This window comes from Condylura cristata, unplaced genomic scaffold, assembly GCF_000260355.1.
Source record: "Condylura cristata isolate star-nosed mole 26May11 unplaced genomic scaffold, ConCri1.0 scaffold00023, whole genome shotgun sequence".
NCBI classification, from domain to species: domain Eukaryota; kingdom Metazoa; phylum Chordata; class Mammalia; order Eulipotyphla; family Talpidae; genus Condylura; species Condylura cristata.
Genome location: NW_004567124.1, coordinates 22,915,269 through 22,974,858, shown reverse-complemented (window position 1 = coordinate 22,974,858; position 59,590 = coordinate 22,915,269). Strand labels below are relative to the sequence as shown.

The 59,590-nt window shown below is 44.0% G+C and overlaps 1 protein-coding gene across 1 annotated transcript; it reads left to right on the top strand.

The window, feature by feature from the left end:
- Positions 1 to 1,984: 1,984 nt before the first annotated feature.
- On the top strand, positions 1,985 to 34,198 carry SORD (sorbitol dehydrogenase). Its single transcript, XM_012728808.1, has 9 exons — positions 1,985 to 2,177; positions 14,604 to 14,637; positions 18,727 to 18,891; positions 21,297 to 21,456; positions 25,107 to 25,225; positions 27,120 to 27,185; positions 28,286 to 28,461; positions 31,795 to 31,916; positions 32,842 to 34,198. Exons 1-9 carry the CDS (start codon positions 2,115 to 2,117, stop codon positions 33,005 to 33,007), a joined length of 1,071 nt encoding a protein of 356 aa, XP_012584262.1. The 5' UTR covers positions 1,985 to 2,114; the 3' UTR covers positions 33,008 to 34,198.
- The last annotated feature ends 25,392 nt before the right edge of the window (positions 34,199 to 59,590 follow it).

Sequence of the window (59,590 nt, the reverse complement as noted above, 5' to 3'; positions counted from 1 at the left end):
GGCTGGGGGTTGAACTCATGCTGCAATGGTTTTGGAGAACTTCATAGTGCTATGTTTTAACCAGCTGCATCATCAGGGAGGGCCCCCCTTTTTACTTTCCTATATAGTCTTAGTTATAGAATATACACATTTTAAAAATTGTCTCCTACCCCTTCAAATCTCTTTGTTCCCATTCAACAACCTTGAAGACAGTTTCAAGGTGTTATTATTCAGGAGAAAACAAATACCACTACCACTGTGTCATTTTAGTGACCTTTGCTTTGATCCTGATGTTCTGTTTTTCTTAAGTTAAAAGTCAAGAAGTGTCTATTTCAAGTAGCCCGCAGCTCTTAAGCCATTCCTGGGGCTTTCTCCATCTTCAGCTTCACCCATTGGAAAGACATGCTTGGGCAATTGCAAGGAACCCCACAAAGCAAGGAGGGTAGTTGAGTTTTAAATTCAAATGGATGAGGCATGTAATTCCTAGTTAGTCATCTTTCCAAGCAAGTTCTGCTCAGGAGCTGAGTGCAGCAGGTGCTGGAGAAACAGGCCAAGCACAGCGAATCTTGGAGGAGGGTTCTCAAAACAAAGAACATGACTGCCTCCATAAATCCCCTGCACAAATCTATCCTGTGGCCTCATCACCTTGTCAGAGCCTGTAACGAGTTTATACATCCTCCCTGAGCTAGCCTACACACACACACACACACACACACACACACACCTTTGTCATTGTTGCAGTTCTAGAGTTTGAACCACATTTACCATCAAATATTTTCTTGAGCTCCTAGACTGTACAGACACCTTGCCAGGTTCTGTTTAAGAGAGGAGACCTGGGCCCTCCCAGGTGGCACAGCGGGTTAAAGCACTAAGAACTAAGAAGCTAAAGCCACTGCAGCATGAGTTCAATACCCACCTGTCCCGGGGGTGACCACATGGCCCGGTAGACCTCTCCTGACCCACCCGCTGCTCCCCTCAGTTGTGTACTTCGATGATCTGCCTGTTTTGCTCCCCGCTCTGTGTCTGGTGAATCCTCTCACCGCCCCTGCACCTCTGGCCTGTACCCCAGTTCTGTATGCACAAATAAATAAATCTTTAAAAAAAAAAAGAAAGAAAGAAAGAAAGGAGACCTTACCTTCAGTGGGCTTCCAGTGTATTTGGGCAAGGGGTCATTATCCGTAAAAAACAAACTGTGTCCCACGTGTAGTGAAGGGGGGAGGGACAGGTTCTAGGGAAAGGGAAGGATGTAAGGGGATCCCTTGCATGCCTGGGGGAGAAGGGGCTGTAGAAAAAGAAATCCTGAAATGTGTTCTCAGAACAGGGCTGGGAGGGACTTGACAGACTCAGGCTTATGGATTGGATACTTATCTCCCTTCACTGTTTCTCTGAGGGAAGAAAGGCTTGAACGATTTTGGGCAGATATCTTGCTTCTAATATAGTCGGTTAAGAGAAAGGGGTTCACGGGTTCCTTTCCACAGCATCTTCACACTTACACATTAGGTTGTGAGGTGATGAGCCAATCCATTCATTCGCACTCATTTCTGGCACTTTGCTTGGCTACTGGGGACACGGGGCCAACATAGACGCGGCATTACCGAGGCACCTGTTTCTCAAAGTCTAGCCCACCGTGGGCCTTTAGCCTCAGCATTCCCAGTGCTAATTTTCAGACTGTCCGTCCTCACTTTAGACCTAGACTTACCCTATCAGAATCTCAGTCCTGAGAATCTGCCTCACAGTGCTCATGTCTGTTCTTTTGCTGCTGAAGTTTGAGAACGCTGCTCTGGCGGCTATTGCCTCTGTAGGCTACTTTCGGGCCAGCAAATCTGCTTGAACGTGAGGCAAACAAATCGTGCGCCACTTAAGCAGGCTGCTTTGGGGCTCCCAGCCCGCTCGCCGGCGCCTACGGTCCCACGCAGGGGAGGGAACAGCGCGGCCCCGCCCCTCCGTCTAACTCCGCCCCTCCGCGCTAGCCCCGCCCCGGTTGTCAAGGACCGTGAAGCCCCGCCCCTGCCGGGCGCGCGCCGCGGACCCAAACCCGGCCTCCTTCCTTTTACATCCGACCCTCAGCTGGGCTGTCACCAGAACCCTCTAGCGTGCTGCGGAGTGCAGCCTCGACACGAGTGGGAGAGAGCGACATGGCGGCGACAAAGTCCGAGAATCTCTCCCTGGTGGTGCACGGACCTGGGGACCTGCGCCTGGTAAAACGGAAAAGGGAATGGGGAACCCAACCTGACCTTGCCCGACTGCCTGACTCTATAGCCAACCGCAGCCCCAGCGCCCCAGTTTCAGCCGCCAGGCGCTGGGCCCAGCACCTTGCATGCTGTGGCGGCCCAGATCCCAGCTGGTTACCATGTTGTGTATGTGTTTGGGGGGGAGGGGGCAGCTGCCTGTTATTGCTAAGGTGCTGAGGACTGGGATCTTGTAGGTGCGTTCTGGACCTAGCCCTGTGACCAGCACGTGGTTGGAGCTCAAACCAGTTGCAAAATGATTGAAGCTTTCTTCCTTTGCCAGTCACAGATTTGGAGTCCAGCCTCTTGTCATTGCACTTTTCAGAAGAGACACCAGCAAGGCTGCCTGATTTAGACCTGCCTTGAACTTCTGTGGGCAGACAGTGCAAGGGAGAAAGGGGGACCAGAGGGACTCTTAAAAGATATGGGACTTATATTTAATCTCTCTGGCTTGAGCCGATAAAACCTCCTTTGCAAGATTATTATTATCCTGAGAGTACTCAGCATTCAGTAGTTACTCAGTGCCCGCTCCTTCTTCCCTCCACAAGAGCTTTGTTCCTCTTCAGGTGTCCGACTTCTGGATCTTGATAGTCTTCATGGCTTTAAAGTGCCTATTCTTTTTACCTCCTTAGTTAGCATCAGGTTCACTTTCCAGCCATTTTCCTTTTGTAACCTGCTCCCCTGTCCCTTTAAAAGCTTTATGGATTTTGGTTTGTTCCCTGCTTCACTAAAGTTCAGGGACCTATAGTCAGCCCTGTGGTTCTTCCAGGGCTCCCTTGACAAAGTCCATCTCAGATGGGCCTTGGAATGGCAGTAGGAATGTGGGAAAGGTGCCAGCCATCTCTGCTGCTCCCTAGTGCCTCCTCCTTTCTTAAATAGAAAATGTACCAGGATCCAGTATGTAGAGACTCAGATTATCCAAATTAGCAGTTCCTGACTATCTGGGAGCCTATAGCCTTTCTCCACTGAATGCAGAGTGATTCTGGCAACAAGTACAGAAAGGTCTCTCTATAGACCCTTAGGGGTCTGTGGATCCCTATCTAAGAATTCCTGCCTGGGGCCAAATCTCCTTTTGAGGACATTGTTATCCCCAAGGTGACAGGCTGAATAAATTAACAGAACCCAGAAAAAGGCCCAAAAGTTCAGACTTCAATCCCAATGCTCTCCACTCACCTTGGAGTCTCTACCTAGCAAATAAATAATTTTTACTGCTATAAATCCAGGTAGTATTATGAAGAAGGGAACTCTACATAGTTCAGACTGATATCAAACTCATTCCACAAGCATTTACTGGATGAAAGGGGAGCCAGCCATATGTCAGGCACAGGGCTGAGGCTGAGAGCCCAGAGAGGAGGAAAAGGACATAGCCCCTATTGATAGTGGCATAGGCGTGGGTGCTGGTGCTGCCTGTCAGTACCCAAAACCCAATAAGCAGAGAAAGGAATTGAATCTATAAGCACTTTTATTTTTCAGATCACTGGGCAGCAATCTGAGAGAAGGGGGGCAAAACACCCTGAAGAAACCATTCTGCCTTCTTATCTCAAGCTGGCCTTTTGTATGAAGTTGAACAAAGACAAATAGTCATAAGCCAGTCAGAACAATCCATCACAGTTAATGTTCCTGGTATTGGTCACATTCAGGCCCTTTATTATTAGCCTCTTGGTTATCTTAACCTAGTACATCTGATGGCCTCCATGTCCAGCACTCACTTGAGCATCATCAAGCCAGGAATGTCAAGCCAGGAATATCAGCAAGAGTTTTAGTGTAAAGAAAACAGATCATTAGTCATAGAGTGTGTACATACAGCCTGTATCATGTGTACCTACACTTCCTCTACTAGGTATGGTGCCCTTTCCTTCCTCTCTAGCCCATATCTCTACCCCCAAGCTGTTTAGGGAAACAGACAGATGAAGCAAAGGGAGTGTGAGAGCCTTGGTGAAGAAGCAGAAAGCAAAATCCTCACAGGGAGGGACTGCTGCCCAAGGAAGACTATAGTAGTGATGATTGTTCCTTCACTGGTTCTTGAAGTCATTCAGGTAGATGGAAGATATGGAAGTAGAAGATACTGACCTGGCATGATGTATTGATTGCCCACGTAGTAGAGTTGGAGTGGCTCACTGCACCTGCCTCTCCATCTGCTCAGGGTAGTCACACACCTTATAAGTAGTGGACTAGAATTGCAGCCTCAGATTCTGCTTTGCTTTAATTTCTTTAAAACAATAATAATAATTTATGGGCTCTCCCTAGTGGTGCAACGGGTTAAAGCACCACATTATGAAGCTCTGGAGGTGGTGGACACCTCACCTTAAAATTGACCATATCGGCTCTGCCTTAGAATCTACACTCTTCCTGGCTTAGAGATTTTGGGTTGAGGTAAATGTAGCCTAAAGGTTCTAGAAAATGTGATGACCTGGAGAATGTACTCTGTGGTTGTGGAATTGGTCCACCAAAGTAAAAGGACTCAGGGCAGGGCAGATTCAGGAGGAGTACCAGATCTGTTTGGGAGTAGGAGTAGGGTCAATTTACTAGATGAAGATGTGGATTTAAGATGTCGTAGGGACAGGCTTCAAAATGTCTTTGAGAAACCACCTTGGTTCTAAGGGTGTACTGAGGTGATAGCTGTGCAGGGCAAATTAAGATTCTGAAGTTATTAGCATCTCTACCAACCTGCCCACAGGGCATTTGAAACCTTCAAAGGAGATTTGTTATCACAATAATGACTGAGGGTCAGACTTCATATACAATTGTGCCCAAAGTCATGCTCTAAGGGGAACCTATAAATAGATAGATAAGCTTGCTTATGCTGAGTAGGATGTGGACAGTGAGGAAAAAAGAGAGATGATATTACCCTGGAGAGAGCCCCAAAAATGGAGGGGGAAAACATGGATTAAGGAGAGTGGCCTGTGCTGCCTCAGAGACACCTTTGACCCAATACAGACCATAGACCCCTCCTGGGCCCTTGCCACAGTCTTTCTCCAGCACCTCCATAGGATACCCCACCCATAGGGTATCTCTGCTCCTCCACTCCTTTCCTTAAGGCAAGTAGGTAAGAAGTTTGGGGTTGGGGTCATGGTATTGACAGTTAACCAGAGAGAGAGCAGCAGGGACAATTCAGGGGTTGGGGGTGAGCAATCAGTTCTCTTTGTGGGACAACCAAAGTGAAACCCATGACTTCTTAACCCGTTGCACCCCTAGGGAGAGCCCATAAAATTATTGGTGGTTATCTTTTATAATAATGACCACTTGGGCTGACCAGAAATGGGGTGTACAGATAGAAATGGTCCATACTTCAGGAACTAATGGAAGGGGATTATTGGGGGAAAGCCCATTCCTAAAATCTGAAGCAGGGAGCAAGGACTCAGTCCTTCCCAGTTCTGCTGGGTAAGGTCAGAGACCTGCCAGGTAAGGCCAGGGACCTGCCAGATAAGGCCAGGAACCTGCCAGGTAAGGTTAGGGACCTGCAAGATAAGGCCAGGGACCTGTCAGGTAGGACCAGGAACCTGCCAGCAGCCTGTGAAATGGCTCTATGGGAAAATGTGACCGGGGCCACTTGAAACTTCGTCACCCACCTAACAGGAAGGAAACCTAACACCTAGCCTTCCTGCTGCCAATGGAGAAGGCAGGATTCCCTTTTCTTTCTTGATGCTGTGACTGAGCGGAAGGAAAAATTAAACTCATTCCCTACTAGCTAGTAATGTCATCTCAACTACAGCAAGGGAGAACCCCTGGCAGCTCCAGATCTCACCAGCCTGGGGACCTGGGCTTTGGGGTCTGGACATTTTTAAGGTGGGCTTAGGTAAAACAGAGAGTGTGTGCATATAAATTCACACGAATACACACCCATACCCTGAGAGACTGGTGGTTTTCTTTTATAATAAAATAACACCAAATCTGAGACCTAGGACTTTTAATTTCAACTGATTTTACTTTCTTATTTTGTGTTACCCTCTCCTCCATTTAAAATAGAGAAAGTTTCTGACTTGAGGGGAGTAAAAGGAGAGGTAACTGAGATGATACACGTAGAGTCATAAGGTCACAAGTTGGGGGCTACAGTAGGGTTTCATCCCAGCTTTACCTATTCAAGTTGTCTGATGTGCCAAATAACTGTCCACTTCAATTTCCCATCTGTAGAATGGGGATAAAAGGATTCACCCTTTGGGTGTAGGAGGGTTGGATAAGATCATGTATGTAAAGGGACCAGCACAGTAATGGGAGGTGTTAACTGGAGTTAAGTGGGAGGCTAGAGTCCTTGAAAAATCACATATTTAAAGACATTTCGGCATAAAAAGAAGTGATTGAAGTTTAAGACCTCAAGGGAGAGTTCCCCTTACTTTTGTGGGTTCTTTTCTTCCACTTGGTTGAATAAGCAAATATCAAATTAGTGGGAGAAAACAGCCAAATTTAATTATGGCATCTACATAGACATGATAGGAATTGACCTGAAAAACTGCAATTCTTCTTTTTTTTTTTAAGGTTTATTTATTCATGCAATACAGAACTGGGATACTGGCCAGAGGTGCAGGGACAGTGAGAGGATTCACCAAGACAGAGTGGGGAGCACAACAGGCAGATCAACAAAAGACACTGCTGGGGGGGGGCCTGTGGGTGAGACAGGAGAGGTCTGCCTCGCCATGTGGTTTACCTCCCCGGCCAGGGATCAAACTTTTGCTGCAGTGGCTGCAGCTAGGTTCATAGTGCTGCACTTTAACCTGTTGCACCACCAGGGAGGGACCCCCAAACTGCAGTTATTCTTGAAAGGACCCCTCTTTCTGCCCTTACCCCATTCTGATTTTCTATAGAGTTGGCAGGGCAAATGCTGGAGTTTAATCATTCTCCTCATTTCTGAAGAATGTACCCTGGCAATGTGAAGGCTAGGTACCCATTGTTCAAATCTTCTTTATCTGGCTCATTAATCTCGTTAGTGGTGCTTGAAAGACTGACCAGCAGGCAGCAGATTCCTGCGAGTTTGCGCCACAGAACAGGAAATGAGCCAGTTTTAACTTGCAGTTATACAGATAGCTTTGCTCTCTTGCCTGTTGGTGGGTTGTTCTTAGACCATTCACTATATATTCCCAACCTGAGGTCAGAAGAATTGCTTTGAATTCATGCTACATATTGATGTTTTTAAAAGTAAGATAATCCTATGTCTGCAATACAACAATTCAAAACATCACCGCTTTGCAGCAACACCTGCCAGTTGTTAAGATTTTCACCACTTGATGGTAAGACTTTCAGGTGAGCACCCTCCCTGGTGGTGCAATAGTTTGAAGCCAGCACTAGGAAGTCAACCACATCCTTTTCAGCAGGAGTTGGATTCCTGACTAGGGAGGTGACCCATGTGGCCAAGCAGACCTCTCCTGTCATGCCTGTTGCTCCCCTCAGCAGTGTACTTCATCAATCTGTTCTGCTCCCCACTCTATCTCTAGTGAATCCTCTCACTGCCCCTGCACCTCTGGTCTGTGTCCCAGTTCTGTATACATACATAAATAAATCTTAAAGATTTTCAGGTGAGGAGGAGGGGATTTTATGAGGAAGTGGCTGCAGGCAGCCCAGGTGACCTGAACATCATTTCTCTTTCCCTGGTTGTTTTGCTTCTAGCTAGCAGTGTCAGCTGCTTCCTTTTGATCAGAATAAAGGGCCATGGTAACTTTAAGAAGCATCTGGATTAAACCTGGATGGTTAATCTGAGTGAAGAAATGCAGGCAGTTTAATACCTAAGTTAGACTTGTCAGTCAGAGACACTTGAGACTGAAATAGAATCTAAAACTCCTTCAGAAAAGGGAAAATCAAGGTAGTAGCAAACAGCCCAAAGAAACACCTCCCTTCTCTTTGTCCTAGTTATGTTTCAACCAAAACTGAAACCAGATGAACAAAAGGAAATTAAATCTAGGAAATACTGCCACTTCTGCCAATGGCAATGGAAGGGGCAGTGCCTTTGTCTGCAAAAGGCCAAAAGACACAAAGCTAGCATTTTCCTCTGCAAGCAGCGGGAGCCATCAGCAATCCCACAAATAGGATTTTATGTATAAGTCCTCTTGCTACTGAAACATGGGAAAAGCAGCCCTGTTTTGGGTGTGGGGGAAATTTTTCTTTTAAAATTGCATGACAAGGAAATTAGGTGGGCTTGGGGGAGGAAGATGTGTATGTATATATATAGTCTTGGCATATACTTTATTTTTTTTAAAAAAAGATTTATTTATGCATACAGAACTGGGGTACAGGCCAGAGGTGCAGGCGCAGTGGGAGGATTCACCAGAGACAGAGTGGGGAACACAACAGGCTGATTAATGAAGTACACTGCTGCAGGGAGCGGGGGTGGGGAGGGATGTCAGGAGAGGTCTGCCACACCAAGTGGGTCACTTCTGGGGCGGGGATCAAACTCATGCTGAAGTGGCTTTAGCTTTTCAGTGCTTTGCTTTAACCTGCTGCGCTACCAGGGAGGGCTGGCATATACTTTATAAGGCTTTTGTGAGGCTGTTAAAGCTGGCAGGATTCTCAAAACCAGATTTACACTGAGAACATGTACTCAACAGTCAAAACAACAATCAAAACAAATTACATAAACCTAAACACAGTAAGCAAGCACTTAATATTATTTACAGACCAGAGCATCCAACAAAGCTCAGAGACGTCATGCTTTTGCTTAAAATAAAGAACTGCCTAATAGGTTCATATATAGTGATCTCCATATATTTTTAATTAGGAGAAAATGATTTTTCTTAAAGTTAGCTTGTTTGCCTGGCTAACTCAGCTGAGAATTAAACAGCCCTTTAATCATCCTGTATGGATTCAATTCTCAATGCCAGGGAAGTTCAAAGGAGAGTAAAAGGACAGCTTCCCAGCCCGGGGAACTCAGAGAAGTCTCCTTGAAGGATGTGATTGCTCCTTGAGTGCAATCCTGGGTGATTACTGTTAGTATTTATAACTTACATTCATGTCCATGTTCATGAGTCTCTGTCTGAACGCCAATCCCAGGAATACAACCACCTGTTAGAGAGCCCTACCTGGGTGTCCCCAGACCTCACAATCCAAGCACATCCAAACCCAAGTCTCCCTGAGTTACCACATTCTCCTGAGAATTTCCTATTTCTTTTTTAAAAGATTTCTTTATTTATGCATACAAGAACTGGGGCACAGGCCAGAGGTGGGAGGGTGGTAAGAAGATTCACCAGAGACAATGGGCAGCACAACAGGCAGATCTACTGAAATATACTGCTGAGGGGAGCAGCAGGCAAGGCAGGAGAGGTCTTCTGTGCCATGTGGGTCACCTCACTGGCTAGGGAGCAAACTCGTGTGGCAGATAGCTTCATAGTGAAGAGACTTACTCCCTTTGTCAGCAGGGAGACCCAGGATTTTCTATTTCTTAGTTCCCGCTTCAGGTGGGATCTTGTAAAAAGCAGAGGGATTAGCTGATAGAGAAATGACTCTGAGATGAAAGGTAAGAGAGCAAGCTCAGGATGAGTTTGGAAATTGCAGAAGGCATGGGAGTCACCATGTGAGAAGCTTCGGACTTTATGGGGCCCATGAACACTTTAAATGGATTTGCATTTTAGGAAGATTGCTATCAGCAGAACTAGACTAAGCCCCAAGAGCCTGGGCTGGAAACCTGCTCAATGAACTTTGGGAGAGTGATCAACCCCTCTACTTTGACCCCGAGTTTCCTGAAACCAAGTCGGCTAGAACAAAGCATCTTATGACCAAATACAAAGTTAGGAAATATCAAAGCACCCTGTACACACTCAAAGGAGGAGGAAAACTGAGGAGGGAGGGAAGCAATAATAAGGTCTCTGCTCTGCTCTCTGAATGTGTGCAGGGCAGTCAGCTGACAGGTTGATAGGGTACCTGGCCAGTGGGAGCAGGTGACCTGTGATGGTGGGCTGTGAGGGCCTCGGGCAAGGCTGGTGCATTCTCCATACCCTGCCAGCTGCTCCTCACTCTCAGGTAGGGGGTGGGCAGGAGGTGCTACACTCTGTCTTGCCACGTCCAAAATCTAACCTGTTAAGTTGCAGTCAAGGTCTCTTACTATTGACATGAAACCTAAGGAAATACAACTTTTCCTCAAAACACTTTTTTAAAACCTCACCCTTTTCAAAAGAAAAGGGACTAGGTTATCCAGAGCTGGTTCAATCACACTGTAAGCTAATTATAGAAGAGGAATTTTGATTTTCTCTTTTGTAATAACAGCTGACTTATTTACTTATGAGTTGGGACCTCTCTTTTATGTAACTACCCTCAGGGCCACACAGCTTGTGGAGGGGAGCCTGGGTTTGCCCATGACCAGACAATTTCAGAGTCTGAATTTTCAACATTGCACCATTCAGGTATATAAAGAGGATATACTTGAATATGCAGGTAGAAGTAGGAGGCTATTGTATTTAGGAAATACATATTTAAGTAGTTTGCAAAAATATTTTGTATGCATAATATTTATTTATGTATGCATATAAGAGCTGGGTGTAGGCCAGAGGTGTGTGTGGGCAGGGGGGGTGGGGGCTGAGGGTGAGGATTCACCAGAGTGAGGAGCAGAACAGGCAGATCCACTGAAATACACTGCCGAGGGGAGCAGCAAGCGGGACAGGAGAGGTCTGCTCTGCCATGTGGGCACCTCCCTGGCTGGGGCTTGAACTTGTGCTGTAGGGGCTGCTAATAGTTTCATAGTACTGAGATTTAACCCCTTGTGCCACTAGGGAGGCCCCTCAAAGTATTTTTTTGAAAAATCAAAATAGCATTTAGGATGCCGGAGGCACCTAATGAATCCTTGTTCCCACAGAGTTCTCCTGAGTGTTTCCATGATAATGGGGTGTGTATGTGGAAAGAGCAGAAGAGACCTAAAGGGGTTAGAAGGGAAAAGATGCATATCACATGTGTTTCTGACTTGAATTATAAAATACTGGGGGAAAACACAGTTCTATAGTAAAGAATAGTAACTTCTCTATCCCCTTTTACTGTCTCTCACAGAAAGATAAGAAATCCTGTTCATGAATTAGCCTGAGATTACAAAACCTCTGGGAAGAAAGAGATTATGGGGATAAAAGTGAAAGTTTGAGATTTCAGAGAAACAAAGAGACTCTGATAGATGAGAAATAGGTTAAATGAAAAGAATATCACCACTGAAATCTGAGACAGAAAAGAAGATTAAGTAAGCAGAGGATTGTAGTCAGCATCATACCAAGTAATCACAAGTGAAAAACAAAATTCTTTAAGTTACCCTGCTGTGATTACTTTCTAAAACATGGTGAGAGCTACAGATGTGCCTGGGATAATACTCATAAATGATCTTCACATCATCTTGCGTTCTGACGACATGTCTCCTGCAGAGAGGGGAGACAGGAGCCAAGCAGCAAGGAAGAGAATGGAAATGGAAGGTTAGCTTGCAGGGAGAGGTATTCAAATTATCTGTAAGGTGTATTCTGCTAATTATGGAAAAACCAGGTTGTTGCACAGCACCCTCTAGTGTCCTAAAGAGTCACTGCCACTTTGCCTGAGCCAGAAAGCCAAAGGCTGTTGACTCAGCAAGTATTTACAATATCATCTCTAAGGGCCCAGGGCTACTTGGTGTGTCCAGCTGTTTGTGCTTGAACCCACCAACTCTCCACCCACGAATAGGGTATTGAGGCCTGGTCTGGTTGGAGGCAAGAAAATGAAAACTGCTGTGGAAAAGTGTGCTTGGGAAATTGCCTGCTAGGGCCTTTTGACGGAGGATGAGCTATTTTGTTCCACGTTTGAAATAAAGACCTTAGTCTTTAGTGTCAGCTTAACCTGCAGTTTAAAATTTTATAGTCTAGGGCCCTCCCTGGTGGCACAATGGGCTAGAGCACAGCACTATGAAGCTCTCTGCAACCACTGCAGCACAAGTTTGATTCCTGGCCAAGGAGCTGACCCACATGGCACAGCAGACCTGTCCTGTCTCTGCTCCCCTCAGCAGTGTACCTCGTCAGTCTGCCTGTTCTGTCCCTCACTCTGTCTCTGATGAATCCTCTCACCCCCGCCCCCACCCCTCTGGCCTGTAACCCAGTTCTTGTATGCATAAATAAATAAATCTAAAAAAATTTTTAATTACAGTATAGCAGAAACATAAATGAACACAGCTGTTCTTGACGATGTACATCAACAGTGGGACCAGTGATTTCTTTTAAGAGAGATTTTGGTGACAGCCAATTACCTTGAACTGCCTGTTTCTAGATGGATTCTCTCCCCTTCCTCCTCCTCTCTCTTTCCTTCCTTCCCTTTCCTCCTGTCCTTGCAGATGTGGACAGTTTAAATTATTAAGAGATCAAAAACAACCTTCACCACATCAGACTGCTTTTTTTGAATACAACTCTACCATTACTACCTTAGTGTAACCATGGACAGTTTGCTATACCTCCTCTTCCTCAGTCTCATCCTGTGGAAAAAGGGGTTGATAATGATAGAAGTTTCAGTATAGGATTGTTGTGAGGGTTAAAGGAGATGCATGCTGGCAGTTGGCACCGGCCCTGACACAAAGAAGTTAGCCAGTGTTAGCTACTCGGCTTTAGCATTGCCTCTTCAGCTTTGTTTCATTGGAGATAGGGTTGAAATTAGCTCTGAGCTGCTTCACCTGACTGGATTGGTAATCTGAGAGGAAGGAGAACCTCAGACCTGTTGTAGAAGCAGTATACTGGAGAGTGGTTATTTAATAAACTTCCCTCCTTCCCCTAGTTTGGAGAAGAGCTCTGTACTTGGGGCTGAAGACATTGAAGGGATGACCTTTGCCATCCAGGTGTTTATTGCCTTGTTAGCAAAATAGCCCCCGTGTTACCGATAAAAGTGTCTTTCAGGAGGCAAGTTTTAAATGGTGTCTCCTCCCAGGGCATAGGGTCAGCACCCATTTTCTCATCACCTTATTAACGGCCCCTTAAATCACCCATGATGGGCCCTCGCTGGTGGTGCAGCAGGTAAATGCAGCACTAAGAAGCTAAATCCACTACAGCATGAGTTCAATCCCCGGCCCCGGGGGTGACCCATGTGGCACAGCAGACCTCTCCTGACCCACCTGTTGTTCCCTCAGCAGTGTACTTTGTCAGTCGGCCTGTTCTGCTCCCCACTCTGTCTCCAGTGAATCCTCTCACCACTCCTGCACCTCTGGCCTGTACCCTGTTTCTGTATGCATAAATAAATAAATCTTAAAAAAAAAAGTCTTATTCCAACCAGCTTGGATGTGCAGTGGGATACTGCAAAGCAGGCTTGGGAATCCCAGGCTTAACTACTCTGGTGGTAATGACCTTGAGCAAGTCATTTAACTTCTCACCTCAAGTTTCTTGTCTGCAAACTGTGGGCTGTGACGAGGAACTTGTGCCATGATGTGTGCAGAGCCCAGCACACCATCTGTCACATGTACAGCCCTGTAACATTTTACAGCCCTTCTCCCTCTTTTTGACTACCTTCATAAAATTAATAAATCAACACTTAGATTTGGCCACTGAGTATCATTCCTCCTTAGCACCAGGAATGTCCTAACTAGTTGACAGTGGGGGAAAATGTTTTGTAAACTGATTATCATCAATCAGGAATACCAGAACAGCTAAGGTTTCTTTTTGAACCTCTGGGAGTGGCCAAGATACAGGGCCCATGTGTTCCCAAGGGACCTCTAAAAAACTCTACATGGTGGGGTTTGGGAAGAGCGGGCCAGGCACTGGTCTGTGTGCTGCTGTAAAGGGAAAGAGCAGCACACACACTTTTTCCAATCTGTCTACAGAACAAAACCCTCGCATATAACTGCAAGAAATACCCTCATCCTCTCCCTATGTGAGTCTCTCAGACCAAACAAATCTGTATCTAAGAATGTTTTTCCTAGAAAGGAGAATCTGATATGGGAGGCAGATCTAGAGACCCAGGAATAGCACATTCTTTCTGCTTATGGGGTGGATGTAAATACTTCTTCCTTTGCTCCAGGGGGAATTGCACCAGAGGCTTAGGTGAAGTCAGCAATTAGAGTGCACTCCCTAAGGCTTCCTTGTGCCCTGCCTCCTGCAGTACGGTCTGCGTCTGTGTTAAGAAATATTTGAGTGAAATTCCACTGTACCAAAAATAAATAAGTAAATAAGGGAAAATGTTCATAAGATAACATTATGCTAACTGGGGCCCTCCCTGGGGGCGCAACGGGTTAGGACACCGCACTAAAAGCTGGCTGCAGTCGCTTCAGTGCAAGTTTGATCCCCCGCCTGGGAGCTGACCCTCATGGCAGAAAGACCCGCTCTGCACCCTTCAGCAGTGTACTTCATAGACCTGCCCATTCTGCTCCCTGCTCCCTGGTGAATCCTCTCACCACCCCTGTAATTCTGGCCTGTACTCCAGTTCTGCATGCATAAATAAATAAGTATCTTTAAAAAATAATTATGCTAACTGATTTTCTTCCCCCTGTTTTGTTTCCTTCAGGAGAACTATCCAATCCCTGAGCCAGGCCCAAATGGTAGGTTGCCTGTTTCTTATTCTGGAAATACATTTGCATTGCTCCCTTACCTCCTCTTTTCCTACTGTTTGTTACTTCGGGCTCCATTAAGACCTATGCTTTTGTTAGGTTGAAAGCTTAGTGTGTTATCCACAGTACGAAAGGGTAGATTTAATTTGGCTATTACACAAGATAAAGGAAGTAGTGATAGATCCAGAATAGTTACCACTTCAGACTGCTGGCTTGTCACTAAGTTGTTTTTTTTAAAAAAAAAAAAAATTTATTTATGCATACGGAACTGGGGTACAGGCCAGAGGTACAGGGGCAGTGGGATTCACTAGAGACAGACGGGGGAGCAGAACAGATAGATTGATGAGTACACTGCTGAGGGGAACAGTGGGCAGATCAGGAGAGGTCTGCTGTGCCATGTGGGTCACCTCCGGGGCTGAGGATTGAATTTGCACTGAAGTGGCCAGGGAAGGCCCACAAAGAAGCAGAACTGTTGCTCTTTTCTCCTAATAACAGAGTAGGTTACTCTGCCCACCATAAGCTGTTATTGGCTTGCCAATCATTATTTGGCTTGCCTCACTCTACCTGGAACTTTGTTAAGGAAAACATCTATAGAACTTTATTAATTAGGAGAGGGAATGGCTCAAGATCTTCTGCCAGGTGGGGGCAAGAGAAATCACATGCATCCCTACCTCACTGCCCTACGAAGCAGGAACCGAAGATAGGTGAGCGCACTGGGGCAGGCCTCCCATCACCTTTGCTCTTCTCCTCTGGCCTCTCGCTGGACACACAAGCCTACTGGGCCAAGCTGACAGGCACATTTCCTGGTGGTGTCTAGACCTGGTTGGCTAGGACAGATCCCTACTGATGGCTCTCCAGTCCCTCCCATCCCTGGAGACCCACTTCATAATCTGTGTAACCCTGAAGTGAGACTGGGAGCCAGGGCCAGCGGTATAGTTAGCTCAACCCACATCTAACCACTTAAGTCCTTTCTGTCTTATGGATTTAGGTATGTACCAACCCAGCCCACCTCACTCCAGAATGGTAGCTTCTGGGTGAGCATAAGATTGGAGGCAGCTTTCTTGACAGTTTCCAGAATTTTGCTACTCAAAGGTTAGTTGAGTTATTCATTTATAGTGATAAAAGTACAAACAATAGATGTTTCTATCAGTGGTTAGCAAGGGATGTAGATTTAGGGCTTAAGCTTTTTCACCAAGATATCATATTCACAGTCATGAAGGAGTACCTCACGATGTCCTGAAAATTTGGCGTTGATTCCACCAGTGGAAATAAGGACTAGAACTCAAAAGATCTGGGTTCTGCTTCTCTCTCTGAGGCAACTTCTTGTCCTCATGTTCATGTCTGTTGCTACCCTTGAATTGGAGGGGGAAAGGATGGTCACTTTCAGCTAGAGTTTGTTTTTTTTTTTTAAGATTTATTTATTTATTCATACAGAACTGGGGTATAGGCCAGAGATGAGGAGGGTGAGAGGATTCACCAGAGACGGTGGGGAGCAGAACAGGCAGATCAATGAAGTACACTCCTGAGGGGAGCAGCGGGCGGGTCCGGAGAGGTCTGCTGCACCATGTGGATCTCCTCTGGGGCAGGCGGGGATCGAACCCATGCAGAATCAGCTTAAGCTTCTCAGTGCTGTGCTTTAACCTGCTGCGCCACCAGGGAGGGCCCTCAGCTAGAGTTTTTGCAAGTCAAATTTGATTGATATCTTATTACAAATTTGCAATGGTGGAAACTCTGACATAATTTTCTTAAGATACGTGACTTTTCCCCACCATCGATCTCAGATCCCTGCCATTTTTGACTCTGTTCCCAAAACCAAGGATAAAGAAAGTTAGGGCCACACCTTGTGGATCACCCGTGGTTTGTGGTGAGGATGGTATGTGAGACATTTGAATGTGCAAGCACAGCTTTAGGTCTCTTTGTCTGTCTGAGACAGAGCTTTTTCTCAGGCCGATACTCGTAACATGGTCATCTCAGTCAGACGAGGCAGTAATCCTTTTGTACTTATTTCAGCAAAGAGGCTCTGGGAGCGTCATTATTCTAAACTTGGAACATTGACAACAATATCACCAAATCTTACTTTATTCAGACTTGTAAAGGGGAGATGCCAGTTGAAATCTTTGGATGACTTAAATTGAAGCTGCATTTTTTTTAAGAAAACAACAGACGTGAAGAATGCAGCCTGACAGCTCACAAAATGTTGCCAAGCCTAGATTCTGCCAGCCTCCCTCTCATGAATAAGTAGTAATCAAGCATAGCATATTCATTGTCTGGAAACTGTTAGATGCTAGAAAATAGTTTGTTCTCTTATGTGATTTGTACATATTTCCTTACTAATAATATCTTGCTGAAGCAGTATGTTTAAGTTAGTTCTCTATAGATACAGGAGTGATAGATTTATTGTATAGGTTTGTTCCTATAGAGAATTATCGTATATGTATATGAAGTGAGGGGGTAGATTTTGAGGCTTACATGATTGTGGGAATTGAAGGTTTTATGGCTGACCACAAGACTAGAAATTGAGCTGATATTGCTGTATTGGATAATTGCTTCTTCAGGAAATCTGTCTTTTAAGGCCTTTACTGAGTGAATGAGACCTGTCTACATTGTAGAGGGTAATCTGCTTAAAGTGTACTGATCTAAATGTTCTTCTATTTTTATTGAGGTTACAATCGACATGTAACATTATGTTAGTGTCAAGTGTACAGGCTATAGTGACTTGATATTTGTATACACTGAAATGATCACAGTAAGTAGGCACCCTTATACTAAAGTGACATCTGCCACCATATAGAGTTACAAATTTTATTTTCTTGTGATGAGAATTTAGTAACTTTCAAATCTGTAGGACAGTATTATTGACTAATAACTCCATTCTGCATGTTATATTCTATTAATTATTTCATAACTGGAAGTTTATACCCTTTGACCCCTTTACCCAATTTGCTTTCTCCCTGCCACTGGCAACAAACAATTGTTCTCAGTATCTGTGATCTCAATTTTTTTTTTTTGGTTGGTTGTCTTTTGTTTTTGACTCCACATATAAATGAAATCATATTTTTTGTATACTGTTTTGGTTGGTTGTTGTTTTTGTTTCTTATTCTATATATAAATGAAATCATATTTTGTATTTTTTGTTGATTGAAATCATATTTTTGTATAATTTTTTGGTTGACTGTTGTTTTTTGACTTTGATGCTACACATGAATGAACTCATTTTTATATTATTTGTCTTTCTCTGTCTGACTTATGCCACTTAACCACATGCCCTCCCTCAAGTCTCATTCAGGTTGTCATAAATGGTGAGATTTCTTTTTTTTTTTTTACGGTGGAATGTATATATAAACCACAACCTTGTAAAAAAATCTTTTTCTTTTTTAACTAAAAAAATTTGAAATGTTGTTGGTTTACAACACAGTAGATGTTTTAGGAGTATAGGTTTACAGCTATACAAATGCTTGTTACAACTCTACTGCTAAAGTTCCAATAATCCTCCACCATTGAACCCCCCTCCCTGAGCTCTCCACTCTCTACCCCCCTCAGATAGCCTCAGATCTGTAGTCAGATTTCAAAGATTTGTTTCGATTTGTTTCAAAGATTGCTTTCTTTTCTTTTCTCTCTCTTTTTTTTTTTTTTTGTATTCCACATATAAGTGAAATCATCCTAAACCATATATTCTCTATCCATTCATCCATGGTGGACACTTAGTCCTTGTCATGGCTATTGTGAATAATGCTGCACTGAACATCGAATGCTTAAATGTTAATGTTAATGTTAATCTCATCTAAAAAGTATCTTCACAGCAGCATCTAGTGTTTCCCAAATAATGGGTACTGTAGCTTAGCAAAGCTGACAGATAGAATTAACCATCACATGCAGTCATTTTGCTTGTGGAAGCTTTTTTGCACTGCAAGATTTAATTGGGATAGTTCTTTAGCTCTTTTTACTCTATGGTCTAAACTGTGTATCTTGCTGTCAAAACCAAGCCCTGGCTCTTGTCCAGGGGAAAAGTGCCAGGATGCTGCAGAATGACATAGGAGTCGTTCTTTCCCTCACTTACCTTCTCCTTCTTTCTCTTACCAGAGGTGCTGCTGAAGATGCATTCTGTTGGAATCTGCGGCTCAGATGTCCACTACTGGCAGCATGGTCGAATTGGGGATTTTATTGTGAAAAAGCCCATGGTGCTAGGGCATGAAGCTTCTGGAACAGTTGTAAAAGTGGGATCATTGGTCAGGCACCTAAAACCAGGTGAAAAAGACTTACCTCAATAATGAATTTCATTTCACATAAATGTGTGTGTTTTCTCTGGGCCAGGACTTGTGTTAAACACAGAGGATACAGCAGTGAACAAGACTATCTTGGTCTGGACAGAAATGAGACAGACAGATCTTAATTACAGCTATGTTGCAGGCAGTGGAGGAGGATACAGGATACTCACTGGGAATTCTATCCATATCCCTATGGAAGGGACAATGGATCCAACCCTTAAAGGCAAGTAAGTAAGAGCCAGGTAGGGCCTCCCTGGTGGCACAAAAAGGTAAGAGTCATCAGTAGGCAGCCACTGCAAGTTCCAACCCTAGGGAGGTGACCCACATGGTAGAGCAGACCTCTCCTGTCTCACTCACTGCCTGTTTTGCTCTCCACTCTGTCTCTGGTGAATCGTCTCACCCTCACACACACACATACCTCTGGCCTACACCCCAGTTCTTGTATGCATAAATAAATAAATCTTTAAAGAAAAATAAGAAATAAGCCAGGTGAAAGTGCTGGGGAAACCCTTCCAGTCATAAGAACCACAAACTGCCTCCTCCTGCCAAGAACCAGGACCATGAACGTAGTTTTTCATTTTATTGAATGTTGGGAAACCATCAATATTTCCTTACTATATTTCAGCAGTGACAGTGTGAGGGTTTCCTCAATAAGTGAATTAAATCCAAACTGTCTTGGCATAGATAACTGTTGGCTTTAACCTTCCTTTGCTGGTGAGACCAATGCATAGCCTAGATTAGTCAGATTATGCAGGGAGGGTGAGTTGGCAGAAGGTGCCATTCTGTGTTAGCTCTGAAAGAGTCAATAAATCTAAGACATGAATAAATTCTAATTTACTTATACTTTGCCATCTCATAGCTTGAATTTCCTCTCTAGCACCTCAGATAAGTATAATAATGAAAAATGCTACTGCTACTGCTATACATGGTACTTTAGTAAGTACCATGTACCAGGACTCTACATGAACATCCTTCTGGGGGTAGAGCGGGAGTCAAGACTGACTGGGAAGACATAGAAAAAAATGAAATTTTTGATCTACTGGCAGAGATTGATATATTTTTTTAAAGACTTATTTATTTATGCATACAGGACTGGGATACAGGCCAGAGGTTCTGGGGCAGTAAGAGGATTCACCAGAGACAGACGGATGCAGAACAGGCAGATTGAAGAAGTACACTGCTGAGGGGAGCAGCGGGTGGGTCAGGAGAGATCTGCTGTGCCATGTGGGTCACCTTCCTGGCTGGGGCTCAAATTCATGCTGAAGCAGCTGCCGCTAGCTTTGTAGTGCTGAGCTTTAACCCATTGTGCCACCAGGGAAATTTGCAGACTGTTTTCTGCAAACTGACACTAGCAGTAACCCTGATCATAATAGCAGCAAGAGAAGTTTACCAAGGCCCACAAAGATCTATATTTTGATAGGAGTTTACACATTTATCAAAATTCACCTAACAATCTATCAAAGTCTAAATTTTCCCTGCAAAAAGAATCATAAACAGATGCTGAACTCTAGTTAATGATACACAGGCTGAAGTACCTAAGGGTGAAGTGTGCTAATGTTTGCAATCTACTTTGAAATCCATCAGAAAAGAAGATAGACTGATGGATAAAGGAGAGATGGGAGGGATGGATGCATGTGATGAGAGTGAATGAAGCTGACTGTTAATTGAGGAATCTAGATGTAGGATGTCTGGATGTTCTATTTGCAGTTGTTTCAACTATGCTGTGTATCTGATAATTTCTGTAATTATATGATAGAAGAGCGAATCTAAAGCTGCATTTCTAAGCACAGGTAGAGTAAAAGTAAAGTAGAGCTTGCTATTCTGCTACCTGAATTCTATTATCTGCTGTTCCAGCTGAGTCCTGGACAGGTCATTTACCTTAGCAGTTCTGCTGACCAGGAATCTGTTAACTTGTGGTTATTATCTAAACACACCCAGACTGAATAAGATACACCATAATTATAGCTCTGGTGTTTGTCAAGGTCTTGTTCCATGTTTCCAAACAGTTGGAGAGAAAACAGTCTGCAAATTTCACACACGAGCTACCTCTTTTGCAGAAGTGTGAGGTGGGAGCTAGTCTTGGTGCCTTAGTGATGGAATAGGTCCTGAGTTTCCACATTGAGAGGTGGCTATGGAGCTAGAAGGGCAGGTTGACTTGTTGAAGGAGTAAGTAAAAGGGCAGTCAAACCAGTCTGTGGAGAAGTGGGTGGGCATTTTCTCTGAGTGAATCAGTTTCGTGTCCCATGAGAAGCACTAGCAGGGTAGCCTGGCCTAGGGCACCCAGTGAGGAGGGTGCCCATTGGTCCAGATGCCCCCATCCATCATCTGCCATGAGTATAAGTCCCTTCACAGCATCTCTGCCTCTGCTCATGTTTCCCTCTGCAGGTGATCGTGTTGCCATCGAGCCTGGTGCTCCCCGAGTAACTGATGAATTCTGCAAGGTTGGTCGATACAACCTGTCACCAACCATCTTCTTCTGTGCCACACCCCCTGACGACGGGAACCTCTGCCGCTTCTACAAACATAACGCTGACTTCTGTTACAAGTTAGTACCCACCACCTGGCTGTGCCACTTGGGTCAGCTCCCTCTCCATTCATTGAGTGTTCTTTCTGCAAGCTTCCTGTTGGGTTTCTTTATTCTCTTCAGTTCGTGATTCCAGAAAAGAAGCATCCCCTGCACAGGTCTGTTGCTTGGTGGCACTGAGGGAGGATAACTGGATTAGGGCTCAGACTGACTAACAGTACTTGGTTTTGGTCTTTCCATCCTGACTTTTCCTCTTCAAGAGCAGCAGTAGAAATCTGTTGCGTAAATCACTCAGCCCTCTCCAGCTGTCCTGGAGGTAGTTTGTGGTTTGTCCTCCTCGTTTCCACTGCAGCCACAGGGAAAAAAACTGACACTAGCAGTGACCCTGATCATAATAGCAGCAAGAGAGGTTTACCAAGGTGGCCTGGCATAGAGCCAGGTGTGGCTGTCAGGATGCATCCTTGATCCACTCACTCCTTGCAAGTGATTTTGAGGAAATGACTTAGGCTTCCTCTGCTTCGGTTTCACTTAATCACCTAAAGGTTAAATACGGCAATGCATGTAAAGTCACATGCCCGGCCTTGTGCTAATAACGAGTGCTGTAATCGTGAGATGGTCACCACTACTGCAGTTTTATGCAGGAGTTAACAGGGGCTGGAGGAGGCTAATTGACTTGGGCATAGAGCAGATAGGAGTCGAGATTGAATGACTGTGATTCTCAAGCTCCTGCCCTGTGCTCACTCCCTGACTCCAACTCCCAAGTTGGTTGTGACGTGAGTGGCTTAGTCTGGCAGAAGCAAAGTGCTGTGTGATCTGCATGAGTCCCAGCCCATGAAGCTCTTGGATGTCAATGTGCTGCTTTTCTTCTGGTTTGACTGGGTGAGTTTTCCCGCCACCCTGTCTGGTCCCAGAAGTCTCTCTCTGTCTGCTGGGTTGGGGCTTATGCAGTAGGGTCCAGGTACCAGTCACAGAGAAATTCCCACAGATCTGGGTTTTCTAGTGCCCACTGGAAGCCTGCAGAGGAGTCACAGTTCAGAGACCTCATGATGAGTTGAAGTCAACACCTGAACCTGCTCTGGAAGAAAACAGGTTACTTGGGCAGAATGTTCCTTTCAGCAAGTGGTCCCTAAACCAGACATGTTTTCTGGTCATTGGCATGCTCTTCTCACAGAAGAGCTAGTGGTAGGGCCCAGGACTAACCATTGTTCTCTGCCTTTTACCAACCATGTCACCTCAAACAAGTTACTTAAACTTTGTAACCTCAATATGCTGGCCTGTAAAATGGAGATAAGAAGAGCACCAGTGTGAAGAAATGCATAGGTTTACTGATAGGATTCAATGAGAATGGCGTATCAGCTACTCAGCATAAAGCCTAACATGCAGTAGAGGCCACGATGTGGCACAGCTGTGATCTTGTACTGTGAGAGATGGAACAAGGTAAAACCTGAAAGGCAGCCTTGCACGAAAGGGTATTGATCTATAGGGAATGGTAGGGGACAGTTGTTCCTGTTGTCAGTGGCAATGGAAAGCCTGAGGAGAGTCTCTCAGAGACATGCCACCCCACCCCTCCTCTCCTGCTGGGTTACTTTCAGCCTGTGTCCCCTGCCCAGCCCTGGACAGGTTTTTCTTTGTAAGGATTCCAACACTAACACAGCCTCTTTAATTCTCTACCCACTTTATTTTCTTTCTGTCTTCCTGCTTCCCCCTTGACTTCTTGAATATCTTTTACCCTTTTGCCTGTTCCTGTAACCCTATCATGAAAACCACCAAGTTGTCTTGTCATTCTTGGTATTTATAAAGACATGAAAGGTTATTAGGGCTGTAAAAAAAAATTTAGAGTTCCTCTTCTCCAAACCCTACACAATGTTGTAAACCAACATTACAAAAAGAAAAAAAAATTATTGTAAATAAAATAAAGAGCTAAAAAAAAAAGAACTTCAAGTCCTCTTATCTCCCTTACCTCTCAGTCCCCACTAAAGAAGCTTTGGGAAAGAGATAACTCTCCCAAGGTCAGTGCAGAAGTTGGGGGTGGGGGTGGGAGGGGGCGACCAGGCCTCTTGCCTGGTGATTCGGTCCCTGCATCAGGCTGCCCTCCATGGGGCTGGCCTTGGCAGCTTATGTGATAAGATCATAACTATCTGATTGGTAGGATCCCTTAACAATTCTCTCTTATCCTTTTCCTCCTTGGTGTTCTTATTCTTAGGAGAAGTCAGAAGGAAGTTGATGGCTCCTCACCAAAGGCTCCCCTCAGCTTATAGAACCAACACAGACTTGGGGGGAGGCACAGTGTGTCTGAGAGAACATGGTTGGAAGGTTCTTGAGACTTTTGGAGTCTTTGTTAATTCATTTCAAACTTGTTTCCCTTATATAGAATTAGGGGTTAGGGGATGGGATAAAGAGTAATAAGTGCAGTCAAAGGGAAGAAGAGTGGATTGTAGGGAGGGGAGGCAGGAGAGAAGCAGAGGGATGGAAAAAAAAAGTCTGGTGGGTAGCAGCCAGGTTCCTCATTATTCATCTTGTAGTGGACCAATCATGGACAGTGAAAAAGAGATCATAGGAATGAACACAAGGCTTGGCTGCCTTTTTATGTTTGGAATTTGAGGATGTTTGTGTTACTTGTGGGAGTTTTGTGGGCACTTAAAGGGAGGAACTAGCAGAAATTAGATACTAACTCTAGAGCTGCTTAAAGCAATAGGCAACTGATATGGGACAGGCAGAGAAAGTGGTAGCAGGAGACCTGGGTTCAATTCTTTGCTTTTCTACCTGCCAGTCTCGTAACCTTGGGCACACCTCTAAATGGCATTGAGCTTTAGCTTCCTCTTCTGTAAAATTAAGGTAAAAATAAAGCTTGCCCTTCCTGTCTGTTAGAGATCATGTTACAGATTAAATAAAACAATGACAAGAAAGCTCTCTAATCTCTAAAGCCTTATGTAAATATTTGCTCTCTTTATCAGTGGGGGCTTACTAAATCAAGAGATCAATGCACTAAAAAGTGCAAGCCAAGCACCCAGTGGTATAGGTGATACAGCATTTTATCAGCTGTGTGGGACACATCCTCATCTCACCCTTTCCTGGGACAACCAGGCAGCTGCTGCCATTACATATGGTTCCTCTGGAACATGTACTGTGGGGCTCCTGAATACGTGTTTTATAAAACTTCTGCTGATGAGGGTTGTTTGCTAAAGTAAAACTGGAACAGCTGTAAGTTTGAGAAATAAATGACATGCTAGAGTGAGGTTATGTTACCCCCTTATTCAGTGAGTTTTTCAGTTATTAACAATAGCCTGGTATTGGAAGGCCTGTGACAGGAAACATAGACTTCCATTCACAAAAGGGCTTTCACCAAAGAAAAGCATTTTCAGGCCCTCCCTGGTGGACAACAGGTTAAAGCACAGCACTATGAAGCTGGCTGCAACCACTTCCCAGCCAGGAAGACAACCCACATGATGCCTATCTTACCCACTGCTCCCCTCAGCAGTGTGTTTTTTCTTCAAGTATAAAATGGTCTAAGAGTACCCATCACAGATATGTCCTGAGGATTTACTTCAATGAATATATGTAAATTACAGAGCACATTGCCCAGCACATAAATAAATGCTCAGTAACTATTAGCTCATATTATTATCATCAGCCCAAGGAGAACTAACCACAGGTGTTCAATGACTCTCCAGGCTTCCTGACAATGTCACCTTCGAGGAGGGGGCCCTGATTGAGCCACTGTCTGTGGGGATCCATGCCTGCCGGCGAGCTGGAATCAGCCTTGGACACAAAGTCTTTGTGTGTGGAGCTGGTAAGAAACCGATGGCATCTGGTTATGAGCTCACTATGGAAATGTGGGGACCTTTTGCCCATCTCAGTTCCCCTCCAAGGGCTGAAATTTGCCCTAGAGTCTTTCTGGGTCAGGAAAGATTACCATGTCCACTCCCTCATTGACCCGTACTTCACTTAATAAACTGTCTGCAGACATGAAGTGATTAATGTTATTTTTCTAGGCAAAATAAACTAATTTTACTTTTAAGTGAATTCATTTTATTCATTAAAGAATATAACTTGGGTTTTTTTTTTTCTTTTTTTTTTTTTTTTTAAGATTTATTTATTCATACAGAACTGGGGTACAAGCCAGAGATGTGGAGGGTAAGAGGATTCACCAGAGATAGAGCGGGGAGCAGAACAGGCAGATCGTTGAAGTACACCGCTGAGGGGAGCAGCGGGTGGGTCAGGAGAGGTCTGCCATGCCATGTGGTCACCTCCGGGGCAGGCGGGAATCGAACTCATACGAAAGTGGCTTTAGCTTCTTAGTGCTGTGCTTTAACCTGCTGCACCACCGGGGAGGGCCTTGGGTTTATTTTTCAACTGAGCAAGAAACAAGGGAAATGTTTTTATAGCAAAGGGAAGGGAAACTGGAACTTTCGTGTTGATGAGTGAAGTGGGCTCCCAGTCCATCCAAGAATGAGGTAGGACCTGCTCATGGCCAGTGGAAGGAATGGAGTCCAGCCTTAAGCCAGCACCCTGGCCACTTAGGGGTCACTGCTGGCACCCTATCTCCTCCCTGCTTCAGTCACCTGAACCAGCCCTAGCAACCACAAACAGCATGCTCACATGGGTGTGATCTGGCATTCCTCATACACTTTTGTGAGTGATTTTCTTCAGGACTTCCTCAGAGGGGTGGTGGGTAGATGACAGACTTGTCTCAATGATCCAGCATACTGCAGGACTCTGGTGACAGATTTTTAAACAAGAAGATAGGTCATACAGACATTACCTACAATACATAATAAGCACACACACAAACAGAAATTCATCTACAGCCCTATCATCCATTAGCTTAAGAGAACCATTGTTAACATTTTTCTTTTCCTTAATGATCATGCTGAAAATTCTTAATTTTGCCACTCTTTTTTTATAATCAATATATTGTAAATTATTTTTCCATGACAATGAAGAATTATGACTTAAAGTATGTCACTTTAGTTACCCTTTTGTTGAGCATTTCAGGCATTTTCCAGTCTTTTTCCCCCTGGAGGAACTCACAAATATTTTCCAAGGAGAGTGTCAAAAAAGCAGATTCTCAAAGATAGTCTACATAACCTCATTTTGTTGGTCAGGTTTATTGTTTTAAAACCCCAGTGTCATCTGCCTGCTGATAATATGGGGAAGCTGGTGTTTTCCCAGGCTGGTCCTTGCAGCCCTGGGTATTTTAGAGTTGTTAGAGCAGCTGGGTAAACCCGGTCTGCCAGCTCACTTTAAGGACACCCACCAGGGTGGTCCTCTGAGGGCAGCTGAAGAGGTTGTATCTCTCCGGGGGAGTGTGACAAGTTCTAGATGACAGGAAAACGTCTCCAGACCTTCTGAGACTTCTTTGAACCAATGTTTCCTTAACAATTCTGGTTCTTTGAGATTTACCCCAAGAAATCCCCACGACTAAGAGAAAAATGTTTAGCACTGAGGAATGAAAGAAGTAAAATATAACCCAACACAGAAGCAGATGACATGTAGAGAAAAATTATTCATGCACTCATTTATTGAGGCATTCAACAAACAGTTGTTAAGGTCTTACTATGTCGCAGTGGGATAAATGTTGGAAGTTTGTGCAAGATATGGTTGTGACCAGGGTACTGGAGTGGGGGTCAGAGGAGGTGATGTTTAATATTTCACAAACATCTTTCATTTCCTCCTTTATTTAGGGCCTATTGGAATGGTCACTTTGATTGTAGCCAAGGCAATGGGAGCAGCTCAGGTGTTGGTGATGGGTAAGAACCTCTATTAACATTTTGGCACAGAATCTTCCTTTTTTTTTTTTCTAATGAGAGTATGCTGAAAATGCTTTACTTACTCTTTTAAAAAGAAAAATCTTTTCCATCACAGTAGTTAATGAATTATGGCCAACTTTAATTGCTGGCAGTATTCCACTATAGTTCATTTCCATTCATATAGATCTCCTTGAAAGGGAAACAGTTAGACCTACAGTTTAAGTTGGAAGCATGAGGCCTGTTCCCTTCCTGGGGTACCTGAGTTCCTAAAGGGTCTTCCTCTTACTCCTGAGTTCCATGGTTGAAGAGCCCACTCAGGAGATGACCAAGTTAGAACTTGGGAGGAGAAGTTTTTGTGAAGCTGCTTCCCAGGGTGGCTGCTGTGGAGAAGAGTACCTGATTCTATGTGTGTGGCCCTCAGCTGCCCCATACTGCCTACTTGGTCCAAAGAGAAGTCTCAGCCCCTGGTCCATTGATCAAGTTCAGGAGGCAAAGAAGGGTGTGTTTGTGTATATGTGTGTGATATGGAGTTATTGGGGTGTGTGATAGATGTATAAGAGGGTGTCTGTGTGGTAAGATGTGAGTGTGTATATATGAGGAGAGGTTGTTTGTGAAAGCATATGTATATATGTGGAACTTGTGGTATGTTTGGAAACAATGAGTGTAGAAAGGTGTAGAAAGTATCAGTGTGTGTGTGTGAGGGAGTGAGAGGAAAGATTATCTAGATATATATACACATGAGTGTATAGAGTTACGTGGTTGTATGTGTGTAGGGGGGGAGCAGCTAGGAGACCAGGAGAGGTCTGCTACGTCATGTGGGTCAGCTCCCTGGCGGGGATCAAACCTGTGAAGTAGCTGTGGCTAGCTTCATAGTGTATGTGCAGGAGAGTGTGTGTGTTTTGTGTGAGGAGAAGGTGTCAGAAAGAGAAGCTTGTGGTGTGTACAGAAGTGTCTAAGGGTGTACTGAGTAGGGTGTTGGCTCAGCAGCACAACCACTACCCCAATGCTTCCTTGCCACTAGAACCTATACCTTCATTGTGATTTTCTTCCTAATCAGCCACCCATTGCTCAGTTTGAAAGAAACTTTTGTTCAACTTTAGATCTGTCTGCCTCGAGGTTGTCTAAAGCCAAGGAAGTTGGGGCTGATTTTGTCCTCCAGATCTCCAAGGAGACGCCTCAGGAAATTGCCAGTAAAGTGGAAGGTCTACTGGGCTGCAAGCCCGAAGTCACCATCGAGTGCACAGGAGCAGAGGCTGCCATCCAGGCGGGCATCTACGTGAGTGGGATGAGGGCAGCTGAGGCTGGCAGGTGGCTTCTGGGAGTCTGTGCAGGCTGGTGAACCAGAGACGCCAGGTGTCTCCACTGACTGGCTGTGTGTGACTTCCAAGGAACGTTAGATAATCTCCTCTCAGTATCTTTGCTCTTTACCTCCCTTGTGGAGATATGACACCTGTCTCACATCCTTGTGAGACTAGGTAAAAGGTATGTATGGGCCTTGGAATATGTAAGTGATCTACACCTTAAGTACAGGGAAACTGATATGATCATATATGTAACAGTAAAAAGTCCAACAGGAGGGACTGAGACCTATGCCGTAGTTGCGTGTGATAAAGCCCTATCTTGTTTTACTGCTGAAGAAGAGTAGTCTCTGACCACTGATGCAGAGTGACTATAACCATTAATCCAGTTAGTTAAAAAAATTCACTTTGAGTGAAATCAGCAAATTATGGGAAATTGGTGGGGGTGAGAAAAAAAAAACAGGGATAGGAGTGGCATCGATCAAAGAATGAGGAAAAGAAGGGAGAAATAATACCTTTTAGGACTCAGCCCTACTGCGTGCTACATGTTCTGCTGGGTACTTATATATATGATGCCTAATCTGTACAATGGCCATAAAAAATTCATTCTCCATTTTCTCTTTTTATGGTGGGAGGCTAGGTGACTGGCCTTGAGTATACTGAGCTTTCCCTTCTCTGGTTGCTTAAGAGAGGTTGGAAAGGAGGGAACAAGGACTCACAAGACAAGTGTGCTAGGGTGGGAGGGGCTGGCCTGGGGAGAGCTGGCACTTGCTGCCCCTGGACACTCCTATTCTACCTCCTAGACTTCTTCCCCACAGTCACTCTGGTTTCCTTCTTCCTTCTGAGTCACAGCTGGGTCATATGCAAAGAGTTCTGCCCTCTGCAACATATTCTGGACAAAACCGACCCCTTGAGTGCTATGGCAGAGCCCTCAGACCTGGCGCTCTGGCAGAACTGCTCCCTTCCACCCCCACCAAGATGCCATGGTATCAGGGACCCAGCGAGTAATGGAACAAAGGAGGAGCAGGTGCCATCTCCACTCAGTCCTGAGTCCCAGCTGGAGTCAGCCAGCCTTTTCCACCACTGTCAAAGATGTTGGCCTCAAGTAGGAAAGGAAAACCAAAGTACAGAGGGTGATGGGTCAACATGAGATTGATTTGTGTCACGTATCTTTAGGACACTAACAGAAAGTAAGCTGTGTCTACTGTCTCAAAAGTTATGGGCAGATAAATGACTCCCACTCTAGAGAATGACAATAGAAGACATGACATGTGCCCCGACAGGAGAGCATCTGGGAACAGTTGGCTTCTCCCGCCTGTTGCCAGGCAACCTGAGATAGGCATGGAGGTGAGTCAAGAGCCTCACCAGCCTCAATGGTGCCTCTCCAACTAGGGAGTGGAGCCACCATGCACGCCAGGTGCTGCAGATAATGCTACAGCCACCCCGCCAAAGGGCAAGCTAGACACCTTATATGGACATGTCCGAGAGTCACTTTCTGCCACATCGTGACAACAAAATACTTGTGAGAAGACATGGCACAAAGTCGGGTAGCATTGATGTCATCTCCTTGGTGACACCTCCAAAACAATGACCAGCTAGTCCAAACACTTCTTTGCCTGTGGTCCACAAACTGGTGACCTTGTAGCAGCTGGGATGGCCAGTTGGGTGTTGCTCCTCCTCCTCCTTACAGGGAGAGCAAAATAGCTGTTATGGAAATGATTTTCCTAGGAAATTTCTAAGTCAAGTGTGTTCTGTGGCTGGCTTACAACTTTGGATGTTCTCTCCCATTTATCCAGTAGAGATGGCAACATTGTCCAGTTGTGAGATTCCCTCCCCCTTACCCACAGTGTTTATGTGGTTTGAAATAAGCATAGAGGTGAGCACATGGTTTGTAAGTGACTCTGAGCTTCAGTAAAATTTGAGAACACATTAATCATTGAGCCCACCCTCATGTCCCACCCTGATGGGAGCCATGGTGAGGCAGCTGCTGAAAGAGCCAGTTTACAACATGGAACATAGTGACCCTCAAGATCTCTGGTGCAGACATAGCTCTCACATAGGGTAATGTGAAGACTGTCCACATGTTATGTGGAGAGACTTCATTCTCTGGTCCACTCCAAGGAGGGAACTGATAAGGTGGGTATTCAAGGGAGACAATATCCACTATGATAGACTATGGAATGACAGTATTTCTAAAAGCCAGGCTGTGTGTCCTAGGCAGTTTTTTTTCTAAAGATTTATTTATTTATGCATACAAGAACTGGGGTATAGGCCAGAAGTGTGGGATGGAGGTGAGAGGATTCACCAGAGGAAGAGTGGGGAACAGAACAGGCAGGTCTACTGAAATACACTGCTGAGGGAGCAGCAGGAGGGTCAGGAGAGGTCTGCCACGCCATGTGGGTTAGCTCCCCAGAGGGGAATTGAACTCATGCTACAGTAGCTGCGGTTGACTTCATAGTGCTGCGCTTTAACACATTGCACCAGCAGGGAGGGCCTCAAGGCAACTTTTTTTTTTTTTTAAAGATTTATTTACTTATGCATACAGAGCTGGGGTACAGGCCAGGGGTATAGGGGCAGTGAGAGGATTCACCAGAGACAGAGTGGGGAGCAGAACAGGCTGACTGATGAAGTACATTGCTGCCGGGAGCAGTGGGCGGGTCAGGAGAGGTCTACTCCATGTGGGTCACCTCCAGGGCGGGGATTGGGGATTGAACTCATGCTGAAGTGGCTTTAGCTTCTTAGTGCTGTGCTTTAACCCACTCGCCACCAGGGAGGGCCTAAGGCAACTTTTAAACTACAAAATTCCAGCATTACCTCCCTTCCCTGCCATTTATATGGTGCTACATAGTTTTCTTACCAGAAAGGTAATTTCTTAGAAGTTTGATGGAAGCCCTATCTTGTGGGTGGGCATGCTGGAGGAGGGGCAGGACTGAGAAATGGAAGCTACTATGCCAACACCTGGTACTGAATTAGTAAAATGTTGAAAGGTGCTCAGAGGCTGCTGAAGGCCGCTCTTGTTTGTAGGGGAGATTTTTGTGGTGTCTGGGGAAGTTTGGCTGTTTCTTGGATATTGTGGACCATGGAGGATGTTTTTTTGTACCTGGGTCTCCATGGGGGAAGTATATTATCTCAGGATCCTTTAAGAAAACAATGTTTACGCTGCTGCTAGGTTGAGTTTGGTTGACATGTTGAAAATTGAACCATATAGAATTTTTCATACCTACCTGATGCCACAGGAAGATGTTTGTGTGACAATTGTGTTTTGTGGAGTAACAGAATTATGAATTTTCCTGTTCTTACCTCCTCTTCAGGCCACTCGTTCTGGTGGGACCCTGGTGCTCGTGGGGCTGGGCTCTGAGATGACCCAAGTGCCTCTAGTGCATGCAGCCATCCGGGAGGTGGATATCAAGGGCGTATTTCGATACTGTAACACGTGAGTATGTTGTGGACCTGCTGAAAGAGGCGAGCAGCCAGCAAGACCAGGACAGGCCCATGTGGCCTCTGGGACCAAGAGTTCCTGCCTATTCATGAGGTGTACTGCTTGGCCAGACTGACAACCATGTAATCTGATTTTGGTAGGGATCCAAACAGAGACCATTCCCTACTGGTTAAAGAACAGGAAGGCAGAGAGGCGGAGTGGGGAGTGGCTTGGAGGATTTGAAGCACACTATTCTTGAGTGTTTGCTACTCATCACACAGGCCTTCTCTTTTCCACTTCCTTAAGGGGCCAGCTCCCTCATTTTCCCCCTTTAAAGGGAAGAAAGAGAAAAAGGAGGACAATGGCAAGTTAGGAGCCAAATCCCTGGGTTCCTACTCCTGAGCCCAGTGGCCCCGTTGGAAAATGAGAGTGTTTTAATTTGTCCCACCCCATATTCTGTGGGTTCCACCCTCTCCTTAACAGGGTTCTGTGTCTTGAGCAACCTTCCCCAGCAGTGTCCGTTACTCCTACCTTTAGAGTCTATGACCATTCTCCCAGAAAAGTGCCTATTTTCTAGAAACTCTGCCAAGTTGAGCTGCTAAAGGATGTGACTGGATTATATAAGGCTGCCTCCCTGAGGTTTATCTGCCTTTTCACAGTGGTCTCCACATGCTTTATGCCGTCATACCAAAGGAATTCTAGGTGTCATGGTGGCATTACAAAGTAGAAGGTGGAATGGGGGAGGGGGAATTTAGGAATGAGCTCTATTTCCAGATTACAAGTCAAAAAAATATTTCTACTGTTATCGATCTGTACAATGGACCTTATAGAACTGCAGTGCTATAAATAAAGATGGCCAAGCTAGTCTTGGTTTTGGTAGTTTGTGGGATATGAGTCTTTCCTCCTGAAGATTGAATATAATACTTGTGATCTTTTACAGGTGGCCAGTGGCGATTTCAATGCTTGCATCTAAGTCTGTGAATGTGAAGCCTTTAGTCACCCATAGGTTTCCTCTGGAGAAAGCTCTAGAGGCCTTTGAAACATCAAGAAAGGGATTGGGTTTGAAAGTCATGCTCAAGTGTGATCCCAGTGACCAGAATCCCTGATATTAATTGGGATCTGTCTTCATCCCCACTCTCTCAGCATCTCAGGGCCAATGGCTGGGTGGGGGTGAGCTTTGATGCAGTGATGCAGGAATAGTAGTAAGAATAACTAAAATAATTCCTTATAAGCAGAGAGCTTTACACAGAGGAGTTGCAGTGCCTTAAAACCCCAAGTGGAAATAGTTTGGAGGAACTTGCAGCCAGAATGACCTGTTCGTGCTAAGCAAAGCTCATCAACTAGAGCAGAGCTTGACAGTCTGTGCTATGAAGTCCCCTTCTTCCTGGAGTGTTGTTGTTGAGCAAGGAACAAAATCTGCCTGTTGTGTTCCTGGTTCCATTGTGACTGTGACCAGGTCAGGGATGGGGGCTCAGTTATAAAGAGAACACTAGCAAGATTTAAATGATCCAGAAGCTAATTTGGAGGGGGGAGTGTAGGAAGTTTTAATGTAGACCACAGTATTCCTAGATATAAGTGCTATTTATTTGGTTTGATGATGAAAAGAGAACAAAGAAGTGACCTTCTTGGATCTAAGATAATCTTAAAACCAATCAATCAAATAAAAACACTATCTCAGATGAGATTAAACCTGCTGTCTTCTCCAAAAGTCAGACAACTTCTCAACACTGAAGTATGCCTGTTCTTCAACTCCTGTGTAAATTACATTGTAAGGTGCAGAACCCCCTTACCCAAACTCATCATTCCCACTCTTCACCAGGGGTGGCCACTGCAGTCTCCCTTGTCAGTAGGCAACCAGGAGCCTCCTGTGTAAGGACACTCACCTGGAGTCCTCCTGGAAGAACTTAAATCCTGCCTGACTACCCAAGTCTGTTTTATTGACCTCACAAAATTAGCATCCCCTTCTAGGCTCAAACTCTCATGATGATTAGACAATTACATTCGTTCCTGCAATTAGAAACATAGCTATCTAAGGCTCTTGGTATCTTTCTGTCTTATTTTAGTCCTGGGGCTTCCCCTTAAGACTTTGATGCAAATCACATTATACCCACTTGTGACTTTGAGAGTGTTAATCAAGGATGAGGATATGGTAGCCATGACAGAACTTAGCCTTGGAAGTTTGAAGAGTTTCAGCTTTTTTTTTTTTTTTATGACAACAGGCTATGACAGTGCCTGGAGTTCCTCACACTGCTTTGAACAATAACCCTGCTTCAAAATTCAATAAATTTTGCTTGTCTGCCTGACCACTGCTGCCATTTGTGTCTCTGTTAAGGGATGGGTAGACCTAGGTTCCCGATTTCACAAAGGGAAGGATAAAGGATTTTTGAAAATAACACTTTGTGCATCAGATATCATTTCATTGACTGTTGGAAATTTACACTAGTGTCTAATCCTCATAGCAGTAGAATACATACGATTATTTTGCAGCTAAGGAAATAGCGAAATTAAGTAATTTGCTCAACATCACACTATTTTTCTTCTCACATGTTATCTCTGGGAGTGGGTGGGATGTTGTACACACAAACACACACGCACACACACACACATACTCAGTAACCACACCGCCCACTTGTGCTTTTTAAAACTCTCCTTTCAGCTAAATGGTGTACAAAATTCCTTGAAGGTAGAAAGTGAAAGCCTTCTTCTCTTTCTAGAGGGAAAACTTCCAATAGGAATGCCCCCCCTGAGTGAAGTGGGTTCACTGTGTTCAATTCCCATGTAACTGCTTTTCCTTAGTGGTTTTATGGCAGGAGGAGGGCCCTGAGATTGAAAAAGTCTTAAGAGCTGAAGAGTATACCTGGCAAGGTAGACCTACCAAGGACAGAAATGAGTCACTTCTTTCACAACTGCTACTGGACTGAATCCTCAAAGTCAAGGAGTTGGCCTCCATTTTCTGGCTTGTTCAATGGGCCTCCTGGAGCCTGCTACACAGGGATAATTACTAAGAGTAAATGGACTGATGGGAAGCAGCCATTCAGAAAATACATCCCATTTCCAAATCTTCCCCACAACTCTCAAGCTCCTGTGATGCTCTACAGCTTTCCAAGAAGGGGTAGAGAGGGTGAAGGGAAAGGAGGAAGTGTGGGTGGGCCTGGAAGTGCTGGTTGTTCAGTACGTCCTGGTGGTGAAAGGGCCCAAGTCAGTACTGAGCTAATAACGAGGTTGCCTGACCTTTGCTTCCTTATTGAATGGTTTCCCTCTCTCCCTGCCAGCTCAGACATCTCCTCATTGAGCATCAGTGCTGGGAACAGCATGGGTAAGAATGGGGAGCAGTGAAAAGCCAAGAGGGATCACACCAGTAATGAACAGGCCCCATCCAAAGGCAGTCTCAGATTTATTAGGATCAATTACAAAGGTGGGGCCAGTACATTGGAAGTGCATATGAGTGTGAAGCAGTTGCTAGGGATGTTAGGGTGCAGTGAGCAAGGGGCTACTGCCTAGGGGGCTCCATTGTTCCCACTAGTGAAAGCTTATTATCTCTATTCTAATATCTGCCTGCTGTTTTCAGATTTCCTCATGCCAGAACTTTTACCCTTGGCAAGAGCCCCCTCTCACCCCCTCCCATGTGACCTAGCACCTAGCTGACAATCAGGAACTCTGGGCACCAAGACAATATTCCTGAGAACAAGGAGGGTTGGGAAACCCCACATTCAGAAAGGGCTACAGGGAACCCAGGAAGTAATTTCCCCTATTACTTCCACTGGGGGCTCAATAAACATTGGTTGACTCAATGAATCAACCCCGGAACCAAGAATGTAAATTCCCCACAAATTCCCCAACCTTGGGTGGCTCTATCAGCCTCTGTGCTCTGTCACCTGGCCCTAGTAACTTGCTCACTTTCAGTCAACACTAAGGACCCCACCCAGCAGCCACTCCCAGCACCTGGGTGGGGTGTCAATGAGGCAAGCTGAGAAGAAGGACCCTGATGCAGAGATGAAGTCACTGCTGGACTCCCAACTCCTGATCCTCAGTTCATCCAAGTTTCATTCCACAAAGTGCAGCCCTGCCTCTTTTTGGCTCCTTGTTGATCCCCCAACAGGTGGCCTGTGGGAAGTTGTTTGGGCCAGAGGTTAAGAGTAATGGTCAGGGGATCTCCCTGGTGGCACAATGGGTTAAAGCACCGCACTATGAAGCTCTCTGAAGCCACTGCAGCACCAGTTCAATCCCTGGCCAGGGAGTTGACCCACATGGCACAGCAGACCTCTCCTGACCCACCTGCTGCTCCCCTCAGTAGTGTACTTCAGTGGGTCTGCCTGTTCTGCTCCCCACTCTGTCTCTGGTGAATCCTGTCACTGGTCACACTTCTGGCCTGTACTCCAGTTCTGTAAGCATAAATAAATAAATCTTTTAAAAAAATAATAAAACAAAAGTAAAAATGGACGTATGGATGGCCCAGTTAGAAAAAAGAGAGTAATGGTCAGAGGAGACAGAGTTTTGTGGATATTTGCCTTTTCCCATGGAGAAGCCTCTGTCCTCTGGTGTCCTGTGTCCTTGTGAGTCTTGGATCCATTAGGCCATAAGAGGCAGCCTGTTACAAAGAGTTTGAGGCCAAAGGTTTGAGGCCAGGATTCCTCAGTTCTTTGGAAACCTCACCCCCTTGCAAACAGTCCCAGGTGTCTGGTGGCTGGTGCTGAAGCCACATAGTCCTATGCAGACCTCATAGGTTGTACGTGCACTGACTCATCAGCTACAGGTCTGCTTGGACCTTCCCAGTCCTGGAAGCCTCTCCCACAAGCCTACCTTAGCTCCTCCTGCCTGGCAGGGCTCCCAGGAACTCCTCAGGTCAACTTACAGTGCCCTTGTCCCCAAGAGATAACATTTACTGTACTTGCCCTAGTTACACAAGTGTATACCTGGTTAAGGGGGAAAAAAGACAGATAAGTAAAAAGAAGAGAAAACTAGCCATTACCGGTTCTCCAAAGATGGATATTCCAGCTTCTCCCAGGCATTTGTAAACATATAAAAGATGCATGTATGTAAAATCAGAAATAAGAATATGTTTTACTTAATCCCCTCCCCCATTTTCATCTATGTCAGCTAAGATATAGACTTTAGAAAATCACAGTTCCCGTGAACAAATCTAGATTCATTCCTTTATGTCAACTTCCTCTAGTTTTCTAAAAACTATGTGACTTTTTTTCACTTGGTTTGCTTGACAGGATCCAAACACACTGCATATGATTGGTAATATCTCTTAAGTCTCTTTTAATCTATTACTGTCCCTGCCCCATTTTTTGTTTAAATGCCATTATTACATTGTTATGTTTATTCTATAATGCTGTTTTGCATTTATTTTCAATTAATAAATTTTGAAACTCTGTCAGCAATTAGTACACCATCACTTTTTTTTTTTTTTAAGATTTATTTATTTGTGCATGCAGAACTGGGGTATAGGCCAGAGGCTCAGGAGCGGTGAGAGGATTCACCAGAGACAGAGTGGGGAGCAGAACAGGCAGATCGACAAAGTACACTGCTGAGGGGAGCAGCGGGCAGGTCAGGAGAGGTCTGCCACGCCATGTGGTCACCTCTGGGGCAGGTGGGAATCGAACTCATGCGGAAGTGGCTTTAGCTTCTCAGTGCAGTGCTTTAACCCGCTGTGACACCAGGGAGGGCCTGTACACCATCACTTTTAATCACCAGTTCCTGATGGAATTCACACAAGGGGTTCAGTGCGTGTGGTTCTTGGGTTCCTCTGAGAAACAATTCAGCAGACATCTCCCCCCACCCCCTTCATTAGTACACAGCAAGTTTATTTAGGAAAGGAGAACAAGGAGAGAATAAACAAAGATAGGCGGTCTTAAAAGGAGAACTATGTTTTGCCAGGGCAAGGGGTATTCTCATATCATGTTGTTTGATGCAATGATTGTGGAAATTATCACAATGGGGTCAGATTAGGTTGGTCTTCTAAGACTGACAAGCCTCTCTATCCCCACCCCTGACTGATAATCTTATCTGACCACACTTTAGATTCCTGAAACTTCCAAAGTAAGGTTTACTACAAGAGTCTCTGATCATCCCTACATCCACCTCTGGTGTCTGCCCTTTGAAGATCTTCCATTCTAAATTCTTCTACTCTTAAATTCCATCATTCCCATTGTGTGGAAGTACTATCATTTATAAAGCAAGAAGCTTTGGATAATTGAAGAGTATACTGGGCTCTGACCTCACAATAAAGTTGTGATGGCTATACTTGTGCCTATTCCTAGTTTATTTCTGAAGTTATGTTTTAGAGTGAGAAGAGCCTTGTTAAATGGAAATAACGGAATTGAAGGGTATATACATTTAAAAGGCAATGTGGTTAGCCAGGAAAACAAAATATTGATAATGGAACTTTCTAAGAAAATTAGAAATTGGAGGTATAGAGAAGGTGTGGGTGGGACCAAAGCAGGAGAGCCCCAATGGTTAGTCTGGTGGTAGGTGTGGTATGGTGTGGTAACATCCATCTGAGGAGGGGTGAAACTTTTCTCCTAAATCACATACAGTGATACAATGTTGTAAACCAATATTACTTCAATTAAAAAAAAAACAAAACTGGGCCCTCCCTGGTGGCACAGTAGGTTAGGGCAGAGCACTGTAAGCTAGCCGCAGCCACTTCAGTGCAAGTTTGATCCCAGACAGGGAGGCGACCCACATGGTGCAGCAGATCTCTCCTGACCTGCCCACTGCTCCCCTCAGCAGTGCTTCGTTGATCTGCCTGTTCCGCTCCCCACTCTGTCTCTGGTGAATCCTCTTGCTGCCCCTGCGCCTCTGGCCTGTACCCCAGCTCTGTATACATAAATAAATGAATCTTTAAAAAAAATCTGTCTGAGGAAAAAGAAGATCTGAGATGGTGTGCCCCAGGCCATGTACAATGTCTCAGAGGACAGGGCCATGAAAGCATGTTGGCCTTATGCCAACACTTCCCTATCCATTTGTTTGTATAGTTCAAAGCTTCTTCTGGCCTATATCCTTATTAGTAAGCTGGGTAATCCCCTCTAGTTCTGTACTACTGCCAGGATAACAACAGCCTTGTAAAAGGCTTGCACAGGTAACTGTAAGAGTCACAAGGAACTACGACTTGGACACTGAGAAGTTGGGTCCTGTCAACGAACTTGCAAGGGAAGGCTATCCCCACTATTCCAAACCTTAAAGCTACTTCCTCCTAGTGACTTATTAAAGTTTGCTCTTCCACAAAAATCAGTAGAAGGAAGTGAAGGTGGTGTGTACAGAAAGTTAGTTGTTCCCACCCCCCCCCACTCTGGCCTCTCAAATAGATGCAAATGCATGTGGCCTAGAATGAATTGTAGTAATTAAGATGCAAATCTTGGATTCTCAGACCCAAGGAAATTGGCACTATCTCAATCCCTTAACATATGTCTCTTCTCAGCACAAATTCAAAGACTATTGTACAGTGCTGTTTTAATCTCTTGTCACATACATTTATTTAAAGCTGAGCTTATATAGTTTAGCAATGTAGATTTTCAAGTGTGCTTGCATATTTGTGCTGTGAGCTTCCAGAGACAGGCAAGTGAATCATCTTCCTTGTCACACATTCTGTGAGGCAGATTGTGACTGCCAGCATGAACAGTCAACGGTTGATGATTCCAAGGAACTGCTGGATAAACTGTTATCAGTAAGCAGATGATAGCACATGACCTGAAAGAGACTAAGTTAGGAAAAAGCTGAGGTGAAGGAAGCAGTAATGCAGGTGAGGGTGAAAATTGTCACTTAGTTGTGGCTTGTGGGGACTGGAGTTTCTAGTTTTCAGCACTGGGATAGGTAGGCTCCTGCCAAAGCTCTCTTTGGGCCAACCTTAAGCTTGGCTTTCCTGGCCCCACATCTACTGCATACCCAAGAAAACTAGAACCTGAAGAACATCATTGCCCTGTTCACTGGGCCCTAATGCCATGCTACCTTTCCCCAGAAGAAAGCTCTAGAGACAGTGACACTTGCCATGGTGGTTGACAGGGAGATTTTGTATTGCTACAGGGCAACCCAATGTGAAATGGGTTTCTGGGTTTATTTACAAGCAGAAAGAACAACCCAGGTAAAGAGAGAGAGAGAAATCCAAGTTAACTAGAATATCCTACCAAGTCTGCTGACTTGGAATTCCAAGAGCACATTGAAAGCTGATCAAGAGCCAAACGACCAGCCATGCACCACCAGGCCAAGAGACCCCCAGAGCCCACATGTTCGGTTTTATCCCAATCTGGCTGCTCAGCTCTACCCTCAGGTCCTAGCATGCTTCTCATTGGTATTGATGGGATTTGTAGTTCCAGTATCTGGAGTGGGGGGTGGAGTCCATGAAACCTGTATATGTTACATTATAATGGGCCTGACTAAGGAAAAGCTCTGGTGTATTTGTGAGAGATGGAAAAGGAAGAGACCAGTGGGATACCTGTATGTCTTGGGGTCCCTGAACTAAAGAGGGAGGCACATGTTAGATTGCTGTTTCCATGTGACTTTGAGCAACACACATAAATTTTTTAAGGTACGTCATCCTTTAAGCAGGAAAGATAATATTTATATCAAGGTTGTTTAGGTATGGGAGGACTTGACTTTGAAATACTTAGAATGATAAATAATATCATGATCATGCATATTAAGTGCCCCTTATTATCATGCTCTTGCCTTTCCCACATCAAATCTTATCTCTGATAAATGAGCAGGATGAGTGAAAAGTCTCCAAGACTTTATAGCTCTGAACCTAGAGTCTGCAAAGGTGCTTTAAAATATGTAAGCATTTCCTAGGATGGTAGAAAAGAGCTCAGCCTGGCCATGACTCAGCTGCCCTTGACCTTATGTAAACATGTCAGGCCAAAGGAGATGGTGACCTGGGGATGGTGAGAAGCTGACCTGAAGTCTAGACAGACAGGAGGAGGCTGCCTCAGCTCCCTCATTAATTGGTCTCCACTAGATAGGGACTCAAATTCCATGGCTTTGCCTCATGCCAACTTTATGGAGGTATCCTTCAATGACTGTGAAATGCTTGGAACACATTGAAGGAGCTTTGGAAATGTCTGCAGCCTGATAAAACAGTCAGAACTCACTGACATATACAAAGAACTAAATCATTGCCATCAGCCCAGGCTAACCCCAGAACAGCTGGGAGTCCTCAGGGTGACTTACTGTACAGATGGATAGGACTTGTGTACTGAGATCACAGCAAGAGGAGGGTTCACGTGGGCCTAGAGCTGACTGCTGCAGAGACTCATCATAGACAGTCTGGGGTACAAGGCAGGCCAGCTCAGCAGGAACTTTTCGGTTGTAAGGGGTATTGCGGAGGACCTAGGGGCAGAGTCCTGAGTTCTGGGCCCAACCTCTCAGTAATGATAGGAGACTCATTTAATTTTTGTGTGTTTTGGGACATCTGTGATGGGATCATTAAATTTCTCACAATATAATACTAAACTGTTCTGAAAAATGAGGGAATAATCTTATCAGTTACCCACCAAATGTTTATTATGCACCAGAACTTTTCTGAGAATGCTGCATCTTAACTCATTTCATGTTAATGTTATGGGATTAATAGCATTCCCTCCCTCCATTTTAAAATTGAAAAGACATATACAGAGAGAGTTTGCCCCAGACCCCACATATATATGTGTGGGGGAAAATGTCTAGAAGAATTGACACCAAACTGTTCATAGTAGTTAACTGCAGAGGAGAGGATTTTAGGGTTTTGTGTTGTTGGAAGGGAATCAGGAAAACGGACTTTCATTTTTTATTGTGTAAATTCTTCTATTGATTGAAAAATGCTTTTTTTTATCATGATTGTGTATTGCTTCTATAATTTAACATGAATAAGGATGTCACAAACTATTTAATCTCTGTACCTCAGTTGTCTAAAATTTGAAATGGAGGTGATATTGACCCCGTAGGGTTATTGTTAATATATCCGTATTCTCAGAAATGTGTCTGATGCATAATAAGTGATAAGATTAGAATGTGCAACTCATGGTGACTTTCAAACTCAAATACAGAAAAGCGTGAATAATGTCACGGGCTTTCAAGACAGTGGACTCACTCACGTCCCCCACAGAGTTCCCAAGAACTGAAAGAGGGAAGGAATCACCCATTTGCCAACAATAACAACCCCGCCCAAACCTTTAGCAGACAGAGGCAGCCTGGTCAGAATGGTCTGTGACTGTATGGGCCCAAGGGTCAGTTGTGAAGCCTCCAGAGCAGTGGGATAAAAATGCTACCTCTGAGCAGTCAGCTCTTTGTATACGTCAGTCACGAGGCTATATATGGGCACAACCTCTCCATCTTTTTAATTAATCATCTCCTTTATCTGATGACCAGTGACATAAATGCTCACATGGCAGAGCAAGTCCTTGGTACCTCCCTTTAGGTCTTGCATGTCTCTTTTTGGTCTTGGCCATGGTTTTTGGACTCCATGGCACTGATTTTTTTAGTCTAGTCAACGATACTTCCACTTTCAGGGGAATCCAATGGATACTGATTTATTGGTGTGATTATGGCATCCTTGCTGTCATCATCCCTTGAACTTACCTTTGTTACTTGTTTCTTTTGCTTCCTTTCCCTGAGTTGTACTTTTTGTGGGTCATTTTGTGTTCTCTGGGTCCTTTTAAATTAGGTCAGAAGAGAACATGACATCTTTTTTTCTAACACTTTAAAGTGATTTCTACCATAAGAAGCTTTAATGAAATATTGTTATCATTCCAACTATTAATTTCTATTAACAATGAAGTCATATTCAAATTTTGCTTTAGAAAAATTTAAGGAGTTAAAGATTAGTTCCCAGTCTTATGATTCCTTTGGTATTATATCTCTATCAGAAAAACTGTTGATAAAAGGAGCCAATTGTATGTTGTAGTCTAGAAATGAACTTTTAGTCATGAACTTAATGCAGTATATACAGCTGTCAATTTATACACCAGAAACCTAAATATATTATATTATAGTGCAGCAGTTAACTTCAGTAAAATCAATTTTATTTTATTTAAAGATTTATTTTATTTACTTATGCATACAAGAGCTAGGGTGTAGGCAAGAGGAACAGGGGGTTGAGAGTATTCACCAGAGACAGAGTAGGGAGCAGAATAAGTGAATAGATGAAATACACTGCTGAGGGGAGCAACTGGGAAGACAGGAGAGGTCTGCCTTGCCATGTGAGTCAGATCCTTGGCAAGGAATCAAACTCATGCTGCAGTGACTGCCCATAGCTTCATAGTGTTGAGACTTAACCCCTTACACCACCAGGGAGGTCCCAATAAAGTTTATTTTAAAAGATGCCTGTATCCAAATGTCCAATGCAGCGCTCTATAATAGCCAATCATAGATGCAACCTAAGTGTCCACTGATGGTTGAGTGGATAAAGAAATGTGGTATAAATACAAAATTGAATATTGTTCACCTATAAAAAAGAAGGAAATTCTGCCATTAGAATGTAGATCTGGAGTGCGTTAGGCTAAAGGAAATAAGTCAGAGTAAGACAAAAAACATATGATCTCTTATACATAGCATCTAAAATTACAAAGCAAAAGGAGTCCGTAGATACAGAATACAGATTGGTGGTATGCAGAGTTGGGGACATGGAGTGGGTTAACAGTGAGCCGGGTGGTCAAGGGGATATTTCCATTAATTAAATAAGCCCTGGGCATATAACTTAAGGCATAGTTAATAATTTCTATTATATATTTGAAAATTGATAAGCAAGTAGATCTTAAAAAATTTCATCACGGGTCCTAGGTGGTGGCACAACAGGTTAAAGTGCAGCACTATGAAGCTATCTCAGCCAATGAAGCATGAGTTTGGTCCCCAGCCAGGGAGCTGACCCAGGCGCAGCAGACCTCTCTCCTGACCTGCCCACTGCTCCCCTCAGCAGTGTACTTGTCAATCTGCCTGTTCTGCTCCCCACTCTGTCTCTGGTGAATTCTTTCACCCCCACACCTCTGGCTTGCACCCCACTTTTGTATACATAAATAAAGAAATCTTTAAAAAAATTTCCAATGCAAGAAAAAAATGGCAACTATAGTGATGAATGTTAATTAGACGTCATGGTGATCATTTGGCAATATATAAGCAATATAAACATATATTGAATTATTGTGCTACACTCCATTTTTTCAAAGATTTCTTTATTTATGCATACAAGAACTGGGGTACAGGCCAGAGCTGCAGGGGCTATGCAGCTCTGTGCCAGGTCTGTCACCCTCCTGTCCCGGGAATGAACTAGTGCTGCAGTGGCTGCTGATAGCTTCATAGTGCTGAGACTTAACCCCTTATGCTACCAGGGAAGCCCCTAGAGATAAATATTTTCATAATCACCATCAAACACAGCTACAGTTTATTTTCATTTAATAAATCCTAACCATTTTTATAGGCCTACAAAACTCTTTGTAATTATAGTTTTGTCAAGAACTTTTGTTTGGATTTAATCCATTTTCAATATATTTCCCCTTTCTATCTATTGCATAGTGCAACATTACACTGATAAAGAAATGGGAGTCATGGAGCAGGCTACATAATGCAGGATACTGCTGACAAGCAAGGAAAATCCTGGCTTTTTCATTGATAAAGTTATCATACAGTATCAATTGTACAAGTAAGTAGGCAAAAGGGAAAGGGACGTCATCTGTAGTATGAGGGATTGTGAGTCTGCCCTCCAGGTACTTCTCATCTGCTTGTAATGGAGGTCTAGCCCTAGTACCCTACTCAGGGTTGAAATGCAGTCCACTGATGAGCTTTTGGGCTCCCTTGCCCTGCCCCCTCATTGCCCCCAGGCATTCCTGGCCAAACCTCATACCTCGTGATATATGAGTCAGGAGTAAGTTTATGCATCAGCCCCCTGGGCATTTCTAGTCATACATCAGGATGCATACCCTTCCCAGGGTGATCAAGTTTTCTGTTCTTTATTGTTTTGAAAGGCACCTTGTAAGGTTTGGCTCTTATGACTGAGTAACTGGTTTCTGAAGGACAGCTCTGACCTTGTATAGGAATGCAGAGCTACAGGTAACACAATGATGGCCCAACAGGCTGCTTAGGATGAGCAGACCTACGTGTCTCCCGTTTTTATTTAATTTAAAAGTAAGGAAAGGCAGGAGAAGGAGGAACATAATTAATATTTCTGAGAAGAAATGGGAATGTTATATGCAAATGGATGCATAATATAGTTGGTGCTAGACATAAAGCAATGGTGGATAATTTAGTGAGTGAATAGTTTAGGGAGCAGGTAAGCTATGGATGAGAATGTAGTGACAGCACAAAGAATATTTGGTGCACCTATAATGGGGGAACATTAGCATCCATGGGTGGTTCTGGGTCATTTCAACCTATGACTTAAGAGTTTGGGGTATCATTACATGAACCCACTTAACATAGCCTTGTGTAGTGGGTAATAAAGTTAAGGAACAACTACCAAGTTGTTATTAAGAGACAGGTAGTGACTGATACTGGGAGAGTTACAAGAAGATCAGCATAGTTTCAACATAAAGGGTTCCCTGCAACAGGCAGCAATAGTGATTTTTAGAACTAGAAGAAAAATAACAAAAATAAAACCTCTATCAAAGAAAATTCAGATTTTAACATTGAGACCTGATGAGTTAGTTGGATTTAGGCAAGAGGCAGTGTCATTTAAATGTGCCAATGTGGCATTTTTGTGCTTCTTTTTATAATTGTGCCAAGTATTGCTGTAGTTTTTTTACAGGGCAAGGAGAGAGGGGCACCCCAAACCCCCAAACCTGCCTGCTCTAAATAGGTTCTGCCATCAGCTGCATCAAGACAAGACATAAGAGCTTTAATGAAAGGAACTTTAATACAATGAGTATGCTGTATGGTGTTGAGTTTGACCAGATATGGGCAGTAACACAATAGCTTCCTGTGTGTCCAGATATGGGAGATAACACAATGACCGGAACTAGGCCTCGCATCCAGATGTACAGCCACAAATCAGCTCTCTAGAATCTGAACCTAAAGTCTATATAAGAGACATTTTCCCCTATAGCACTGTGGATCCCACCCTTGGAAGCTCTGTCTCAGCTGCTATCCCCGAGCAATAAACTCTACTTGCTCAACCTTTCTTGCTCAGCCTTTCTTGTTCAGCCTTTCTTGCTCAGCCTTTCTGCCTCCCATCTTTCTTCCTTGTGGCCGGAACAAAACATATGAAAAAGACAAAGACAATAATCTTTAAGTCAAACACCTGAAATTACCCATCCCCTCATGGGTAAAAGTCCACCCAAAAGGGATAGGCCCAAAGCAAGGCCTGAAAGCACGTCACAAAACTAAAGCACCTTCTGGCCGGGACCCATAGAAAAGGGTCACACATGGCCAGACAAGTCTGGGAGGAAAAGATCAAAATCAAAATTAAGACAAAAGCTGCCATAGTCAACGCCCCCATAGGTCTCTCATCCACATCTGTTTTGACCAGAACAGGGCCAAGAAACAAGTACGGTTTCTTCACATGTCTCCCTCTGCTTCATATGACTTCCTCAGGTCTCCTTGCTCTCCATCCTGCCTCCTTTTCCTCCAGATTCCTTCTCTTCTCTCCTCAGCTCCACCCTCCTTCTGGGTGGGGCTGGGAACCTGGAAATTCCCCTTTTCCTGGGACCACCCTGTTACAGTTTGTCTCTAAAGTCAATAACATCGCATCCAAGATTATTATGAAACACACTATGAAGTTGTCTTTGAATTTGTATTAAAAGGAATAGGAGTTACATAGAATGGTATCCCAATAAACCACAACTGAGTCTATGTCTAGAGGGCTTCTTGATGTTCACCAATTCAGCATACAACAGCCTCAAGAGCATCAAGTTTTGATCTGATGTTCCAGAGGATACAGTCAATGGGAGGTGACTCTCTATGGGTGGTATGCTGGGTGGTGGCTGAATTGCCAATGGCTGGAGCTCTGGAATAGGATTGACCCTTCTTTGATGCCAGCTCATGAAAGGGGTATACTGCTTCTACTGGAACCCAAAGTGGTCCTGTAGGTGGTAAAACAGAAACATACCCTCTCCCCCATGTTAAATTCTACAGGTACCAGCCAAATTGGTCCTTGCAAAGGATGACATGCAAGGTCAAGGGTATGGTTCTGCTGGGATAAACAGTTGTTTTATTGCCCAAAATAAAACAAAGTGTTAGTAGTTAAATGTTGCTCAATAGCTGATAGGTTGGAGAAATGTCAACCTAAGTTAAAAGTAAATAAAGTTTTGTATATTTGTTTCTATGGGGACAAGCTACTTTCCAGAACACCAAGCCCCCCACCCCCGCCTTTTTTTTGGTTTTGTTTTCGGTTTTATTAGGAAAGGTTTAAAGAGTCTATTAGTACATTATCTTGACTGTGGGGTTATAAGGAATGTTAATGTGTTGAGTGGCACAGAGAACTAAAAAGGCTGAAGAGATTTAGAATCAAAAGTTGGGCCATTGGTTTTTTTTTTTTTTCATTGTTAGTTTTAGTACAAGAAGGACGATCCATGATGTTAAATGTCTAGCAGAGATGATACGTGACATGAGAAGAATGTTTACTGACCTGTGTCATGACCCGTAGAAATCTAAAAGGTATCTATTGTAACAGGAAGACTAGATAGATGACCAAAATACAATGTGTATTAATGCCTGAAAGAAAAGTGGGGTGGGAAAGTTGACAGACAGCACGAGTGTGAACAATATCCTGTTTGTATAAGGGAATATTACAAGCTTTTTTGTTAGACTATAAGCTCCTTGATGAAAAAAGAAACGACAAGTTACAGGATCTGTGAACACATTAAACACCCTAAGGCCAGTATCAGCTATGTTATTGTTATTAGACCAGTATGACTATGAATGTATGAACACATTAATGAAGCAAAATTTGTAAAGAAATGAAAACTGATAATAGGGCTTTATCAATATTTGTGATACAGTTACAAATGGCTGGCCTCTCAGATAAACATGAATAAGTTTGTCTTTCCTTCTTGTTTGACAAGCTTATCCTCTTTATGACTGGACTGGTCTCTCAGATAATCATTAGAAAGTTTGTCTTTCCCTGTTCCTTGCAATTTCTCTTCCCTTGTTTTACAGGTTTACTCGCTTTGCAAGGAAAGGGAAGTCAAACAGCAGATGCCAAAAGGCAAGCTGGTGCCCACCCCTGTCTTCATCTCCATGCTGACAACTGTTCCCTCCATTTTGCCAACCCTTGCCTATCTTCCCCCTTTTGTCTAGTTTTGTATAAATAGCCTTGCAGCCTGCTACATGAGAATGGTGGTCTTTCAGACATGAGTCTGCTGCCTTCCTCATTTGTCGATAAATAAAACTACTTTCCTTTTCCTCAAACTCTCGTTCCTTTTATTGGCTGAAGGAAAGAAAATGGGTTGGCGTTGGGTAACAATGTTAAGAGAAAAGGAGTGCTCATACTAAGGAAGTAACATGTAGTGAGTCAGAAATGATAGTAAGTGGTCCCTTCCTGGTGGTGCAACGGGTTAAAGCTCAGCACTTCAAAGCTGGCTGAAACCACATCACCACTGAAACCACTTCAGCACTGGGAGTTGGTGACCTACATGGTGCAACAGAGTTCTTCCTGCCTTCCCCACCACTCCCCTCAGCATTGTAATTCGTTGATCTGCCTGTTCTGCTCCCCACTCTGTCTCTAGTGAATCCTCCCAATGCCCCTGCACTCCTAACCTGTACCCCAGTTCTGAGTGCATAAATAAATACATCTTGCATACCCCAGTTCTGAATGCATGAAAAAAAAATGATAGTGTCAGTGGGACATGAGGAAAGTCAAAATAACATTAATTTAGTGTGTTGGTCTAAAGGGAAAGCCGCAGTATAGGCAGTTTGTCAAGGGGCATCTGAGTCTGTGTGCCAGACCATGACTCCTGGAGAGGAACCCTCTACAAAGATAGTAAGAGGCTGGGAAATGGGAGAATTAACAAGAACACTGATGGAATGAACAGAAAGAAGCTGTAGTAATTGAATGTGTTTATTGGAGGTTGTTGAATAGAAAAATGATCCAACTTAATACTAGGAAACAATTTGAAATTTTTTTGATTGAGCAAGGAGCCATTTTGTTTCCTGTTTGAAGAAGCTTGTGTTAAGAGCCAGGGTCACAGTCCAGTGACTGACTGACAATGAAAACTACCTCTCTGTAACAAGGAACAACTTTGAGAAAACTAAGTTAGATAGACGATTTTTAGGCTGGGTGGGAAGAAATTGCCATTTAATAACGTGAAACGGTGAGGTTAATTGTCTAATAAATTTTGTAGGAGAATGGGGATGTTTAAAATAGTTAAGAGGAGAAAGATTTTAGGGTTGCACCTGTCTAAATAAGAGGAGTGAAGTTAATTGCTAAGAAATGTTAAGTGTTGTTTTGTAACAGGGTGGTCCCTAGGAAAAGGAGATTTTTCAGGTTTCCTGCCCCACCCAAAAGAGTGTGAAGCTGAGCAGGCAGAAGAATCTAGAGAGGGGACTGAAGAGAAAGGAAGCAGGACGGAGAGCCCGAAGGTGACCTGAGGGAGGCACATGGAACAGTGACATTTGAACAACTGGTTCTTGTTTCTTGGCCCTGGTCTGGTTGAAACAAATGTGGGTGAGAGACACGTGGGGAGGTTGACTATGGCAGCTTTTATCTTGATTTTGATTTTCTATTTTCCGCCCAAACTTGTCTGGCCATTTCTGATCCTTTCCTATGGGTCCCCTCCAGAAGGTGCTTTAGACTTGTGGCGGGCTCCCTTTTGGGTGGACTTCTACCCACGAGGGGGCGGGTAACTTCAGGTGTTTGATTTAGAAACTATATCCTTTGTCTTGTCTGTATTGCACAGTAATACCTTTCCAGGGCCCTCGCTAGTGGTGCAACAAGTTAAAGTGCAGCACTGTGAAGCTTTTCACTGAAGCATGAGTTTGATTCCTGGTCAGGAGACTACCCACATGGCATGGCAGACCTCTCCTGACCCACCCGCTGCTTCCCTCAGCAGTGTGTTTCAGTCATTCTGCCTGATCTGCTACCCACTCTGTCTCTGGTAAACCCTCTTACCCACCATACCTCTGGCCTATATACATTCTTGTATGCATGAAAATAAATAAATCTTTAAAACAAAATAAATTTCCTTTCCATTAAAGGTCTTATGTTTTGTCTTGATGCAGTGGATGGCAGAACCTATTCAGGGTGGGTGGGTTTGGGGGTTCAGAGGTGCCCGTCTCACTGTGCTTTTTTTTCATAAAGCAAAAAAAAAATTTTTGCTTTATGAGTGAGTGAGCACTATGAGACGTAGGGGCTGGATCATCTTTTAGGGACATAACCAATTACAGTTATAAAGTTCTTAATATGACCAAGCCCTGTAGATGTAAAGTAGGAGTCTAAGGAGTCTGTACAAGATGAAAACCTTACTATTTTAGAAAAAAAGTTTTTATAAGGTTAACAAACTTACAGATTTATAAAATACTTATGCAGGAATGACAAGGATTTTTAAGTAACCTGAGAGTAAAAGTACAAAGATTTTTAGATTATCTAAACAAGCCTTTAATTTGTAATGGGAAATTAATGAAAGTAGCTTTAGAGTATCTTAATTTTTATTCTTTTAAGATGTATTTATTTATGCATACAAGAGCTGGGGTATAGGGTAGAGGTTGTGGGGGGTGAGAGACTTCACCAGAGAGTGGGGATTAGAACAGGAAGACGGACAGAAACATACTGCTGAGGATAACAGCAGGCGGAACAGCATAAGTCTGTCACACCATGTAGGTCACCTGTCTGGACAAGGATATAACTCAAACTAGTGCTGCAGTGGCTGTGGATACATAGTGCTTCTCTAACTCCTTTTACCACCAGGGAGGTCCCAACACTTTCTACATTTTTTTTAAAGATTTATTTATGCTTATGGAGCTGGGGTACAGACCAGAGATGTGGTGGTAGGTGAGAGGATTCACCAAGACAGAGTGGGGAGCAGAACAGGCAGATGGACAAAGTACACCTCTGAGGAGAACAGCAGGCAGGTCAGAAGAGGTCTGTCTCACCATGTGGGTCAGCTCCCTGTTGAGGGTCCAACTCATGCTGCAGTGACATCAAAGAGCTTCATAATGTGGTGCTTTAACCCTTTGCACCACGAGGGAGAGCCCCTTTTATACTTTTTAAGGTGATTTTTTGGCTTGAAGTTTTAGTTTAAGTCTCACACATCCATTTAACCAAGTTTTTAATATCTTTTTTATCAAGTTTTTTTTTATTAAAGATTTATTTATGCATTCAGAATTGGGGTACAGGCCAGAGGTGCAGGGGCAGTGAGAAGATTCACCAGGGACAGAGTGGGGAGCAGAACAGTCAGATTGACAGAGTACAACCCTGAGGGGAGCAGCAGGCAAGACAGGAAAGGTCTGCTGTGCCATGTGGGTCACCTCAGCTACCAGGATTGAACTCTTGCTGAAGTAGTCCGCTGGCTTTCAGTGCTGCGCTTAAACCCACTATGTCAAATTTTTAATAAGTTAGAAGCTAAAATTTTTACATAGAATAAGTGTAACTTTAACCATTACTTAAGATCTAGAGCCCAAGATCACCAAAAATTTTAAGACAGGCAATTTTTATAACTTTGAGATAAAATATTTCAGTTTGTATTTTTTAAAAATGATTTTTTGGCTTTACATTGATTGTGCTCTATCTCATTGAGATCAAGTACATTTTTTTTTAAAGATTTATTTATTTGTGCATACAGAACTGGGGTACAGGCCAGAGGCTCAGGGATGATGAGAGGCTTCACCAGAGACAGAGGCAGAACAGGCAGATCGACGAAGTACACTGCTGAGGGGAGCAGTGGGCGGGTCAGGAGAGGTCTGCCACGCCATGTGGTCACCTCCGGGGCAGGAGGGGATCGAACTCATGTGGAAGCGGCTTTAGATTCTCAGTGCTGTGTTTTAACCCGCTGCGCCACCAGGGAGGGCCCGAGATCAAGTACATTTTTAAGACAATAGAACCATGCGTAGGGAAAACAGAAGAGAGGTTAGGATCTTATTCGGCAGGTTGACTGTTTTAAGACATAAGAAATGTGAGGTTTGGAATTTAGCTCAAAGAAAGCTGTATTTCCTCTTTTTAGTTTTACCAGGTCACTTAATTTTTTTTAAATAAGTTTATTTTTACATCATTTTGTGTCTTTTTCCATCTCAGTTGTAATCCCTGTGAGCTTCCCACCACCAGTTCACCCATGTGTCATCACCATAGTCCAGTGCACTTCCCCTCCTGCCATTTTTGATCCCATTCCCCACTCCATTCCCATAAAATGTCTCTGGTATATATTTGTTCATTATTATTCTCTCCCCTGGTCCTTTATACTCCTGATATGAGCGAAACCATCTGGTATTTTTCTTTTTCTTTCTGGCTATTTCACTAAGCTAGATCCCTTCCAGCTCCATCCATGTTGCTGCAAAAAGCATGACTTAATCTTTTTTGATTGCTGAATAATATTCCATTCTGTGTTATGTACCATGTCTTTTTAATCCAGCCATCTACTTTTGGGCATTTGGGCTGCTTCCATGTCTCTCCTATTGTAAATAAAGCAGCAATAAACATGGGAGTGCAGGGGTCTTTTTGAATCAGTGGTTTTGCATCTTAAGAGTAGGATTGCTGGGTCATATAGAAGAAGCTCCATTTTTAGCAGTCTGAGAAACCTCCAAACAGTTTTCCATAGTGGTTGTACTAGTTTGCATTCCCACCAGCAGTGCAGGAGAGTTCATTTTTCTTCTCCATATCCTCTCAACATTTGTTGTTGCTAGTTTTTTGAAGATGTGCCATTCTCACTGGGGTGAGGTGGTATCTCATTGTGGTTTTAATTTGCATCTCCTTTATTATGAGTGATGTTGAACATTTTTTCATATGCCTGTTGTATCAGGTCACTTAATTTTAGTGAGAGAATACTGACAGGTCCAAAAAGCAATTTAGAAATTTCTACTAAAGCAATTTAGAAATTTCTACTCAACCAATAAGCATTCTATATGAAAACACTGGAACAGAATTTTTATCTATAGAACAGTATCTCAATGTGGAGAAAGAGAGTCAGTTTTCCACAGCAGGAAGGCAGCAGAGACAGGTCAGTATCAACACTGAAGCAAAAGTTCCAGGCAGCTGCCCACTGAGACCAAGGGCAGCCCTCACCCTCTCTCCCCCAGCTATGGATTGCTGCTATTTTGATAAAACCTTACAGTCCCTTGAAGTCATTGTTACTGAATGCCCATCTCAGTTTCCCTCAGCCAATAAAAGGAAACAAGAGTTTGAGGAAAATGAAAGTAGTTTTATTTTTCAATAAATGAGGAGGGCTCATGTCTGAAAGACCACCGTCCTCCTCTTTAGCAAGCTGCAAGGCATTTATACAAGGTCAAAAAAAAAAAGGGGGGGAAGATGGGCAAAGGGGAGTGAGCAGGGGTCAGCATGGAGATGGGAAAAGGTGGGCACCAACCTGCCCTTTGGCATCTGCTTTTTGACTCCCCTTTCCTTGAGACAGAATGTAAACCTGTCAAACATGGGAAGAGGGAATTTCTAGGAACAGGAAAAGACACACTTGCTAATTGTTATCTGAGAGACAAACATGCTGATGGTCAGTTGAGAGACTGTCCAGTTATAAAGAAGACAAACTTGTCAGAGGGGCAAAGACAAACTTGTCAATGCTTATCTGAGAGACCAGTCATTTGTAACTCTATCAATATTATGCCCATTTTCTATAAATTTTAGCAATTTATTTTGCAAATGAGTTTTAATTACCATTATTGGACCCTGGCCTCCTCCTCAAATATCTAACTGGAAAAGTTTGAAGTATTTTCCCCTCTGATTATTTTTTAAAAGACTTGTTCATTTATGCACTGGAGTATAAGCAAGAGGTGTGTGGGGCGGTGAGAGGATTCACCAGAGACAGAGTGGGGAGCAGAACAAACAGACTGACAAAGTACACTGCTGAGGGGAGCAGTGGGCGGGCCAGGAGAGGTGTGCAGTGCCGGGTGGGTCAGCTGCTTGCAGTGGCTGTGGCAGCTTCACAGTGTTGCCCTTTAACCCATTGTGCCTCCAGGGAGGGCCCCAATTAGGTGACCCACATGGCACAGCAGACCTGTCTCGCCTGCTGCTCCCCTCAGCAGTGTACTTCGTCAATCTGCCTGTTCTGCTCCCCACTCTTTCTCTGGTGAATCCTCTCACCACCCCACACACCTCTGACCTGTACCCCAGTTCTGTATGCATAAATAAAATATTTAAGAAGAAATTAATAAATTTAAGATTTCTTTTCTTTTTGAGGAAACTGGGCAAAAAGCTTTAATTGCTGATAAGAATTGAGTGAGTTCCTTATCGGACATATTGTTATAGGATAGGGAAAGGGGTACCCCAGGGCCCCCAAACCTGCCCACTCTAAACAGTTTCTGCCATCCGTATCATCAAGACAAACATATTAAGACCTCTTATAACAGATACAGATTTCATGGATTCCACTCCCACTCCAGATACTGGAACTACAAATGCCATCAATCCCAATGAGGAGCACGCTGGGACATGAGGGTAGAGCTGAGCAGCCAGGTTGGAATAACACCCTATATATGGGTTCCGGGGGTCTCTTGGCCTGGTGGTTGCAGCTGGTCTCCCTCTCTCTTTTGGCCTTGTGGTCGACAGCTAGTCATTTGGTTCTTGATCAGCTTTCAGTGTGCTATTGGATCTCCAAGTCAGCAGAACTGGTAGGATGCTCTAGTTAACTTGTATTTCTCTTTCCCTGGGTTATTCCTTTTCCTTTCCCCTTGTAAATAAACTCATTATCAAACATTTTTGTGTGTGTCCTAAGGACGAATGAGCCTTACGCATGTGGGTGAGGACCCACAGACAGGCAACCCAGTTCTCATTGGGGTGCCCTGTAACACTTGGCCAAAGGTGAAGGGGCAGTGAGAGGATTCACCAGAGTGGGGAGCATAACAGGCTGACTGACTAAATACACTGCTGAGGGGAGCAGTGGGCAGGTCAGGAGAGGTCTGCCGCGCCATGTGGGTCAGCTCTGGGGCAGGTGGGGATTGAGTTCATGCGGAAGTGGCTTTAGCTTCTCAGTGCTCTGCTTTAACCTGGTGTGCCACCAGGGAGGGGCAACCCTGCAACACTTAATAGAATGGAACTTTAATACTACTAGTGTGCAATGCAGAAAAGGCAATGAATATAGTTTCTAAATCAAGCACCCAAAGTTACCCATCCCCTCATGGGGAAAACCACCCAAAAGGGATTGGCCCAAAACAAGGCCTAAAAGCCCGCCACAAGTCTAAAACACCCTGTGGCAGGGACCAATGGATAAGGGTCAGAAATGGCCAGACAAGTCTGGGAGGTAAAGAGCAAAATTAAAATCAAGATAAAAGCTGTCATTGTTAACCTCCCCATGGGTCTTTCACCACATGTTTCAACTAGTCCGGGACCAAGAAACAAGAGCCACTTCTTCAAGCATCTCTGCTCCATGTGCCTCCCTCAAGTCTCCTTCTGGCCTCCATCCTGTTTCCTTCTCCAGTCTCCTCCCCAGATTCTCCTCCCTGCTCAGCTCTACCCTCCTGTGGGTGGGCATGGAACCTGGAAACTTTCCTTTTCCTGGGGACCACCCTGTTACAATCCCCCTCTTGCACATATTTCAGGGTGTAGTCTTAAGAGACAGTCTTTTTAAGGTTTGCAATGTATGCACAAGAAACAGCAGTCACCAGCATTGTCCATGAATATCCAGTATGACAGCCATTACTGGAAAATTGTCCATTAGTCCATGCTGAAAGGAAACAACAAAAGAACTTCGGGAGGCATTCACCCTGTTACAAAATCACATCCCTGTATTTGTAGAAGAGCTATAAATTGTCTTTTATAATGGTTCTGAGGGGGAGTGGAATGTTTCTAAGAGAGAAAGGAAAACTTAACTGAAAACATCACGGACTCAGGGTCCGTGTGTCTATTCCCAGGCTAATTTGTAAAAAAAAGGAGGGAAAGAGACACAAGTGAAATTTTACAGGGCAGGGAGAGGGGGGCACCCCTGAACCTCCAAACCTGTCTGTCCTACATAGGTTCTGCCATCAAGACAAAACATATAAGACTTTAATGAAAATGAACTTTAATATAGTAAGTAACACAAAAGACAAAGAATATGATTTCTCAATCAAACACCTGAAGATACCCATCCCTCATGGGCAAAAGTCAACCCAAAAGGGATTGATCCAAAGCAAGGTCTGAAAGCCAGCCACAAGCCTAAAGCACCTTCTAGCTGGCACCTATAAAAAAGGGTCAGAAATGGCCAGACAAGTCTGGGAGGAAAAGAGCAAAATCACAATCAATATAAGCTCTGCCATAGTCAACCTCCCCACAGGCCTCTCACCTACATCGCTTTCAACCAGTCCAGGGCCAAGAAACAAGCATGGTTTCTTCACATGTCTGTTAGGGTCCAAAATCACCCAGTTGCCTCCCACGACAAAGGACAGTACCAGAGATGCACAAGCACGCAGACTTTATTAAGCCAGCTAACTGGGGTCAAGATTTCTTGCAGGCACGCAGGCCACACAAGGGGAGCAGACCCTAATCAGAAAAATGCCAGGGAATATGTAGGCCTCATCAACCATTACCTGCATCACAGCCCACGCATATCCAATGCAGCCAGCAAATCCAAAGACTATATCAAAACAGCTCAACCACACAAGGGCATGCCCTCCAGGAATAGACACCTAGACAAGCTCCAGAAACAATCACGGGGACGCAGCACCTGCCCGCATCCGCTCAGGGCTTAGGGCAGGGGCCACACAGGAGACCAGAGAGAGGGGCCAAACAGTCTCCCTTTGCTCCATGTGTCTTCCTCAGGTCTCAGTCTGTTATAGAACAGACCCCAGAAAGCCCCAAACCTGCCTGCTTTAAGTGGGTTCTGCCATCCGCTGTGTCAAGACAAAACATATAAAACTTTAATGAAAAGGGACTTTAATACAGTGAGTATGCAATAGAGAAGACAAAGAATGTAATGTCTAAATCAAACACCTGAAGTTACCCATCCCCTCATGGGCAAAAGTCAACCAAAAGGGATTGGCCCAAAGCAAGGCCTGAAAGCTGCCACAAGACTAAAGCACCTTCTGACCGGGACCCATGGAAAAGGATCAGAAATGGCCAGACAAATCTGGGAGGAAAAGACCAAAATCAAAATCAATATAAACACTGCCATAGTCACCTCCCTGCAGGTATCTCACCCACATCTGCCTTAACCTGTCCAGGGTCAGGAAACAAGCCCGGTTTCTTTTTCACATGCTTGCTGTTCCATGTGACTTCCTCAGGTCTCCTTCTGGCTCTCCAGATTCCTTCTCTTTTCCTTTTTCACTTCTCAGCTCCACCCTCCTCCTGGGTGGGACAAGGAACCTGGAACTTCCCCTTTTCCTAGGGACCACCCAGTTACAATACTACAAATCCCATCAATACCAATGAGAAGCACGCTGGGACGTGAGGGTGGAGCTGACTAGCCATGTTGGGATAAAACTGGACATGTGGGCTCTCAGGGTCTCTTGGCCTGGTGGTTCACAGCTGGTCGTTTTCTTATAGGACACCAGTACTGTTACAGGACAGGGAGAGGGGCACCCCTGAAGCCCCAAACTTGCCTGCTCTAAGTGGGTTCCACCATCCACCGCGTCAAGACAAAACATATAAAACTTTAATGAAAAGGGACTTTAATACAGTGAATATACAGGTTCCCTGGGTGGGGCAGGGAACCTGGAACTTCCCCTTTTCCTAGGGACCACCCTGTTACAATCCCCCCTTTTTTGATTTTTAATAACACCATATCTATGGTGGCACAAATTTTAGGGTACAGTCAGTCACCAACATTGTCCATGAATGTCCAATATGACAGCCATAAGTGGAAAATAGTCCATTAATGGATGTGAAAGGGAAAAAAAAACTTTTTGGTGTATATCAAAATCATAGCAACAGAAAAAAACAAAACTTTAAAAGCTGTTTAAAAGAGTAAACCATCGGCCCTCCCTGGTGGTGCAGCGGGTTAAAGCACAGCACTAAGAAGTCAAAGCCACTTCCGCATGAGTTCGACCCCCGCCTGCCCCGTAGGTGACCACATGGCGTAGGTGACCAGATGGCGTGGCAGACCTCTCCTGACTGCCCACTGCTCCCCTCAGCAGTGTACTTCGTCGATCTGCCTTTTCTGCTCCCCACTCTGTCTCTGGTGAATCCTCTCACCCTCCGCATCTCTGGCCTGTACCCCAGTTCTGTATGAATAAATAAATAAATCTTTAAAAAAAAAAAAAAGAAAGAAAGAGCAAACCATCGATGTCCAGTCCACACAGGCTTCAGGAGCAGCGTTGGTCTCAGCAAACTCAACCTGGAGTTTCCTCTTCTTGTGGTTACCAGGACTTTTATTTTTCCCGGGTCGTCCAGGCCTGCCAACGGAGGCAAGCTTCCTCACCTTCTTTGGAGGTCTCTGGAACCCTACAAACAAAGCAGCAGGTTCGACTCTTCTTGGTTCAACTGTATTTGTAGTTCTGGAGAATGCCAAACAAAGCCAGTGAAACACATTTCCAATTCATTTAGGTTAAGCGAACAAAATTCCCTATTGAAGTTATGCAAAAATAGACTCTAGTAGTAAATATTACCACCACAATCTTTGCACTGTATTGATATCAAGGGAAGAGAAAGATAGAAATACATGTTAGTTCTGCTGAAGAAAAAATTACTGCAGATTCTAGTTATTGAAAGCAAAAAAACTTTCTTTGAATCAAATGAGGGAAAAAAAATACCAGTATCATTTCAAAGAAAAACTTAGCAAAAAAATTCAGTTCTTTGTAGAAAATCTTTTTTTCACTGTCAAAATTTCCACCAATTGGAATCAGTTGAGGTCTTTCTCGGTAAATTTTTAGAAGCAATTTCTGCAAATGCCAAACCATTAAATATAATATTTCAGGACAACAATCATTATTTACAATTCAAACAATGTATGATATCATAATGTTTTTATGCACTTTTCAGAACACCAGTGTTAACATTTATGTTCATGCCATGTTCCACCTTTTTCCAAGTGACAAGGCTTCCTTTCCAGTCATTTTTCTTTACTAGGTAAACCAAAAAAGTCCAAATTGATCTAAGTGCCTTTCCAGAAGGAAAAGGAAGAAATTTTGTGGAATATCTCAGGAGCTCTACTTAAGTTCCACAAAATTTTCTTTGATGAACCAAGAGAAAGACTACCAAATTTTTCTTCAAATTTAGAATCCTGGGAAGCTGTGTCACAAATATGAAAAAAATATAGACAACAACAATCTCAATCTCTCTGAAAGCTCCGGCTCAGTCAGTAATGTTCTACCGACAGTCAAACCATAAACTTTTTTTGTTCTTTTTCCTTCATAACTAGAGACTCTTTGTCCTCAGAAACCTTAATTTTTTTCAAATTTCCATTTTCCTGACATTATCAACCCAAGCAAAAGGAAAAACATTATACCCAATGCAACCTTAGAAGTGCCTGTGTTAAGACATTAGAGTACAAATTAGTTACCACGGACCAAAAATTATCCCACATTGTGTTTTCAAAACATGTATGCCAGTTTTCATTAGTTTTGTTTGTTTGATTTTTCTTTTCAATATCTATAGGTACCATCTAAACCAATTTTATTTAACACCTCGAGGCCAAAATTTAAGCACAAGGATAAGACATACAGACATGCACCATACAGACAAGACAGTTTTCTCAGTTATGCCACGTGGAATCTTATGT

What these genes read in the sequence shown, in the direction of transcription:
- SORD (XM_012728808.1), top strand. Translation starts at nt 2,115, where the DNA reads ATGGCGGCGACAAAGTCCGAGAATCTCTCCCTGGTGGTGCACGGACCT. An exon ending in CCCTGAGCCAGGCCCAAATG is followed by an intron (nt 14,638 to 18,726) that starts GTAGGTTGCCTG and finishes TTCTCTTACCAG; the next exon opens with AGGTGCTGCTGAAGATGCAT. An exon ending in AGCTCAGGTGTTGGTGATGG is followed by an intron (nt 27,186 to 28,285) that starts GTAAGAACCTCT and finishes GTTCAACTTTAG; the next exon opens with ATCTGTCTGCCTCGAGGTTG.